This window comes from Macrotis lagotis, chromosome 1 (genome assembly GCF_037893015.1).
Source record: "Macrotis lagotis isolate mMagLag1 chromosome 1, bilby.v1.9.chrom.fasta, whole genome shotgun sequence".
Classification (NCBI taxonomy): domain Eukaryota; kingdom Metazoa; phylum Chordata; class Mammalia; order Peramelemorphia; family Peramelidae; genus Macrotis; species Macrotis lagotis.
The window spans coordinates 598,149,403-598,221,491 of record NC_133658.1 but is presented as its reverse complement, the minus strand read 5'-3'; the positions used below and the strand labels follow the sequence as shown (position 1 = coordinate 598,221,491).

The following is a 72,089-nucleotide window of genomic DNA, read 5'->3' as shown; positions in this document are numbered from 1 at the left end:
TGTCCCTGGATTTATAATGATTCTGGAAGAGAGAGGGACAGTCTCTACAACTTTATGTAGCTCTTTCTGACTTAAATCCAGCTCACAAGTCAAGACATCATCTTGATCTTTCATGGCTTCTCTTTGAAAAAAAAGGAAAAACAATAACTATAACACTTTTCCTGCCTTTCCACTCTACTTATAGATTACTCCCCTTCTTGCTCTCCATGGTTTAGTCATTTGGTTTGTCGTGCACATACACCCCCCATACACACACTCAAACACAGATGCTTATGCCCTCCCCCATCTCCTGTCTCCATGCCTTTGATGATTGTTTACTCTTCCCATAATGTACATCCTCCTCACTTCTTTCTCTTGGAATCCCAAGTTTTGGGATTCTCTTGGAATCCCAAGAGAAATCCCATGATTTCTCTTAAGCACTCCCTTCTGCAAAAGGAATTTGCTGGTTCCTCTAGGTTCTGGTGCCGTCCTTTGTCAGGTTGCCTTTTATCTACTCTCTTTTGACTCCAGTCTTTGTCTCTGACTGTCCTCATAGCCTGGTACTTTCTCTTTCCTCTCTTCTGACAATTGACCTCCCTGATTTCCTTTAAAGTCCCAACAAAAATCACACCTTTTACAGGAAAACTTTTAATCCAATACCTTCTCCCATTCATCCTTTAGATAGCTTGTTTTGTATACAGATGTTTGCATGTTACTTGACTACCAAATGACTGGCATAAAGAAGGTTCTTAATAAATGTTTATTGGTTAATATAAACTTAAATATGAATTCATTGTTTTCCCTGTTAGAATATAAGCTCCTTAAAGTAAGATACTGTTTCAGTTTTGTCTTTGTATTTTAATTATTTAGAATAGCATCTTGTCCAAAATAGGTATTTAATAAATTCTTTTTAGCCACATATCCTGTGGCAATACTTAATTTTCATTTATCCTATCTCCAGCAAAGCCCTTAGGGGGTCAGACCCTAAAACCAAGAGTAGAAATTGAAAAGAGTCAGGTCTAGATTTCTTTTAAGGAAACAATTCTTAATAATCTGTACTATTTAAAAATAATCTGTACCATACTTTAAGAAGAAGTGGCTTTCCTTTGCTAGAGATCTTTAAGCAAAGACTGAATGACTTTCTGGTCCAGTAAGTTATAAAGGAAATTCTTGATCCAATATGAATAGTACTAAATGGTAACTGAAGTTCTTTCTGATTCAGAGAGTCTATGCTTCTGAGTTAACTCACAGCCTTAATTCAGAAATTTAGGAAAACTTTGCAGTCTTTTTGATAATTTTTCTGTTGCTATGGGAGAAAAATAATGTGCTGAAGGGATGGGCTGGAGTGATGGTGGTATAGATAAATATCTTTCCACCATTGCAGCTATACATGTGACAAATTGTTGTGCTTCTCAGAAACAGATTTAGTGGTTTTTATTGACACTGGAGTTAGCATGAACCAAACCAGATTTTGCAGACAGTATATATTGGATTGATTGTGTTGTTTCATTACTGATGACAGGAAGCAATATTCTTTTCCATAGCTTTTTGTCTTGGCAAACAGATCATCTTAAATCTGAATCTTTGGGAAAAATTCCTGGAGGGAAGAAGATAGGATTTTCTCATAGTCTTTCTAGTCACACCCAGTAAGGAATAAATCCATTCCTTGTGTGAAAGGAATAAGCATGAAGAATTTATTCAATATTTTGAGGCTGTATCTTTGTGACATGATAACATCTGGAATTGAAGTGGGGAATTCAGTCTATCACCCAGAGGCCCTGGTTACATGGCACGCACCATGCATTTACAGACATATGGGAGTGTTGTGTGGACATAGCCTTTAATGTAGAATTCGCACACTCACAAAGGGGACAGCTACTGGGCAATTTAACAATTAAGCCTTGGATGAAAAGTTGTTTATGGGCTTATGGTCTTTTATCAAAGGCAGCATGGAATGAGGGAAAGAATTACAGATTTGGAGTCAAAAGATCTGGGTTTGAATTCCAGCACTTTGTTTAAAGTGACAACCTCTTTGTGTTTCTGTTGCTTCATCTACTGCAGGAATGAGGAATATTTATTTCTGCCAAGGGACATTTGGATATTTATAACATCAGTCACGAGTCAGACAAAATTTGTCAACTTAAAAATTGATCTGCTATATTTGATCAAATATTTAATTCATCCTACAATGCTCCTGGATTTATTGAATTTTTAGTTCCACCTGCAGTTGCTTTGTCAGAGACAGATCAAATAATTTCAAGGGCTTTATATGACCCTGGGCTCAGACATTACCCACCCATTATCTTCAGAATAAAGAGTTACATATATATATATATATATATATATATATATATATATATATATATATATGATATTAAATGACCTCGAAGGTCTTTTCCACCTTGAAAAAACTACATGTGAACCAAGAACTTCTAAATTCCCAAATTCCCATCAAGTTAATTGAAATCCTGTTCAAGTTTGCCCCAAAAACTGTACATCTAGGGATATGATTTATGTTGAAGAAGCCTGGTTTGGGGCAATGTGAAAACATGGATTGAATGTTTCTTTCCTTTCCTATCCTTCCCTTCTTTTTCCTTCCCCTTCCCCTTTTCCTTTTCCTTTCTCTCCCTCTCTCTCCTTTTCCTTTTGCTCTCTCTCTTTCCCTTTCCTTCTCCCTTTGTTTTCCCCTATCCCTTTCCCTTTCTCATTTCCTTCCTTAAAAGAGAAGGAAAAATAGCAGCACCTTTTAATGCTTAGACGGAATATGTGACTCTTTAGGAGTAGCAGCACTCTGCAGATAATTAACTGTGTTTCCAGTCCCATTCTAGTACTGAGAGCCAGGTAGGCATCCATCCAACTACCACTTAAGTGATAGGTAAGTTAGCCTCACTGGAACTGTGAAGCAACCTGAAGGAAATACAGGAGACAGCAAGTCAAACCACTATTATCACTTTCACTTCAACTTCCTTTCAGACCTCAGTGGAGACAGGTCAGCACCCTGAATCAACAACCTTGGAAGTAGCAATGCACACCTCCAAACTCAGAGAATGGGCTTTGCTTCCAGCCTGGCTCTCACATTCAAAGATGAATTTGCAAACCTAGAATCTGGACTAGTAGCTAAGGCTGAAGATTGTTTTCCTTCAAATCCTTCAATTTCTTATAAAGTTCACCAAATTTGACTTCTGACCTACTTCATGAGTTCAAATCACCAGTACAATTTTCTTCTCCTTATTTGACTCAAATTCTTCTCTTTCTTCAGACTCCTCATACAATCTTCTCCCACAAAAATAAGTAGAAGTTTTTTTACTTAGTTTCTTTTTCTGTAAAAGACAGTTGGACTAGATGGCCTTTGAGGTTTTTTCCATTTCTTGTTTCATGAAGATAACATTAATACCTACCTCCTAAGGTTGTTGTGAGACTTAAATGAGATATTTGTAAAGCACTTAGCAGAATGTTTGACTTAAAGTAAGCACCAAATAAATGCTAGTTGTTATTATTTTTATTAATTATTAGTTATGATTAAGAAGGAGTAGCATTATGCAATTTCTCCCTCAAAACTGGAAACCACAAGATCCCCCAAAGGTTGAAGAGAGCAGATCTTTCTTCTCCTTCTCTTGCAGAATTCCATACTAATGGGTTTTGGGACATAAGTTATACTTATCTCTGTTCCTATTTCTCCAGGAGAAAACAAATTCCCAGAAAGTCTGGGAACATTTTAAATAATTTTGTTTTTTTTTTCCTCTCCAGAGCCTGAAACGAGTTGTTATTCATCTGTGTCTGACACCATTTGGGGTTTCTTGGCAAAGATACTGTAGTGACTTGCCATTTTTTTCTCAAGCTCATTTTGCAGGTATGGAAACTGAAGGAAACAGGATTAATTGATTTGTCCAGGGTCACATAGTTAAGTGCCTGAGGACAGAATTGAATACAGTCTTCCTAATTCCAGGTCCAGCATTCTATCTACATGCCCATGCCTAGCTGTGCCCTACTGGAACAAGTAAGTATCTAATAAATACTTGTTAAATTAATAAATGAATGAATCTAGGCAGTAGGGGAAAAGGGTGAAGTCCTATAAAAGGAAGAAAGATTAAAGAAGAGGAATGAGAAAGAAAAAAATATAATACAGAGAATCCTAGACCAAAATCAGGAAATTAAGGTTGAATCTGAGTTTCTAATACTTAATAGCCATGTGACCAAGTCATTGCTACTTTAAGCCTCAGTTTCCTCAATTGTAAATTGAAAAATGCAATAACAGTTGTTTTATTTCATTTATTTTGTGACACAATGTTGTAACCAATGCTAGATTCATAATTTTATTTTAGATGTGACTTCTTGCTAGGTGCATGTACAATTGAGTGTAATTTTCCCTTATTATTATGTCTTTTTTCTTTAATAATTTATTATTTTGATTATTCCAATAGGAAGTATTTGTACTAATCTGTTCATTCCACTACCCCCCTAAAGCAAATTTAAAAAATCCCTTCATTCCACAGTCCATATACAAAAACATGTCTTTCTTCATTTTAAGTTTATCATTCTTTATCAAGAGGAGGTTGGCATGTTTGTTTTCTTTCTTTTGGAGTTGTAGTTTATCATTACATTAGTCAGGTTTCCATAGTTTTTCAAGGTTTTTTTTTCCCCTCTTGAATATTATCATTATATCAGTTGTTCTCCTAGATCTTCTTACTTTGTATCAGTTCATAAAGATCTTCCCAATTTCTTCTAAAATGTCCCTTTCATTACTTCTTGTGCCATAGCATTGCATTCCCATGTCATAAGTTATTTAGCCATTTCCCCAATCAGAATTTCTAATTTAAGATTATCATGAAAACAGGGCTATCAATATTTTTATACAAAAAGGCTATTTTTCCTTAGATTTCTTTGACCTATCACTGCGTTAAAGGGCAAGCACAGAGAAAAAAATAATGCTTGTATTACTAACCTCATAAAGTCTCTGTGAGGAAAGTGCTTTGTAAGCCTTAAAATGTTTTGTACATTTGAATTATTTTTTAGGAAGGTTTCCCAGACAGGGATAGGAAGTGATCAATGTTAGCTGAGGCACAATGGTTGGAAGGATGCCAGTCACTTGGCCCACTGGGTAGAGAATTGATTGGTGATTAAGAGAGGCCACTTACCCCCTCAGTATTGCTTTTGGACAACATGTTCTAGACAACAGGGCCAAAACTGTGATTACCCAGAAAGTTATCCTGATTTCCATATACACTATTAGAGGAAGAGAACTCAGTGACATGGTGTTAGACTCTTAATCAATACCTGGAAATCAACACATGAATCTGGAATAGATTCTCTTTTTTTTTTTTTTTTTAGGTTTTTGCAAGGCAATGGGGTTAAGTGGTTTGCCCAAGGCCACACAGCTAGGTAATTATTAAGTGTCTGAGACCGGATTTGAACCCAGATAATCCTGACTCCAGGGCTGGTGCTTTATCCACTGAGCCACCTAGCTGCTCCTCTGTAATAGATTCTTCTGTTTATCTCTAAATGATTCCTTTTTTTATGACCTGATCAGTCTATCCTGGGGAAACAGAAATCAGAATGTATAGAATTAATGAAACCCTCTAGATTGAGGGAGCATATGTCTTAATGAGAAGGTACTAGAGTTCAGTCCATATGTAGTATATATGACCATAGGACCTAGAAGAGACTGGTTTCCTGCTTCAGTAAGCAACTTTTTGATGAAACAACTATTATAAGCAATGATGATGATGATGATGATGATAATGTTAGTTTTGATTTTATAGAAATTTAACTTTTACAAAGTAGTGCCACAAAAACACTATGAGGATATGTATGTGTTATTATCTCCATTTTATGTGGAAGGAACTCAAAAGTTCCTAAAGGTTATAGCCCTGTAATGTAGTATAAGAATTACTATTCTCATTTTGGCAATGAGGACATTGAGGTTTTGAGAGGTTGAGTGATTTTACCTAAGGATTCATAGCTAGAAAGTGAATGCTTTGCACTAGGTATCATTTGGGCCAAAGGAAGTTAAAAAAATGGAAGAAATGGTCCCTATACTCCAACAATTTACAATTGACTTGAAGAAGATAAAGTACATATATGAAAGAAGATGAGGACAATTATGAGGCAATACTTCAATGAAGCAAAATTATATAGTACAAGTTGAGTAAATGCTGATAGAATATGGAGTAAAGACAGTATGAATGGCTCAGTTAATGAAAGCATCCTGAAGGAGGTGAGTTTAAAACCTTGTTTTGAAAATATGGTACATTCTTATTGGTAGAAGTGTTTGTGATGTGAGAATGAGCAAAGAATAAAGAAAATTAATTATTAAAATGGAGGCATATAAATCTCAATAGAAGGCAGTACAGTATAGTGGAATTGGTTCTGAGTTCTGATAATTTGGGTTCAAATTTTGACTCTCCCATTTATTACCTGTGGCATATTGGATAAATACTTAATCTGGGTTAACTCTGGTCTCAGTTTCCTTAACTGTTAAAGTAAGGGGTGGACTAGATGATTTCTAATGCCCATTATAGCCAATCCTATGACTTCACCAGGTCAACATTTATCTTCTTTAGTTTAGAGTTTATTTGTAGCATCCTTTTAGATTGGGAGGGGGGGGATATGTCAGAGACTGACAGGATGAAGGCTAAAGTAAATTTCAGACATAGAAATTTTTCTTTTAACATTAATAACTCTTCTATTGCTTAACAAAATTTATTTTAGTTGTTTAAGACATTCCCCTCTCTTCTTTGCTTCTCCAAGTCTTCATGAATCACAAAGGATAGCAGATAGAACCTGGGAGTAGAGAGATTCAATCTATTTTGACATTAGGCTACATTCAGTCATGAAAAGATGACAGGTAACTCACTGAACTGGGAGGAGTGTATGAATACACTATAGCCTCTACAGGGATTTCTTACCAGGCATCTGTTTCTCTGGCTCTGTCTGTCTGTCTCCTTTGCTTGTCTGTCTCTCCTCCCTCTCTATCTCTGACTTGCTTGTTTTCTGAACCTCTCTGTACGTTTTCTCCCTATCCATTTCTCTCTTCCCTCTCTCCCCCTTTTTTTTGTCTTTATTTCAGTAACTGTCTCTTTATTCTTTCCTTCCTTCCTTTCTTCCTTTCATCCTCCCTCTCTCTCTCCCTTCCTTCCTCCTTTCCTTCCTTTCATTTTTCCTGCCTCATGCCTCTTTCTTTCCTTCCTTCCTTCCTTTTTCCCTTCCTTCATCCCCTAGTTCATTCCCCTTCTCCCCAACCCACCCCCCAAAATAGAATAGGGACTCAGAATTAGGAGTAGGAAATTAGCTGACTAGTGTGTAACACACAAGGGAACAAAAATGAAGGGTTCTGAAATTCTACTTTTTAATCAATCCAAAGATTTTAGGGCTGGGAAATTTTATTCTCCATGGAAAATAGGTATTTATTTTGTCAAGTCTTGTGATAGAAGAAAGACTCAAAGCTTCTTTTGGAAATAGCCCAGAGAGTACAATTTTCAAATCTTGTCTGGGGAGTAAAAATATCTTGTCTCATCTCTATAGGCATAGTTACAGATGAATAGACACAGACACATACACACATTCAAAGGCACACATAAAAACATGGATGCAGACACACAAAGACAATGTAGAGACAGTTGCACTCAGGCACACAGACACAGACACAAACACATGTAGACATACATACACTCATAGACACTGCTCCCCTTCCCTCCTCCTTCCTCCCCCAGTTCCACTCTAGTTTATTGCCCTTGGATTTGATCACTTGGAGGAGAAGAGAATACAGATCAGTTTGGAGAATGCTGTCCTGACAAGTCCTCCCCACCCCCTAAACGAAAGCATTTGTCTGGTTTATTCTAATTTCCGTTTTAATGAGCAGGGTTTTCAGGAAAAGAAAGCAGGCAGCAATTTTCTGTAATTGTGTCCATGGCCTATCATTATGGGGCCATTTAGTATTCCTGGTGATGAATGTGAACTTGATATCTGTTAGGGCCTGGATCTGAGCATCTTTCTACTCTAAACCCTGTTCCTTAACAAAGCCAGTACTTTCCAAACAGGCTGTCTTTGATACTGGTCAAGGACAGAGCCCATACTATAAAATAGGATTTCAAAGGGAGTCTCTTAACTCAACTCTCTGCTTCTATTGTCTCTATGCTTCAAACCATTACGATTTCCTGCTGCCAAAATCTTACTTGAAGACCAATGTCAGCATGCTATTCCCTTGCTGTTGGACCTTAAAAGCTCAAACTTCTTAGCCAGGCATTCAAAACTTCCCACAATCTGATGATAGGAAGACAAAGTCTTATTCTTGGACTTATGCAGAAATATTTTACCTCTCATAGTACAAGTTACATTCTAGTTTTTTTCATATGTGGATATGTGTGTGTGTGTGTGTGTGTGTTTGTGTGTGTGTGTATTCATATATCGCCTGTTCTGCCTACTAAGACATTTGGATAGCCCTTGGACATAGCACCAGACCTTTGAGTCAGAAATATCTAAATTCAAATCTAACTTTAGATCTTTACTATCTGTGTGATCTTGGACAATTCATTTTAATCTCTGTTAGCCTCAGTTTCCTCAGCTGTAAAACAGGAACTAGTCTGAGTTTCTTTGAGGATAAAATGAAATAGTGTTTATAAAGATTTTGCAATACTTGGCAAATACTTGTGATAAATGCTATCTATTTTTTACTAAACTATAAATTTCTTGAATATTAGGACCATTTTTGAATTTAAAAATCACTGAACTGGATTGGAATACCCACTTTCTCTGGACTTAGAGGACCTGGGACTGAATGTTGGCTTTTCTATTTACCTCTAGTGCAATTTGGGTAAGGAACTCAACTCAGTACTATTATAAAATGATGGACTTGTCTAAATAGTGTCTTATATGGTGTTCATTAAAGCCCATCAGCACCTAACACAGGGATATGTTTGCCATATGCATTCAGTATAAATTTTTTGGAATCTATTTATCATGGTCTTGCACAGTATTGGTTATAACTAGGCTAGCAGTAGTAACTAGGCTAGTAGTTTTCTTGCCTGTAGAAATTTTAAAATCTGTTTTTTGAGTTAATATCAATAAATGGGAAATAAATATTTCAGCTCTACTTATCAGTTCTTAGTTCCTATTTTACAGAATATCCAGGTGAATGCATTTTTCACTTTCCACCTAGGTATTTTGGTGGTCAGTAGACCTAAAAACACCTTTAGAATTGGGATAGGTATCCTTGATTAAAAATAGGCCAATACTTGCTATTCTACTACTTGAATCCAGGTGTTAGCTCTCATAGATTTCAGATGTTATGATCCTCCAGGACCTTGTTTATCAGTCTCCCTTTTCCTCACCCCCATCTCAGTCTTCTCCTTTCTCTTTTCTAATATGTCTTCTCTTCCCCATCCCTGACCGAATTCAAAAAACAACTCATTCTTAGACTGCAAAGGTTTAGCATTGTCTCCTCATTCCATTCTTGAATATTTCCAGGTATAGCTCAAGTAAGGTCTGGGATGGAGTTTACTTCCATTGAAGAATCAGGGTTTCAAAGTGGGACTTCTACAGCCCCCAGGGCTCTATGTAGAGCTTTGAGAATATGCGAATGTAATTTCAATGTTATAAATCATGAACCTCCATCTCTGGTCTTCTTAATTTTATTGTTAATTGAGGTCATTTAGTTGTTGCATTTCAGCTGTGTGCCCAGTTTCAGTTCATGATCCAATAGAGGGCTTCCTTGGCAAAGATAGTAAAGTGGTTTGACATTTTCTTCTCCAGCAACTGGGGCAAAGAGGGTTAAAGTGCTTTACCCAGGGTCTCACAGTTAAGAAGTATTTAAAGTCAGATTTGAACTCAGAAAGATGAGTCTTCCTTACTTCAAGCCTAGTACTCTATGCACTGCACCATCTAACTCCCTCTAGATTCCATTTAGACAGGAAGAAAATTAGCTTAGTTTTTATAAAGGGGTATTTGCTAAGAATACTTAGTAAAAAATGTCTTAAAAGTGTGAGACTCATTCTTCCACAAGTATATATAAAGTCCAAGGGCAGGTGGGCACAAATAGCAAAAGAATGGTTTTTGTTTTGTCCTTCATTCTTGAAGAAGACCATAGGATCAGGGAGATGATGCCATAACAAGAACATGAATTGGATTTGGGTGAGGGAGTACTGTGCTAGGTCACCAAACTCACTGTCTCCTCCAGAGCCATCTGGGTCCAATGGCCAGATATGAATTAGGACAACTGGAGATGATCCTGGATGTGAGGCAATCAGGGTTAAGTGACTTTCCCAAGCTCTCACTGCTAGTTAGTGTCAAATATCTGAAGACAGATTTGAACTCCTGTCCTCCTGACTCCAAGGTCAATGGTCTGTCCACATTGCCACCTAGCTTCCCTTAGTAAAAGGATAACTCACAACCTCTGGTTACTGAAAGTATTTCTCTCTTTTTTTTTGTGAAATATTCATGAAATTCTTCTTAGATATTCTTCTGAGCTCTTTGTATCATACTCTGTCTTCTACAATTCATGAAGTCCCAGAAACATTTTCATTAACCAAATTAGTCTAAAGTCTATGATTGATATGTTTACCTTACAGGACAAGCTACCATACACTGAGGTCCTTTCTTGAGCTAAATTGCCAAGCATTCAAACATTATTATAGAGAGCACAACTATAATGGCTGGCATGTTGTTCAAATGCCAGATGTATACTTGCTCAAAAAGACTATTTTATGGACAGGGCAAGCATTCACAGAGGGGTCAAATGAAGCAATGCAGGGGCACTCTTTTAACTTTGGAATTGATTGTTCAGCATGAGAGACACTGACATAGGATTGCCCAGCATGGCATGCCCTCATCAGAGATGATCTTGTGCTCTATGAACAAGGCAGAATTGAAGCAGCTCAGGAGATATGAGATGCATAAGTTTTGAGTACCCATCCCAGGTGTTCACATGGGCTATTTGTGTCCTACCTGTGGTAGAGCATTCCAAGTCCATATTGGTCTGATCAACCATAACTGGATATGGTATAATTTATCTCTAACATAAGTGATATTATTTTTGTCTTCTTTGATAATGAAGGATAAGAACCAATCAACCAACAGATCTATCATTAGATAATCATCAACAATATTTGATGATATTTTCTATTTATGATATAAATAAAACTCTTTTTTAAGGCATATATATTTTTGCTTCCCTCCCCCACCCCCATAGAAGGCATTCTGTTAGTCTTTACATTGTTTTCATATTATACATTGATCTCAGTTGAATGTGATGACAGAGAAATCATGTCCTTAAGGAAGAAAAATAAAGTATGAGATAGCAAAATTACATAATAAGATAATGTTTTTTTGTTTTTCTAATTTGAAGGTAATAGTATTTGTTCTTTGTTCAATGTCCATAATTCTTTCTCTGGATACAGATGGTATTCTCTATTGCAGATATCACAATATTGTCCCTGGTTGTTGCACTGGTGGAATGAGCAAGTCCATCAAAGTTGATCATCACCCCCATGTTACTGTTAGGGTGTACAATGTTTTTCTGGTTCTGCTCATCTTGCTCAGCATCAGTTCAAGCAAATCCTTCCAGGCTTCTCTGAATTCCCATCCCTCCTGGTTTCTAATAGAACAATAGTGTTCCATGACATGCATATACCACAGTTTGTTAAGTCATTCCCCAATTGAAGGACACTCCCTTAATTTCCAATTTTTTGCCACCACAAACAGGGAAATCAGGAAAACTCTTAAAGCATAGCCAGTCCACCAGTGACACTATTTCTCTAGCACTAACTTTGGCAATTGTGGTCAGTTGAGTATCCTATTTCTCCTATAATGATCAGGTGATTGACACGTCAATGAAAGTGGTTATGGAGTTTACAAGAACTTGTCTCTAATTGTAATACCTTAGCATTATTATCATGGAAGACTCATAAAAAAGATGGAAAGTCAGTCTCAGAGGAGATGGCCAAGTGACCTGTGAAAGACAGAAGGTCAGCTTCAGAGGAGATGGCCAAGTGGGCTGTGCCCAGAGGAAGTTATCCCTCTCCTCTTGACATGTAGTGAATCTGTTTCCCCAGGCAGCTCGTTAAAGGTCCTTGAACAAAGTCCTTCAACATTTTGAGCTCTGTGGGATCTCAGAGAGCCCTCTTGCTCTTCAGATGGCTAATCCATAGGCAAGAATAAAGGGAAAAAGAAAATAAGGGGAAAAAGTAGAGAAAAAGGAAAAAAGACAAGTAAATATTAAAGCAAGTACTAGATATTAAATGCAGTACTTAAGAGTTTCCCTGTTTGCTTGATGAGAGGTGTCAAATTGGATGTCCCATTGGATAGACTAAGGATATTTCCAATTATCCTGTCCAGTTGTCCCAGAAACATTTTCAAGAATTGATTGTATGTGAGTGTGTGTCTGTGTATGAATAAAATGCTAAGTCAAACTCCAAAACTGGGAGTGATAGTATAGGTCAAGTATTTCTCCATGTGGGCCTTGGGGGTGAGAGGGAAATTTATTTTGGAGAGATCATCAAATTTTGGAGTTATATTGTCTAGATCTTGTGGTGTTGCATGGGACCCCATGAAGATGAGAGGAATGATATCTTTCTGAACCCATGGAAAACTTGTGTGAGGTCAATGGGAATCATAGTAAGATATATAAATTCCAGAGACGAAGTCTCTTTTCTGGAAATTAATTAGAACTGATGCAAGAACTGTCTTGTCATAGGGATAAAACAATTCCAGATGGATCTATGATAGAGAAGGATTTTCTCTGCTGAAAAGGCTCATATCTCCTGGGGAGTTTAATGTAGATTAGGAAAAGAAAAAGGGAGAGGGTGAGGTGGGTATATTCTAGTCTATATAATTTTTGACCAGTGAAACTGACTTCTTTGCTGATCCAAAAACAAGACACTCCATCTCTCACTTCTGGGTATTCTCACTCCTACATGCCTGGTGGCTCTTCCACTTCATTTCTGCCTTCTGACTTCCCTGACTTCCTGCAAATTCCTACTAACATGCTGTCTTCTAGAGGAAAACTTTCCCAATCCCTTCTTAGGTTTAGTTGTTACATATTTTTCCAGTACGTAGTTTGTACATATTTGTTTGCTTGTTTTGTCTCTCTTTTTAGATGGTGAGTCCCTTTTTAAAAATGTTTTGGTATTCTCAGTCCCTGGAAAAGTGCTTGGCTCATAGTAGGTACTTAATAAAGATTTATTGATTGTTAACTCTACCTGTAGGGAACTGAGGTGAGCCAGTTGTTGAGGAGTCAGAATCTTTATTAGTAAATAATTAGATTCACAGGTACTATCCAATGGAATGTAAACTCCTTGACCATAGAGAGACTCTATTTTTCTTTTTGATTTTGTATCCTTTACACTATAGTGCCTACTCATTCATTTGCATGCACTTACTCATTACAAATGATTTACACATATTATTTCATTTGGTTCTTACAACAACCCCATAAATTGGATATTATTCATATTTTACTGAGGTTGAAGGAAACTGAGGTTGAAAAGTTAAATGACTTATCTAGGATCATATGGTTGATAAGTACCTATATATGGATTAGAACTCAGACCCTTGATGATTTTAGATCCAGGATTGTATCCTGAGACTGGTTCTTCTGACTCATTTATAGTCACAAAAAGTACTTAATAGATGGTGAAATGACTCAAATGACTGTATAGCTAACTGAGGGTGTGGATTGAATTTTTTTAAGGCAATAGGGTTAAGTGACTTGGCCAAGATCACACACCTAGGCAATTTTTAAGTGTCTGAGGATGGATTTGAACTCAGGTTCTCCTGACTTCAGGGCTGGTGCTCTATCTAGTGCACCACATAGTTGCCCCAAATTTTAATTTTTTTCAATAAAAATAATTAAAAAACCCTATCCTCTTTGAGTTTTGTGACCTTAATACTTATGTCAGAAGCTAGTTAGGACAATACCATGGTTGGTTTTATAAAATGTATTTTGTAGATTTTCTGTTTGGGTGGAGGTAACTAAAAGAGAAGAGAGTTATCCTTCTAAATATTTCCAAGTCTTTTGTGTTGTATGAAAATGTCTAATACAAGGCTTTGCACAAGTATCTGCCTTGTTCTAGGCTCTAGCTGTGAGGGACAAAGTAAAAGGTAGTTGGAAAGACAACTAACATGCACAAAATAAAGAATACCATAAGACCATCAATGGAGTAATAAATGTCAAGATGTGTAGAACTGATAAGATGTTGAATAGACAGGAAGAGGGAGCATCACATCATAATCATAGCCCAGGAAAACTGCATCCTATAACCCAGAGCAGTGGGTGGTAAGACTATAAGTTTGCAAAAATATGTACACTCTTGTCTGAAAGTATTCTTTTTTATAGCACAAGAGAAGCCAATGGAATAAAGTTTTGGAATTGATGTATCCATTACATATTCACATGCCTTGAGAAAACTCAATGGTATAGCTTAAAGCCTTTGTTACCATTTGATAACTCCAGTCTTCTGTTTATACAGTGACTGGTGCTTTTCCAGAATGGAGCTCAGTATTTCAATGAAAGAACATCTTTGCCTCTCAGAATGGAGGTTTCCAATGAGAGAGCTCACCATACTCGTTGTTGGGAAAGAAAAGTGAAAAGTAGGTTGGGAAATGGTCAGCCAGCATTTATTGAGCCTGCCACTACTAGATTTCTCCCTGAAAATCAATTTCCTTCTGATCACACAAAGGCAGAACACTCCAACCAGTGGGACCTCTTAGGGTTGAGAATGTTTACGTGTATGTGTGGTATATGTGTATATGTGGGGTGGGGGAGGGGGAGAGGGAGAGAGAGGGATGCCATCACTTGCTAGACCGATGGTATTTAATGTTTATTCAGCTGGTTGATAGTTAATAGCTATGGAATTGCTTCCATATACCACAATGAATTTATTTTTACAAGTTGGAAATGTTTTAATTTATTAAGAAAACCATACAGCCCAGTGCCCAGGGTGGGTATCACCACTGATGACAGAATTCATACTGTATGTTACAGCCACAGTTTCAGCTCTAATGCAACATCTTAGCTACTCAGAAAAGTTACTTTGTTAATTTCCAAGGAAAAGAAAGCTGATAGTCCTGTTTCTAGCATAATTTAGGGTTCAAATTTATACCAACATATAAAGGAACATTGGGACAGACTGTTCTTTAGAATGGATTGCCCACAGATTTTCAGGACTCCCCATTGTCTTCAGAATAAAATTCAAACTCCTCTGTTTGATATTCAAGTTCCTTCAGAATTTGATGCCTGACTCTCCAACCCTAACACTCAATCCTACAACTTGTACCCTATTTTTCAGTCCTTTACTTTCTTTTACCTTTATTTTCCCTTTATTATGTCTCGAATCCTTGTGTTTATACATGGCTGGCATTTAATAAAAACTTACTGATTGATTAGTGTTCCTACCTAGAGTACCCTCCCCAGTCCTTTCTCAGTGCTACTTGTCCTTTCATTTTATTTAATTTTAATTTAATTTTTGCCATGGTAGGTCCAAGAAGAACAGTATGGGTAAGATAGGCCTGCTGCTTGATGGGTAAATAGGCATAATGATAATGAAGGATAAAAGGAAAAGCAGTGTTTTTAGAACACAGGTTCCTTCCAACTTTTAAATTCTGTACTTCTGTAATTCTGAGAAGAACTCAGTTCCTGTTTTGTTTTTGCTTTTCCCTATCAAAGAAACAAGGGTGGAGAAGGAAGGAAAGGGAAGAGGATAAGGACTTATATAGTACCTGTGATGTATCAAACACTGTGGTAAGGATTTTGTGAATATTGATATGTATTTGATATCAACAGGTACTTGATATGTACACTAGAAAGGATTCCCCTTCTCCAAAAAAATGGATGACAAAATTGAAACCTAAGATGACAAATCAAGGGAATGCTTGACATAAATAAATTCAGTACAAACTGTTGAACTGCAATCTAAATATGAAATCACAAAATAGTCATCTAGTCCAAAACCCCTTATTCTACAGATGAGGAAACAGTCCCAGAAAGGGTAAGTGACTTGTCCAAGGTTACATTCATTATCTGTTTCCCCAGTGATCTCTCCTTTGGTATAGGTGTGTACAGTCTCTCATGGATGGTGAGAAAAGTTGAGGAAGGGTTGTCCAACCATTACCCTTCTGCAAACTACAATGTCCAAGTAAGCAACTCTTGCCTGGGGAGCCAGTGACCCTTCCTTTTTCTCAGCTATACTCAGTTGACAAGACAGCATCTTTCTGAGGATGAAGAGGGCTTAAATCTTAAGACCTTTTTGGAATCTAGTTTTAATGGTGTTCTACTGACATTTACTTAATTTAATCATTCTTTTTAAAAACTTAAAGTTTATTGGAAGTCAGGACACGTACAATCACAGGATGATGGGTGTTCAGAGTTGGAAGGGATCTTGGAGCTCAACTGGTCTAAGTATTTATTAAACAGATAAGATAACAAGACCAGAAAATAAACTGACTGTTGAGGGTCACACTGAGAGTATCGGAATAAAATACAGATTCTCTGGCTCTGAATGTTATAATCTTCCTATCATAACATGTTGCTGGTTGCTGTTCCACCATGAATTCAACTAAATGAATTTGAGTAAGTCTCTTTCATCTTTTTGGATTTCAAGTTCCTCATTTGTAAAATAAAGAAGTTATATTAATTGACCCCAAAGTCCTTCTAAGATCTTATGCTTCTTGAGCCTGTCTGATTTTATATGGGCACCTCCCGGAGGTGAATCTTACATATTGTTTTTTACTCTCATGTTTGTTATCACTCTTTTCTCTCAGGGGTTCATGAACTCAAAATCAGGTTACTGACTAGAGATGGTGGTTGTGCTTGGCTATACTACTATGGAAAGATCTCTCAGTCACCCTAGGATGCCCAATTTCTACTGTCTAGTGTAGTTTCTTCCACTTAGAAGTGGGTAGGTAGATGAATAAATGGCCAAATGGAAACAGAATCTTAACCAAAAATGAAAGTTCTGTCTGCTGACAACCCCCATCTCTTGCTGGTTGAGCCTAGCTATGTAGAAGGTGGGTGATATTGATACTTGTGATTTTAAAAAATGTACCCAGATCTCAATAAATCAGAATAGAACACTACATATAATACCCTAGGAGAAGGTCCTTTCAGTTCATCTTTTGAGATTCACTGACAGCAAAAGAGATTTTAAACTACAATTACTGACTTTCCCATCACATTTCTGAATGCTTTGCTTCTAATCAGAAGAGAGTGGGTGATTCAACTGCCAAAAATATGCTTAGGTAAGATAAATGTGTGCTATCATCCTTTGTATGTAAGAAATGTCAGAGATATAATTCCAGATGTCAGAACAAATGAGCTGAACCTGACCTGGGATTGATTACTGAATTGATCAGAGGAAAAGAAGATGCTTCAGAGTGGGAGAACTGGGCTGTTTGGGGGATGGGCAATGACCTCTTTAGGGAGCTAGTAAATAAAATAGAAAATCCTGTGATTACAGTAAATGAGATAGTAATTATTTACTGAATATATATAGCACTTTCTTCCTTATGGTTCTCAGGAACTAAAGAGGTATCATGAACAGAATGAACAAAGTACAGATATATGTTTTTGTGTGTGTGATAGATAGAGAGATAGATAGAAAGAGGATATATATATATAATATATATATATATATATATATATATATACACTTCTGTTTTATTTATTTAGAACCAAATTATATAGGTATAGTCACACACTATATGTATATGTACATATATATATATATATATACATATATATATGTGTGTGTGTGTGTGTGTGTGTGTACTCACATCTAAGCCACATTCATTATATATGAATATGCCTGGATTACTTGGTTCTAAATTTCCTTCCATAAATCTGTTTTTTCATTCTCTCTCTCTCTCTCTCTCTCTCTCTCTCTCTCTCTCTCTCCTTTTCTCTGTCTCTCTCATATATAAATATATAATCTTATATATATATATGCATAGACATATATGGATATCTAGATTTCTATTCTAATGGCAGAAATCACAAATCACTTTCCCCATCCCCACCTTAGATGGAAAACATTCATGGCATGCAGATGCATGGAACTGAGCTGGATTTCTCTGGTTACTTTTGTTGACATCTATATCTCTAGCAATATTTCTATATCTATAGAGTATAAATATATCTGGATTGATTGAAGGATACAGATACAGTTTGCACAGAATGAGAAAACATGGATGGGGTATGGGTTGGTGTCTGTGCTAGTAGAGATTATAGCTATTTTGATGAACTCTTTCATGCTTTCAATCATATATATATATATATATATATGTGTGTGTGTGTGCGGATTATATATATATATATATGTATATATATGAGATTATACCAATATAATTAGTTTTAAATCCACACACACACACACATATAGATAGATAGATATATTTATGCACATACAGACAGCCTAAGGGTTGTGCTGGTAGTTCTTAAATATTAAAAGATATAGAGGTCTATAAAGCATCAGATATATCCTCTTTAGAGGATTTATAGGGACTCATGAACAAGGATTTATGCAAAGATGAGAAAGCATGGATGGGTTGGTGTCAGTGTTAGTGAAATGAACATTCATATTGATGAGATCATGGCTCATGGCTCCCTTAATGTATAGAAGATGATATGCACAATTTCAATAACACCAATCTATTTAAACAATGGATGACTTTGAAATATGGGAAAAAGAAGCCAGTAAATATATGGCTCTGATGATTATCAGTCCTTAGAGAAGTTAAACCAATGTATAGCAATTGCTATAGGGAAGATGTCTCCTCTTCCCCCCGCCCCTAACAAATGCCCAGGAACTGCTTTAATTATTAGGTGTTCAATCTCTTTGTCCAGTGGAATGATATGACAGCTAAGGCTAGTTTAGAGATAGAAATTAAGGCTAACTTAGAGATTAGCTGATTCACAAAATATTACAGAAGACAATAACTAAAGACTAAGAATAATATTGCTTCATAAGACAACAAAAACAGTAAAAAGAAAGATGAGCCTGCAGAAAACTTGACATGAGATCTATCTAAACTATATCATCTTCAAAACATTTATAGAAGGCACAAGGAAGACAACAAGTAGGTGAAAAATGCTACCAATTTTCCAGCATCTCTATAACAATCTATTTTTATGATTCAGGACAGTGGAACCATTAAGATTTGAACTCAAAATACTCAATATCCAAAGTGCTTTATGAAAAAGATAAAATGTGGAAGAATGGCTGGATTTTTTTGACCAAATTTATACTGGAAAAATTCACACAATGTAGACAGTGATTTTTTGGATATCTCAAAGAAGGAAAGATAATAAAAGGATAAAAATGATCTTTTAATTTTATCTAAAACATTAAAAGAGCATAAGTAAATATGGAATACAATGTCTACTTTCTCATCTATCTCTGTAATGCTAATCAATTAAAATTAATTAAATTTTGAAGCAATTTCCAAATAATATCAACTAGGGTACTATTAAGCATTCTATGAGACCATTAACCCTTCTTACAATTCCAAGCTTGATTACTACTTGTCCATTAAATCATACAGTGACTGAATCTTGAAGACTTATGAAGAAGGCTCTTCATTTCCAAGTTCCAGGGTCACTTCAGGAGCAAACTTCTGGCTTAGGCCCTATGGACTTGCCTCATTTAGATTTGATTGGTGGTTAGATATTATATAATATGACTGTTGAATAGTAAGTACCCTAGATCAGAAAAAGAACACAAGAAATCCATGATCCCTGGGAATAAGTCCTTTTTGAACATATATGGAAGAAGCCCATTTGGGAGACAATGTGATATAATGGAAGGAATGCTGGTTTTTCAGTTCAAGGATCTGTATTTGAATTCTGGGTTTTCTACTTACTCCCCATGACCTTGGGCAAGTGCTTTGACTTCTCTGGGCTTCAATTTCCTTATCTCTAAAATGAAAGAATGGAACTAGACAATACATATGGTCTTTCCAGCTCTAGAGCTTTGGTTCTATGTTTCTATGGTTTATACATGGTGTATCAGATGCTATTTCAATATAGTTGACATTTCCTTGAGATTTGTTCTAAGAAGCACAAGAGATTATACTAAAACTTTAGGTAATCTTGAGGAGGGGCTGCTTCCAGGGTTTTAGACTCAGGTCTTTTACCTTTGGATTCACACTTTTCTGTTTGTTCAGTGAGAGCACTGAACTACATTCCACTAGTCATAATCCTGTATTTCTGTCATTTTTAAGGAAAAAAATTGTTTCTGGAAAATAAGATTAAATGAGTTATAAATGAAATCAATGAAGAACATGGTTAGGTTCTTTATTTTTTAATAGTTGTAACTGCTTTCTTCTTTCAAAAGAAAGAAATAGTCCATCCAAGTGGTTTCCCATCCTCCATTCCTGCCATCTAACACTGGGCTGGGTCTGATATTTTTCTAGTAGAAGGCTCTATTTTTGCTGAGATGATGGTATTTCCTTGGCTTTCTCTCTACCCTCAGTGTTATAAACATCATTATCTGACTTTCGAGGCTCTCTACAATCTGGTTATGCTTTTTTTCTAATCAGTTAGTTCTCCTGATGCTCTCCAACATGCAGCTACTTCTGAGACAGGCTGATTTCCCTGCTGCTCCCTAAGCCTGCCAGGGTCAACCCCCACACCTATTATACTATTTCCCAATTTGGCATGCCCATTATGCTTCCTGGAAAAAGACTATAATTAATTAATTTGACTATTATATGCCTCCACTTTCTCCTACATGGAAGGTATACATCTGACTTTGTAAGGTTGATCAGTCCATTTAGGTTGTCTAAATAGAAGTAGTTTATTGGGTGATATGTATAGATAAATCTGGGATCTGGCTCAACTGTCTTCATAGAACGGTAATAGGAAAAGGGTTGTGCCTAGGTTTTTGTTCCTTTTTCCTCTATAGAAAATTCTCCTTGAAAGCTATAAAATTATAATTACATTTATTTTTCCCTCCTATGTTTCTGATTGAGTGATATAGTAGATTATGAACAAATACTACTTCCCCTGAATGTTCTTTTTTTAAGGTCTTTTGCAAGGCAAATGGGGTTAAGTGGCTTGCCCAAGGACATACAGCTAGGTAATTATTAAGTGTCTGAGGTCGGATTTGAACTCAGGTGCTCCTGACGCCGGGGTTGGTGCTCTATCCACTGTGCCACCTAGCCACCCCCTCCCTGAATGTTCTTAAGGGTAGGGTAACCTACACTTTTAGCCTGTTCTCATCAACTTATCCCTACTCACCAAATGCTGTCTATATAAGAGATTAACCTATTTATCCACACAAACAAAAATCAGAGAAATTATATAGATTACAATATGCTTGAAAATACAGAAGGTTGAATGAATTAGATAGAAACAAGATAAGGTCTTAAGCTCCAAACAAGAATAATGACCTTGATTTCACCCAAAGAAAAATTCTCTCTCCAAAGTATTTAGACAGATATTAGCAATTAGTGATATGTCGAGGTGCCTACTTTCCCTATACATCTACAAATTCCAAAGCCTTTCTCTTTTTCCACACATCTCTGAAACCACATAATCTTTCTTCTAACAGGTTCTGGCTCCAAATCTGCCCTTTATGAAGATATGCAGCTTTGTCTCATCACTCTCTCAGCCATTTAGTATGTGGTGAGAAGTTTGAATAAATATGAAGATCAAATAGGAGACTAGTTTGCTTAGTAATGGTAGTAAAGAGAGAATCTGGAAATTGCAATGGAAAGCAAGGAAAATTCATCTCCCTTCATCATGACTACTGAGTTGGGGCATATGACAGAAAATACATACAGGACTGGAAAACATGCCAAGGGAGGTAATATCATCAGGAGGGAACCGCTTCTCAGTGAGGGGCCACAAGATGGAATGAGTTATTGACTTTACCTACTTTGTCTTTCCTTTGGGTAAGGCAACTGTTTCCATATTAAAGAGACTAACTCTTTAAGATAATCGGAATCACTCACCCCTCTCTCATGTAGAGAGAGGTGAATCTGATCTCTCAGCAAAAGAAATAGCACATAAAATGCCATAGCTTCATTGGAATCTTGGATACATGTATAAAATGAAGAGATTGGACAGAGAATGAAAGGAAGACAGTGACTCTATTATCTTTTCTTAAAGGGTTAAACTCCTTAACCAGCACATAATTGATCTAGGCAAATGGAAAAGATAAAGTCAATTATCTTGTGGTTCCCTCCTGATACAGCCTCCCTCACTACTTTTTCCAGTCCTGGAAAGTACTTTCTGTCATATGCTCCAGTTTATTGGTCTTGGTGGAGGGAGTTGGAATATTACTTGCTTCCAGGTATAACATTTAGACTCTTCCTCTCCCACCTTTACTAAACAAAATCTCCTACTATGAGGTTCATAGCTATATAAATTTATCACCAAATCTAAATCCTGATTCCTGTTAGATTGGCCAGGCAAGACTGACCCGAGATGGGCCTTAAAGACAAGAAAGGTCATTTGAAATAGGGAAAATGAACAAAGGTCATGGACATAGCTTAGCACAAAATGTCTATGAGGAAGAGATTGATATGTAGGGAAGTTTGTCTGAAGTGAGAGTTAGACAGAGGTTGTGGTTCTTAAGGTAGGCTGTGGTCAGATTCTGGGGACTTCAAGACTCAAGTAAGAAAAGCTCTGATTATATACTCTTTACTGATCTCTGATCAGAACTCCCACTGTTGTTTTAGCCAGTACCACAGTGTTTTACACTTGAGTGTTCTTGAATTATTTCAATTTTTTAAAATAAATAGACAGTTTTTTAAAAAGAAGTATGAGACACAAATACAAACTGCTTTTGTCATTAACTATTGTAGTGAGACTTGGTACCATGTATAGGATGAGGGTGCTGTTGTATGGTTTGAAAGGGTCTCTGTTTTTACCATTCTGGTACAATGGAGATGAATTCCTGCCAGCAGCGGGAATAGGATGCTGAGACCAGATAGTCTGGTCACTATTCTCAGACAGCAGAGTTCCAGACTTGAATTATAACTATATGTTCCATTAAATATTGTTAGTTTGGGGATTGTATTTATTCTGATTCAAGCTTATTTCTGAGAGAAGTTTCATTGTGGAGGAAGGGAAGACCCCAAGCTTTAAATGGAAGATTTGACCTTTTTTTTTTTTACCAGATAACAGTTACATAAGTTACATAGCAATTATTAAAGGAACTCATTTAACTAATTTGATAGCAAAACAGAATTCAGAAAAAAATATGCATATGAGAATAAATTCCAGACAAGGGTCAAGGTGCTCACCCATTGTGAGGAATGGGGGGGGGTAGAATCTCTAGGTACAGAAGAATGGGGATAGGAATATGATGGACACTGTAAACTTCTCCCATCAGCTTCATGTCAGAGTCTTTTCCTTCAGCAACCTGAAGCAGAGTTGGTCTCATCTATCTTCTTTCTCAAAACTAAAAAAGAGAAGTGGCCAAGGTCCAAAGAGGCTTGAGGACACTAAAAGAAGAAGAGTTCTCCTTTCTTCCACTCTCATCAACTTTGCCCTCACACTCACACAGTCACAAACAGACATAAGCATTTATAAAGAAACACATACATATATACATACATACATGTATATGTACTCACACATGTATGTATTTCTTAATAAATACTTCTTAACTCCTTTATTCATGGCATCCCTTTCTACTTTTGGAAAACTCCAATGAAACTTTCCATTACATGGAGTTAATATTTGCCATGAATCTTTCAGTATTTGTTCATATTTCACATAATAATAAAAATCTCAGAATTACAAGGAAATTCAGAAATTACATAGTTCCAGCCGTATGTGACTTCAATGGCAAATGGAAAGTTTACAAAATGTTTGGGGGTCAATAATCTAGGGAAGAGTGAAGAGTTCATTGAAGCTTGTACTTATTAACTAGAAAAATAGGGTATAGATGAAAGATTTAGATTATAGAAAAAGAATAATGGCTCTGTGAGTACTTAAAATTTGAGGAAATATAAGATTGGAAAAGAAACTGGGCAGTAGAAAGACTGATGAATTAAGAGTCAGAGGAAATGAATTTGAATTCTGCTGATACTACTGTTATATATTAATATGGTCACAGGTCATAGATCTCTCAGGGTCTCAAGTTTTTCTCTTTTTTTTCCCCCCTGTAAATGAAGGGATTTAATTGATGATCTCTTGTCTTTTCCAGCTATAAATGAGGGCATCATAGATTTAGAGTTGAAAAAGAAATCAGAGGACATCTGCTCCAACCTTAAATAAATTCAGTAAAATTGAATGGGTGATGTGTGGTTATAGAACAAGGCAGTTTCAGAGGCAAGATTCAAAACCGACTTTCAGCCAAGATGGCGGAGAGAAGACAGGCACAGTTCTAAAGTCTCCTGATCTCTCCCCCATCTATCACATGAAACAAACCTCTTAAAAGAAATCTGACCCACAAAACCCAGAAAGAAAAGCCAGGAGAAAGAAGATCTACCTCAGGATTTTTCCCCTGCAGCAGCTTTGGCCGAATTCAGGAAGGTGAGTCTGGGCTCAGAGGGGGGATCAGCCCCAGGTCATCCAGATTAACAGCTGAATTGGAACTGGGAGTCTGAGGGCGGGAGAGCCGGACCTGCTGGATCAGCAGTGGGGCTGGATGAAAGGGGCTTGGATCTGCCGGGAAGGAGAGGTGCTGGTGTTGGTGCTGTCCCCCTGGAGCTCGGGGACTAGGCTGCGGGGAAAGCTCTGGTGCAGGAGAGCTGCAGACACCATCCCTGGGCTCCTCAGGTCTGAGAAACTCTGAGTCCATGCCTCCATTGCACAGAGGCCTCTTCCCAAACAAACAAATGCAAACTACTTCTGCCTCAGGCCCAGGTGTGTGAGCAGAAGAACCAGCCCAGCTGAGGAATGACCTCATGCCAGGGTAAAGCCCACCATTGACTGAAGGCAAAATAATTCAATAGTTCCAACTCCTCCCTTCCGGCAAAGGGAGAAGGCCTCTCAAGCAAGGTCACAGACACTCCAGAGAGGGAAACCAGCACCTCCTACTGGCCAGCCAGAGAAACTGCACTCAGTAAAGCCTTTAGGGATTCCAAGCCCAGGTGAACCAGCCCCTCCCCCAACTCAAGGTCTTAGCGTAATGAAGAAGGGTCAGCAGAAAGGTGGATCCATAGAAAAATTCCTGGAAGGGAAAGACCCCAACTCAGAGAGACCTGAAACCTCTGAGGAGAATACAATCTGGTCTCCAGAACAGAAAGACTTCCTTGAAGAAATAAGGAAGGTGCTTAAAAATTTGGGAGAGACAATTAATACCTTAGAAAGTACAACTGGACAAACACAAAAGGAGAATAAATCTCTCAGATCATCAATTGGACAATTACAAAATGAGAATAATTCTCTCAGATCCTCAAATGAGCAAATGCAAAAAAAAAATTAATTCTCTCAAAACTTCAATTGGTCAAATGGAAAGCTCTTTCAAAAGTAGAATTGATCAATTGGAAAAGGAGTTGCAAAAGGTTAATGAAGAAAACTCCTCCCCCCCAAAAAATAATGGAGTCTACAGAAACTAATGACTCCATGAGACAGCAAGAGTCAGTTAAACAAAATAAAAAAATAGAAGCAAATGTAAAATACCTCATCAACAAAACCACTGACCTTGAGAATAGATTGAGGAGAGGCAACCTGAAAATTATAGGACTTCATGAAAACATTGAAGAGAAAAAAAGCCTGGACTTAATATTACAGGAACTAGTGATAGAAAACTGCCCTGATATCATGAAATCAGAGGGCAAAGTAGTTATTGAAAGACTACATCGATCCCCACCAGAAAAAGATTCTAAAATGAAAACACCAAGGAATGTTGTGGCCAAACTGCAGAACTATAAGATAAAAGAGAAAATCCTGCAAGCAGCCAGAAAGAAACAATTTAAATATCATGGAGCCACAGTAAGGATCACGCAGGAGCTGGCTACATCAACATTAAGGGATCGAAGGGCCTGGAATGAGATATTTTGAAGAGCACGGGAGCTTGGAATGCAGCCAAGAATCTACTTTCCTGCAAAGCTGAGCCTTCTCTTCCAGGGAAAAGATGGACATTTAATGAAATGGAAGAATTCCAAAATTTTCTGATGAAAAGACCAGAGCTAAACAGAAAATTTGGGCATCAAACAGGAGGTTCAAGAGACACATGAAAAGGTAAAAAAAAGGGGGGGGCGGTAAAAGAAAAAAAATGCAATCCAGTAAGTTGAAACTGGCTATATCCTAGCATGGGGGCGAAAAAGTTTCTCATAAACCTTGAGAAATGTAACTCTAACAGAGAGAATACACCTAGCCAGAAATGATGGACATTCATGACCTATCCATGAGACTACTATCTAATGGGATGTAACTGGCCTTAACCCTGCTGGGGAGAAAGACTCTAATAACTCTCAGGAATTTTGTCACTATTCGATAGAATATACAAAACTAGAAGGGACAGACACTCAGAATTTTCTATGATTTAGATAGAATGATCTAAAAAAACCACTACCTCCCTAAAAAGGGGTACAAGAAAGAGATGGGAGGAAGGAGGGGACTGTATGGGATAAATCTCATTACACTAAGAGGTACAAAAAAACCTATGGTAATAGTGGGGAAGAAGGGAGCAGAGGAGAAACACCTGAATCTTCTTCTGATTAGACTTAGCTTAAAGTCAACCTACACATACTCAGTTAACTTATAAAACATCTAACCTTTCAAGTATTAAAAGGGGAAAATGGGAGGGGGGGATGGAGAAAGGAAAGGGGATTGGGGGAAATAAGGGGAAATAACAAAAGGAAGGGAAGGGAAAAGGGAAAAAGGGAAAGGGGAAAGAAAGAGGAGGGTGTGATATAGGAGGGCAAACACACTGAAGGGGGTGGTTTTCAGAAACAAAAGACTGGGGAATATGTATAAAAGTGGGGGAAAAGGGGAAAGTACAAACAGACGGAAGATAGCATGGAGGGCATTAAAGAATTAGTAATCATAACCTTGAATGTGAATAGGATGAACTCTCCCTTAAAATGTAAGCAAATGGCAGAGTGGATTAAAAACCAGAATCCTACAATATGCTGCTTACAAGAAACTCATTTGAAGCAGAGAGATACATAAAGAGTAAAGGTAAAAGGTTGGAGCAAAATATATTTTGCTTCAGTTGAAGTAAAAAAAGGCAGGGGTAGCAATCCTTATCTCAGACAAAGCAGCAGAAAAAATAGATAGCGTTAAAAGAGATAAGGAAGGAAACTTTATCCTCCTAAAAGGTACCATAAACAATAAAGTCATTTCAATATTGAATATATATGTACCCAGTGGGACAGCACCCAAATTCTTAGAGGAGAAGCTGAAAGAACTACAGGAAGACACAGACTGCAAAACTCTACTAGTGGGAGACCTCAACCTCCCGCTATCAGATCTAGATAAATTGAATCATAAAACAAACAAGAAAGAAATTAGGGAGGTAAATGGATTGTTAGAAAAATTAGATATGGTAGACTTATACAGGAAACTGAATGGGGATAGAAAGGAATATACCTTTTTCTCTGCAGTACATGGAACTTATATAAAAATTGACCATGTACTAGGACATAAAAACCTAATGATCAACAGCAGAAAGGCAGAAATAGTGAATGCATCTTTCTCAGATAACAATGCAATAAAAGTCATATGCAATACTGGGTCAAGGAGATATAGACCCAGAACAAATTGGAAACTGAATAACCCCATTTTAAAAAAATGCCAAAAAACAAATTATAGAAAGAATTAACCATTTTATCCTAGATAATGATAATAATGAAACAACATACCAAAACCTATGGGATTCATTCAAAGCGCTCTCTGGGGATATATTAGAGTTCTAAATGCTTATATGAATAAATTGGAGAACGAGGAAATCAAGGAACTAAGCATGCAACTAAAAAAATTAGAGAAAGAACAAATCAAAAATCCCCAATTAAATATAAAATTAGAAATTCTAAAAATTAAAGGAGAAATTATAAAATTGTAAGTAAAAAACTATTGAATTAATAAATAAAACCAAAAGTTGGTATTATGAAAAAAACAATAAAATTGGTAAACCTCTGGTCAATTTGATTAAAAAAAGAAAGAAGAAAACCAAATTGCTAGTATCATAAATGAAAAAGGTGAACTCACCACCAATGAAGAGGAAATTAAAGTAAAAATTCAAAATTATTTTGCCCAACCCTGTTAATAAATTTGATAATCTAAGTGAAATGGATGAATATTTACAAAAATATAAGTTGCCCAGGTTAAATGAAGAAGAGATTAAATACCTAAACAACCCTCTCTCAGAAAAAGAAATTAAACAAGTCATTACTGAACTCCCTAAAAAAAAATCTCCAGGGCCTGATCGATTCACAAGTGAATTCTACCAAACATTTAAGGAACAATTGGTTCCAATCCTATATAAACTCTTTGGAAAAATAGGGAAAGATGGACCTCTCCCTAACTCTTTCTATGAAACCAATATGGTACTGTTACCTAAACCAGGAAGAGTTAAAACAGAGATAGAAAATTATAGACCTATTCCCCTGATGAATATAGATGCAAAAATCCTAAATAAAATCTTAGCAAAACGATTACAAGTCATCACTAGGATAATACATTATGATCAAGTAGGATCATTATTCCAGGAATGCAGGGTTGGTTCAATATTAGGAAAACTGTTAGTATACTCAATTATATCAACAACAAACTTATCAGAAATCATATGATCATATCAATAGATGCTGAAAAAGCTTTTAACAAAATACAGCATCCATTCCTATTAAAAACATGAGAGAGTGTAGGAATAAATGGACTGTTCCTTAAAATAATTAGCAGTATCTATCTGAAACCATCAACAAGCATTATATTCAATGGGGAGAGGCTAGAGGCATTCCCAATAAGATCAGGGGTGAAACAAGGGTGCCCATTATCACCACTACTATTCAATATTGTATTAGAAATGTTAGCATCAGCAATTAGAGAAGAAAAAGAAATTAAAGGAATTAGAATTGGGAAGGAAGAGACAAAACTCTCAGTCGTTGCAGATGACATGATGATCTACCTAGAGAATCCCAAGAAATCATCTAAAAAACTACTGGAAACAATTAGCAATTTTAGCAAAGTTGCAGGTTATAAAATAAACTCTCACGAATCCTCAAATTTTCTATATATATGTCTAGCAAGAAACATAAAGGAAGAGCTAGAAAGAGAAATCCCATTCAAAGTAACCCCAGACAATTTAAAATATTTGGGAGTCTATTTGCCAAGACAAACTCAGAATCTTTTTGAAAACAATTCTCACACAAATTAAATTAGATTTAAATAACTGGGCAAATATCAACTGCTCATGGATAGGGAGAGCCAATATAATAAAAATGACAATTCTACCAAAACTAAACTATCTGTTTAGTGCCCTACCAACGAAAATTCCAAAAAATTACTTTAACGAGTTAGAAAAAATTGTAAGTAAATTCATATGGATAAATAATAAGTCCAGAATTGCCAGGAGCTTAATGAAAAAAAGTGCAAAAGAAGGTGGCTTAGCTCTACCCAATCTAAAATTATAGTATAAAGCATCAGTCATCAAAACTGTTTGGTATTGGCTAAGAAATAGAGTGGTGGACCAGTGGAATAGACTAGGTGTAAAAGCAGGAGATGATTGTAGTAATCTGCTGTTTGATAAACCCAAAGAGTATGGCCATTGGGATAAAAACTCCCTCTTTGATAAAAATTGCTGGGATAATTGGAAGTTAGTATGGAAGAAATTTAGATTAGACCAACACCTCACACCCTTTACCAAGATAAGATCCAAATGCTTACAGGACTTAGACATTAAAAAACAATGCTATAAGCAAATTAGAAGATCAAGGGCTGGTCTGCCTGTCAGATCTATGGAAAGGGGAACAGTTTATGACTAAGGAAGAGTTGGAGAACATCTCCAAAACCCAATTAGATGATTTCAATTGCATTAAATAAAAATCTTTTGCACAGATAAAACCAATGTAACCAAGATCAAAAGAAATGTAGTAAATTGGGAAACAATCTTTTCAACTAATGATTCTGACAAAGGACTCATTTCTAAAATATACAGAGAACTGAATCATATTTTTAAAACAAAAAGCCATTCCCCAATTGACAAATGGTCAAAAGATATGAAAAGGCAATTTACAGATGAGGAGATCAAAGTAATCCATAGCCATATGAAAAAATGTTCTAAATCATTAATTATTAGAGAAATGCAAATTAAAGTTTCTCTGAGGTACCACCTCACATCTCTCAGATTGGCCAGTATGACCAGGAAGGATATTGATCATTTTTGGAAGGGATGTGGGAAATCTGGGACACTATTACACTGTTGGTGGAGCTGTGAACTCATCTAGCCCTTCTGGAGAGCTAGTTGGAACTATGCCCAAAGGGCAACAAAAATGTGCATACCCTTTGACTCAGCAATACCACTACTGGGTCTATACCCTGAAGAAATGACGAAAAAGGGTAAAAACATTACTTGTACAAAAATATTTATAGCAGTTCTGTTTGTGGTGGCAAAGAATTGGAAATCTAGTAAATGTCCTTCAATTGGGGAATGGCTTAGCAAACTGTGGTATATGTATGTCATGGAACACTATTGTTCTATTAGAAACCAGGAGTGACAGAATTTCAGGGAAACCTGGAGGGATTTGCATGAACTGATGCTGAGTGAGATGAGCAGAACCAGAAAAACACTGTACACCCTAACAGCAACATGGGAGTGATGTTCAACCTTGAAGGACTTGCTCATTCCATCAGTGCAACAATTGGAACAATTTTGGGCTGTCTGCAAAGGAGAGTACTATCTGTATCCAGATAAGGAGCTGTGGAGTTTGAACAAAGTGCAAGGACTATTCCCTTTAGAAAAAAAAAAAACCAGATAGCTTATTGTCTGATCTTGTTACCTCTTAGACTTCTCTTCAATTTAAGGATATGATTTCTCTCTCATCACACCCAATTTGGATCAAGGTACAACATGGAAACAAAGTAAAGACTGACAGAGTGCTTTCTGTGGGGGGGAGGGGGGAGGGAAGCAAGATGGGGTAAAATTGTAAAACTCAAATAATATCTTTAATAAAAATAATTTTAAAAAAAGATTCAAAACCAGATCTTTCTGAATATAAGTAGTATTTTAACCAATACATTACATAGCTTATCCATTCTATTCTCCATAACAAAAAGAGGATTTACCAGTTAGATAACCTATCTACTTGTAACATTTTGAGTGAATCTTTATGGTGATACACAAAAAGTCAAGTAGATAAATTGGCTCATAATGGAAAGGCATGGAAATGTTGCAATCTGCACTATTAGTGGAAATGTCCACATTGAAAAAATCATAGTTCCATCAAAGGAAATATTGAGTTCTTCAACTTGAAGACAGGCTACAGTAAAGAGGAAAATTATAGAAGCTCCTCTGTATCTTCTCTCTGGAATAGTTTACATAATCTATTCTTGGAGACAGAGCAGGGGACTTGCTGACCTTGGGGATTTTAAGTATATGACTTGCAGTGCCTCTCACCCTTTGGGAATGAGATCATTCTAAAGGCATCCAAACTTTCAGGGCATAAAGTGTATCATTTAGTATACTATAAGAGTAATATATTAAATAAATTCTACCAGGCAGAAAAGGTTAATGTGGTTATTTTAATTAAAACTGATGATTTAGTGACAAGTTTTACTAAAATGTCTTTATAAAACTTTATTTCCTAATAAAGGTTAGAAAAGGTTAAACAAAGGGATTAACAACTAGGAGATGCTAGCCTGAGATGCTGAAAGAGAAGGGAGGTGGTGAATGTATGTTTCCCCACTAATGAAACAAAGGAGAAGCAAATCACATCTTAATTAGTCTTCCTAGATCAGATTTGACTCTTCCATACTACATACTTTCACTGAAACATTTTGAAGGAGAGGTCCTTGGAGAGACAGAAGAAGCCAAGAATTTCATTTAGTGTCTCATTGTTACTAACTTTATTATCTTGAGAAGGTGACTTTGAATTATTGGAAGTTATTCCAGTGGGGTACGATCTTTCAGAGATCCTAGCAAATTGGAAAGGAATTGGTTTAGTGACAGACTAAATATTTGCTGTTTCAAGACTAACTTAGCTAAGAATGGAGAAATATCCCCAGGGAATAATTTTTATTTTTATCTTAATTAACCATAAAATATTTCAGATCTATACTGGGAAAAGGAATCACCACAATGAAGAAATCCATCTACCAAGAGAGTGAACTGTTGTTCTCTTCTCAGATTTCTAATAAAGAAAAAAAAATCAGGTGATGTTAAATCTCATACACCATTTTTTTTCTTCCAGGAAGATAAATTGATATGTGGACAAGCAAATACTTGAAATTTAGGGGTGATTGTTAAATTAGGTAGGGTGTTCTGCTAGAATTGGCTGAATTAACTTTTCATGTATCAAATTAAAGGATGGAATTTGGGTTGGCAGAGATAGAGGATAAATGCTACTCCCTCAAGAGGACTTCCTTGACTAACCCAGCTCATAACCTCTCCCTGCTCTGAGTCTCTAGTGAATCATAAATTTTGGATTTAGACATACCTTAAATATTCCATGTATTGTTATTTCCCTACTAAATTATAAACTCCCTAAGAATAGCATGTTGCCTAATCCTTCTTTTGCACTTTCCATATCACCAAGCATAGATTTATGTCTAAATAAAATCAGTTTTAATTCAATGGAACAATTAAAGCAACATTTAATTAGACATTTATTATATGCCCTCACTATGCTGTTTTGGATATACAAAATGAAAATAATTTTTGCTTTTAATTATCTTAAATTCTGGATGGGGAAGGGATTATAAATTTTATATATATATATATATAATTTATATAGACACACACACACACACACACACACACACACACACACACACATATATATATATATATATTATATGAAATGAAAGTTTTTTTACTCATCTTTGTTTCCATGATCAGTGCCTATTATAGATCCAGACATGGAATATTGAATTGAGTCAAATAAGACATGCTTTATCAATACTTATTGAATGACTGGGTCTAGTTGATGGGCTTTAACCATAAGGAAGTCATATAGCTTTTTAAAGCACAGAATAGTAAGTTTTTAGGTGATTAAGAGAAGTAAAAAATCTCAGGAACCCCATTATGTTACCTATAACATGACTCAAAGATCTTTGAGGACAGGAAATACATTTTAATCTCTTAATCCCATTCCTTGCCTTCCCACCCAAGGTCCAGCACAGAACTAGGCAAAGAAAGACTTATGCACAAGGTCTAAAGAAATGACACAATCAATCCATTACTTTAGAATCTTAAGCTTAATGTAGGCAAGGATTGTCTATTTCCCAAAGTGCTTCACATATTAATTTGTGTTGAATTAATATTGAGTAAAAATGAATTTGTATCCTGAGATTGGAGAAACCAACAATTCTTTTATTGAGTGAATTATTGCTAGTGGGTTTGAGCTTTATATAGTTAGGTTTCTGAGGTCCAGAGGAGAAAGGAAGTTTTAGGTTTCAGAATGCTCGTCATTATATTGTAGTAGGAGAAATACTTTAAAGGACTCTGACAATCACCTTTTAATCTGAGGATAGCTATTAGCAGACTTTAAATTCATCTTTTCATCATAAATAAAATGAAGAATTTATTAATAATCAGAACCATGTGGGTTACAAAAGTATTCCTTTTTGTTACATTTAATAAAGAGTGCAAGAACAACTGACAGCAGAAGGGGTCAAGAGAGCATTTTGGTATAAAAAATGAGATTTTTGCTGACTTTTCTTTCTTTATGGTTTAACATGTTTCTTGAATGTTTCATTGTAAAATTCTCCATAATTCATGGTAGACCTTTGCACTGAGAAGCCATTGATTGTAACAAAGCAAAAAAAAAAAGATGAACTTAATTTCATTAAAATTTTTATTGAATTTTTTTTGCTCCTACAGTCATTTCTGGTTATATTTTCTCTTACCCTGAACCATCAGAACTGAATTTTTCCTTATAACAAAGAAAAAGATGCAAAAACTACCTTATGACATAACAATGTCTTTCAATGCACATGACAATAAGGTCTGGTAGTCCACAATCCTCTACTGTGAGGACAAATATATTTTTTATTTTCTGTTCTTTAGTACCATTATTGTTTTTTTCTGTAGAATTATCTTTTCATCTTTATTTTTGAAAGATATTATTTATTGTTTTACAGTCCCCCCCCCCATTCTTGCTTCCCTCTCACCACCCCTCACAGAAAGCATTCTGTTAGTCTTTACAGTGGTTCCATATTATACATTGATCTCAGTGGAATGTGATGACAGAGAAATCATATCCTTAAGGAAGAAAAATAAAGTATGAGATAGTAAAATTGCATCATAAGATAATGTTTTTTTCCCCTAATTTGAAGGCAATCGACTTTGATATTTGTTCAAAGTCCATAATTCTTTCTCTGGATACAGATGGTATTCTCAATTGCAGATAGCCCCAAATTGTCCCTGGTTGTTGTACTGATGGAATGAGCAAATTCACATAGGTTCATCATCACCCTCATGTTACTGTTAGGGTGTACAATGTTTTTCTGGTTCTGCTCATCTTGGTCAGCATCAGTTCATGCAAATCTTTCCAGACTTCCCTGAATTCCTGCCCCCTCCTGGTTTCTAATATAATAATAGTGTTCCATGACATGCATATACCATAGTTTGTTAATCCATTCCCTAATTAAAGGACATTCCCTTAATTTCCAATTTTTTGCCACCACAAACAGGGCTGCTATGAATATTTTTGTACAAGTGATGATTTTTCCCTTTTTCATAATCTTTTCAGGATATAGACCCAGTAGGGGTATTTCTGGATCAAAGTGTATGCACATTTTTGTTGCCATTTGGGAATAATTCCAAATTACTCTCCAGAAAGGTTGGATGAATTCACAGCTCCACCAACAATGTATTAGTGGACCAGATTTCCTGCATTCTTTCCAACATTGATCATTGTCCTTTCTGGTCATTTTGGCCAGTCTGAGAGGTGTAAGGTAGTATCTCAGAGATGCTTTAATTTGTATTTCTCTAATAAGTAATGATTTGGAGCAATTTTTCATATGATTATGGATTACTTTGATTTCCTCAACCATAAATTGTCTTTGCCTATCCTTTGACCATTTGTGAATTGGGGAATGACTTGCTTGTTGGAAAATTTGACCCAATTCTCAGTATATTTTAGAAATGAGTCCTTTGTCAGAAATACTAGTTGCAAAAATTGTTTCCCAATTTACTTCATTTCTTTTGAACTTGTTTACAGTGGTTTTGTCTGTGCAAAAGCTTTTTAATTTAATGTAATCAAAATTATCTAGTTTGTTTTTAATGATGTTTTCTTTCTCTTCCTTAGTCATAAACTGTTTCCCTTTCCGTAGATCTGACAGGTAACCTACTCCTTGATTTTCTAGTTTGCTTATAATATTTTTTTGTGTCTAAATCCTGTATCCATTTCAATCTTATCTTATTATAGGGTGTGAGGTGTTGGTCTAATAGGTTCTTCCATACTAACTTCTGATTTTTGCAACAGTTTTTATTGTAAAAAGAGTTTTTATCCCAATAGCTGGACTCTTTGGGTTTATGAAACAGCAGATTACTATAATCACTTCCTGCTATTGCACCTAGTCTATTCAACTGATCCATGATGCTTATTTCTTAGCCAGTACCAGACAGTTTTGATGACTGATGCTTTGTAATATAATTTAAGATCAGGTAGGAATAAAGTACCTACTTTTGCACTTTTTTTCAATGAATCCCTTGAAATTCTTAACTTTTTATTTCTCTATATAAATTTACTTACAACTTTTTCTAACTCATGAAAGTAATTTTTTGGAATTTTAATTGATAGGGTGCTGAACAAGTACTTAAGTTTTGCTAATTGTCATTTTTATTATGTTAGCTCAACCTATCCAAGAACAGTTGATGTTTGCCCAGATATTTAAATCTGATTTTATTTGTGTGAAAAGAGTTTTGTAATTGTTTTCAAAAAGTTTTTGAGTCTGCCTTGGCAGGTAGATTCCCAGGTATTTTATTTTGTTTGAGATTACTTTGAATGGAATTTCTCTTTCTAGCTCTTTCTGCTGTATCTTGCTAGTCATATAAAGAAATGTTGAGGATTTATGAGGCTTTATTTATTTTATATCCTGCTACTTTGCTGAAGTTGCAATTATTTTTTTAGATGACTTTTTGGGATTCTCTAGATCTGTGAGTGAGAGTTTTGCCTCCTCCTTCCCAATCTAGTTCCTTCAATTTCTTTTTCTTCTTTTATTTCTAAGGTTGACATTTCTAATATGATATTGAATAGTAGTGGTGATAATGGGCATCCTTGTTTCACCCCTGATCTTATTGGGAATGCCTCAAGCCTATCCCCATTGTATATAATGCTTGTTGATAGTTTCAGATAGATACTGCTTATTATTCTAAGGAACAAATCATCTATTTCTACACTCTCCAGTATTTTTAGTAGGAATGGATACTGTATTTTGTCAAAATCTTTTTCAGCATATATGCATATAGTGATATGATCATAGGATTTCTGATAGGTATGTTATTGATATAATTAATTATACTAACAGTTTTCCTAATATTGAACAATCCCTGCATTCCTAGGATAAATCCTACTTAATCATAATGTATTATCCTACTGATGACTTGTAATCGTTTTGCTAAGATTTTATTTAATATTTTTGCATCTATATTCATCAGGGAGATAGGTCTATAATTTTCTTTCTCTGTTTTAACTCTTCCTGGTTTAGGTATCAACACCATATTGGTGTCATAGAAAGAGTTAGGCAGAGTTCTGTCTTCACCTAATTTTTTCCAAAGAGTTTTGATGTAGAATTGGAAACAATTGTTCCTTAAATGTTTGAAAGAATTCATTTGTGAATCCATCTGGCCCTGGAGATTTTTTCTTAGGGAGTTCAATAATGGATTGTTGAATTTCTTTTTCTGAGATAGGTTTATTTAGGTTTTAATTTCCTCTTCATTTAATCTGGGCAACTTATATTTTTGTAAATATTCATCCATTTTACTTAAATTGTCAAATTTATTGGCACATAGTTGGGCAAAATTATTCTGAATTATTACTTTAATTTCCTCCTCAGTGGTGGTGAGTTCACCTTTTTCATTTATAATACTAGCAATTTGGTTTTCTTCTTTCTTTTTTTTTTAATCAAGTTGACCAGAGGTTTATCAATTTTGTTGTTTTTTTTCTGAAAACCAGCTCTTAGTTTTATTTATGAGTTCAATAATTTTCTTGCTTTCAATTTTATTAATTTCTCCTTTAATTTTTAGAATTTCTAGTTTGCTATTTAATTTGAGTTTTTTAATTTGTTCTTTCTCTAATTTTTGTTTGCATATTTAATTCATTGATTTCTTCTTTCTCTAATTTATTCATGTAAGCATTTAAAGATGTAATATATCCCCGATGGCTGCCTTGAGTGTATCCCATAAGTATGTTGTTTCATTATTACCATTATCTAGGATGAAATAATTAATTATTTCCATAATTTGTTGCATGATTCTTTTCATCTTTATTAAAGTGATAATATATTATATAAAGCTATTATATATATATATATATATATATATATATATATAATTCTTTTGGCTCTTTTTGTATATCAATTAAGATAAATTCATGTTTCTCTGAATTCCTCATATTCATATTTTCTTTATTAATATATTTATTATTAGTTTTTATTATTATTTAATTTATCCTTATACTTTATTTTGTTTGTCTGTCTTCCATGTGTATCCATGGGAATTTAAAGATATCCACTATTTCTCAGAACTCTGCTCCCATAAAATTCATTATGACAAATATTTAATTTATATTAGTCTTTGACCACATTTAGGAAGTCAGTGTTCAATAGTCAATGGGATTGTTGAGTCAAAGAGTATGAATAGCTTGGTCAGATTTCTCGCATAATTCCAAATTGTTATCTAGAATGTTGAATAAATTCATAGCTCCATCAATAAGATATTAATAATTCATCTTATCGCAGTCCTTCCAATATAGACTCTTCCTTTTTTGAATTATTTTTTCCAATTTGCATGTTAGGTGAGAATTCCAAATTACTTTTTATTTATTTTTCCTTTAATATGGTATTTTATGTTTTCCAATTATATATGAAGACAATTTTTGACATTCATTTTTAAAATAAAATTTTGGGTTCCAAATTTTCTCCCTTCTCCCCTTTTCCCTCCTTTCTCCATAAAATGTTAAATTATTTCATATAGTTTATATATGTGCAATCATGCAAAACATCTTTCTATATTAGTCAAGTTGTAAATGATGAAACAGAATAAAGAAAAAACTATGAAAAAAATACAGGAAATGAAAATGGTCTGCTTCAATTTATATTCAGCCTCCTTTAATTTTTTCCCCCTCTGGAATTCTATAGTATTTTTCATCATGAGTCTTTTGGAATTGTCTCCGATAATTGTACTGCTGAGAAGAGTTAAGTCAAATATAGTTGATCATCACATAATGTTACTGATACTGTATACAATATTTTGATTCTTCTCATTTTGCTTCAGTTCATGGGAGTTCAGGTTTTTCTGAAGTCTGCTTCTTCATTACTTCTTATAGCAAAGTAGAATTCCATTGCATTCATAAAGCATTATTTGTTCAGCCATTCCCCAATTAATGGCTATCCCCTCAATTTCCAATTCTTTTCCACCACAAAAAAATTGTTATTAATATTTTTGTTTATATAGATTCTTTCCCCATATTTAATAATCTATTTGGGATACAGACCTAGTAGTGTTATTGTTGGATCAAAGGTTATACAGTTTGATTTACCTATTTCTCATTATTTAGAATTTGGAGTAAGTTTTTCTGTGGTCATCGATAATACACAATTCTTTAGAGAGGATTTCCTCTAGTCATTTGCCTACTGAGGAATATAGCCTTTGATCTTATACATTAACATTAGTTCTCTATATATATCTTAAGTAACATTTATTTTTATTCTATATATAAATATCACTTTTTTGAATTTTTGACAAAATATAATTTTCTTTACTCAATAGTTCTTACTCTATTTAAATTGAATTTTTGTATAAATACTTTATGTAATTGAAATGGTCTATTTTATCTTTAATGACTACTTCTCTATGCCCATCAGTTGGGGAATGACTGAACAACTTATGGTATATAGTATATGAATGTGATATAGTATTATTGTTTTGTAAGAAATCAGGAATGGCTAGACTTTAGAAAAGCCAGGAAGGACTTTCATGAACTGAAACTAAGCCAAGCGAGCAGAATCAGGAGAATACATTAGCAGTAACATTGTGAGATGATCATCTTTGATGGAGGCAACTCCTCTCAGCATTTCATTGATCAAAGACACTCCTAAGAGACTTGTTATCGAAAATGCCAACCACATCCAGAAGAAAAAACAAACTATGGAGTCTGGGAATGTAGAGCAAAGCATGCAATGTGCACTCTTTAAAACATTTTTACTTTCTTTCTCATGGTTCTCCCCACCCACCTCTCTTATTCTAATTCCTCTTTTAAAATTTGAATATTATGGCAATATGTTAAATACGATTGTACATGTGCAACCGCTATCAGATTGTTCACTGCTGTGGACAGGGGGAGGGAAGGTAGGATGGTAGAAAATGCGAAAATCAAAAGCTTCAAAAAAATGAAAATTGAAAACTATTTTTGCATGTAATTGGAAAATAAAATAAATAATTAAAAATTTATTATTCTTTTAGCCACAATTATGAAAGGTATCTTTTTCCTTTCTCCTTTCATTGTTTTTCAGATGTAACCTTTAATAAAAATTTAGGTTACTTTGAATTCAATATGTTATATGGTAGAAGTGCTGGTTTAAATAATTTTTCTACCTAGTTTTTCAATTTTCCTAGAAGCTCTTGTTAAATAAGTAGCTTTTCCCCCAGCAATTTATGCTTGGGGATTTATCAAGCACTAAGCAATTGTCTTTTATTGTATCTAATTCTTACTTACCTATCTTGTTCCATTGATTTACTTTTCTAATTCTTACTCTATACCAAATAATTATGAAAATTACTTAAATATTTAAATGGAATGTTATTATTTCAATTTGAATGTTCTCTCTAATATGCTTGTAGTAATCAACCTCTATCTTTTCATTGTAAATCTTGGTCCATGTCCTTCTATAATTTGCCAAAGAAATTGCAACCCGTGTACTTCTCCTTATCTTGCCGCCATGAAAATAGCAATTATTTGTCGATCTAGTATTTCTTGACCTCATTTCATGACCTCATTTCACTAGTTAAATGTTATAGGCTACTTAAACCCACAATGCAATTCTTCATTGAACTTTGTGTGAAATGATAGTATTCAGTTAAAATTTTTTTTGGAAACTGTTGTAGTCTATGTTTTATAGTTATATTATAACTCTGATAGAATATTTTTACAGTAAATCTTATTGATATGTTTTAGTATTACTATTAAATTTATCCCAGTATCCTCCCTTCAAAGAACCATTCCAAATAGCAAAAAACAAAACAAAACAAAACATAGGGAGAAAATGTGAAAATATTTGCCATGTCCCATATTCATGGCTCTTCCCCTTTTGCAAAGGAAGATGGGAAATTGTCTTCTCATATCTCTCTTTTTTTTACCCCATTTGCTCTTTATAATTCTGCAATTTTCACTTTCAGTAGTCTTGTAGTATTTTTTTCCATTTCCATTTATGGTTATTGTATATATTTTCCTGTCTCTATATCCTTTGCATCACTTTATGTTTGTATGTTTCCAAACTTCTTTGCATTCATCATATTCATTGTTTCTTAGTGCACAATAACATTCCATTCCATTAATGTACCACACTTTTTTTTAGCAATTTGTCTATCATTGAGCATCTACATTGTTTGCAAGTTTTTGCTATCTGACAGAACATTGTTATTAACAAATAGGAATTAATTTTTGGAAAAAATAGCAAAATCACAATTTCTTGAAGGTAATACAGTCTTATCTCTGAATCATTAATGAAGAGCCCAACTTACTTTCATTTATACCATCCGTGAAAGATGTATGTAATGATGAAAAAAATTATGGTTATTCATAAAATTATATGTCACAATCTGGGGAATGAACATTCATCTCCATTTGGTCTTTTTTCTCCATGTAAATAATCAAGTCAAACTTTCTAGAGTGATTTTGGAACTCTTTCAGAGGGATTGCAGTGTTTCTGATTGATATAAAAAATGGTGCAATTTATAGATATATAAATATTTGGAAAAACCTCAATATCCAAAGGAAATAATCCTTCAATGTTTCTAACTTCGTTATATAGTTTGAGATTTTATAGTGCTATTTCCTATTTATTCATATCTTTTAAAATTATTTTTCTTGAGATTATAGGACTTTTTCCCCTTCATATTACTTTAAAAAAATCTCCAGTATTTATTACAGTGCTCAGCACATAGTAGATACTTACTAGGTACTAGTTGAATGAATGACCCATCTAATTTTAAAATTTACACTCATGGTACTTTGCTTAGTACTAAAATAACTCTAAATCTATAAACCAATTTAGTTGTGTTGTCAGTTTTAGCATATTGATACATATCTACCATGTATATTGGTTATTTTCCATTTATTGAAGTTTTTCTTCCTTTGTTTCTGTGAAGAATGTTTTGTAGTTGTGTTTTTATTAATTCTGTGAGTGTGTAAGCAGAATATCTTCCAAATATTTTATTCATTTCTTAGCTATTTTTATAGAAATATTCATTGTCATATCCTACTTATTTTTGTTACTACTCTTTAGAAATACTGTGATTTTGTTGATTAATTTAGTATCCTGTTTTTCTGAAACTATTAATCATTTCAATAAATTTCTTCAGTAATTTTCTGGTAGAACACTGCCACATCATCTGCATATAAGGATAATTTTGGTTTTTCTTTGTTAATGTTTGTAATTTTCATTTCACTTTCTAGTCTTATTATATTTAGCATTTCTGGAATTATTTCAGATAATTGTGGGAGAGAAGTTATACTTGTTTTATCCTCTTGTGTTTTTTCTCATAAAGAATGTATATATTTGGTAATTAGGTACATGCTTTTTATTATATTAAGAAGAGTCCTGCTATACTGATGCATTTAAAGGTTCTACATAAATGAATGCTGTGTTTTGTTAAAGATTTTTATTTCAAGTGATAATGTTTTTGTGTTATTGTGACTTATATTATTAATTATAATTGTTTTCCAATGTTGAGCAATATTTTTATCTCTAGAATGAATTCATCTTGGTCATTGTGGCTTATTTTCTGCATATGTTACTGTGACCTTTTATTTTCATAATAATTTATTTAAAATTATTGCATCAATATTTATTAGTGAAAAAGATCAACACATCTCTCTGGTCAATTTCTGATTTGAGTATCAGGATCAAAACTCTCCTAAAATAAATATCAAAGCAATCTGGTAATGACTATTAGAATGATGGATCAGTGAAAAAAATTAGTTATACAATGCACAGCAATAAATGACCATAGCAATCTAGTTGTTTTAAATTTGATAAATGCAAATATCCATGCTTTTGAGATAAGAATTCAGTATGTGACAAAAAACTGCCAGTAAAACTGAAAAACAGTTTGGCAATAACTTGTTATAGATCAACTTCTTGCATCATATACCAAGATAAGATCAAAATGAGTACCCGACTTAAACATAAAGAGTAATACTATAAAAAAATTAGGGAGACATGGAGTAATTTATCTGTTCATCTATGAATAAGGGAAGAATTTATGACCAAAAAAGAGATTAAAAATATTACAGCATATAAATGGACAATTCTGATTATTTTTAAATTGAAAAGCTTTTACACAAATCAAACCTTTGAAGACCAGATTAGGATAGCAGATTTTTTTATAGCAAGTTACCCTGATGAATGCTTTATTTCTCGATTCTATAAGTAATTGAATCAAATTTATGAGAATTCAAGTCATTCTCCAATTTATAAATGGGCAAAGGATAGGAAGAGGAAGTTTTCAGAAAAACTGATATATATATATAATGTATATGTACATATATATATGATATATATATGTATATGTACATATACATATATACATATACACACACACACATATATACATACATATATATATATATATATATATATATATATATATGTTATTATCAAATGAACATTGCTCTAAATTGCTGTTGAGTAGAGAAATGCAAAAACTCAGATGTACTACTTCACACTTATCAGATTGGCGAATATGATAGAAAGGGAAAATGACAAAAGTTGGAGGGGATGAAGGAAAACTGGAATACTAATGAACTGTTGCTAAAGTAATGAACTGATTCAACCATTGTGTAAGTCAATTTTGAACTCTGCCCAAAGGACTATGAAACTATGCATAATCTTTGATCCAAGTATGCCACTATTTGCTTTTTATCCAAAAGAGACTTTTTTAAAAGGAAAAGAACCTTTATGTACAAAAATATTTACAGCAACTCTTTTTTGTAGTAGCAATTGAGGAGATGCTCATTAATTGGTGCATGACTGAGCAAGTTGTGGCATATCATTGTGATAGAATACTATTATTAGAAATGATGAACAGGATGCTTTTAGAGTAGATCTGGAAAGATTTATATGAAGTAATGCAGAATGAAGTGAGAAGAACCAGGAGAACACTATACATAATAACATCAATCTTGTATGATGATCAACTGAATAACTTAGATGTTTTTAGCAATCTAATGATCCAAGACAAATCTACTAAATACATTTGTATTTGTTAGAATGAGACAAGGTCCATGAAATTTAAAAACAGAATGGAGCACAAAAATAGCTAAAAGACTCAATGTACAGCTTGCCATTTGCAAATATGAAAGATATTTTGAATCATGATTTCTTCCTGATCCCATTAGATCAGAGAGATGGTTCCATGATTTAGGAGAAATTTTATCAATCAACGAAACATCCAGTTTCCAGCTTATTCCTCTGATCTTAAATGAGATACAAAAATAAACTACCAAAATCTTTAATGTTTTCTTTTGTATTCATAAATATCCCTTTCTGACTTACAAAAGTAACAATTACTTTTTCAGAAAATGAAGAAACCAATTATCTTCTACCACCTAATATAAGCCATGAACCAACTGAGTAAAACTGTATTATATAGAACATTTCACACAAAAATAGTGCCGTTTCCTTATATAATATGTGTTTCTTTGTTCAATCAACAAATATTTATTAAGGACCTATTAGATATTTAAAACATGTCAGATTATTTTAGAAAAAGATGTCCAAACCATTCTCCTCCTATAATTTATAATCTTACTGGAAAGATATGAAAAGTTAAGTAATAATATGCAGATTAAGTGATAGATAGCTAGGGGATTTAATGAATTGAGGGCTGAACTTTGAATCAAGAAGCTCTCAGTTTAACTCCTACAGCAGATGCTTAGTAATTGAATCCTGGGCAAGTCAATAGCTTCTCAGCCTCAGTTTCCTCATCTGCAAAATGATGATAAATAATAATAGGAAATAGGGTTTTATGAAGATAACATGAGATAAAATACATAAATTGCTTGGCAAACTTTATCATGATATATAAATGTTAGTTACAATAAGTAACAAACTTCTATTAAACACCTACTCTATATTAGACCCTTTGCTAAATCCAGGGAATAAAAAGAAAGGCAAGTGTTAGTCTCTACCCTCAAAGAGGTCAATATCTAATAGGGGAAGAAACATATAAGAAGAAAAGTGGGAGGAAAATGATGTAGTTCTGTAGTCAGTTTGATCCCAGACAATTCTAAAGAACTTATGAAAAATGTTACCTACTACTGGAGAAAGAACTAATGGAATCTGAGTGCAGATAAAAGCATACTTTTAAAAATTATATTTTTCCTTTTTTTTTGGTTTGAGTTTTCTTTCACAACTAACTAACATAGAAGTAAGATTGGAAAGGTAGTTTGAACTAGATTGTGTAGGACATTAAATGCCAAGTTACAGATTTTGTATTTTATTCTATAGGCAACTGGCAATCTCTGAAGGTTATGAGAAGGAAAGTGACATGATCAAAATGTGATCAAGATGAATTAGAAGCAGAAAAGAGAGACCTGGCAATATGGTGATCCATTAGAAATTATTACCATAATTCAGACAAGAGGAGATGGAAGTCTGAACCTAGGTAGGGAATGTAAAGGATATGGGAAATATGAAGACAGATCCAAAGGATTTGAGAACTGATTGGATAAAGGAAAGGAAAGACTGAAGGATGGCTCTCAGATTACAAATCAGGGTTGTTGGAAGGTAAAGATGCCCTCTGGAGAAATAGAGCTACTTAAAGGAGGCACCAGTTTAGTGGGAAATATAATTAGTTCTATTTTGGATATGTTGAATTTGAGATACCTACAAGACATCTGAGTGGAGATGTTCAGCAGACAATTGGTCATACATTATTGAAATTCAGGGGAAAGATTAAGGCTGCATAGATTTGAGAGTCATTCTCAAATTATAAGAGTACTATTGAATCTATGGGAGTAAATGAGATGAGTCAAGACTGAGCCTTAGGATATAAATAATAATTTGGGAGAGGAAACTGAGAATGTGGTCATATAGGTAAAAGAAGTATAAGGAGACAATTGTCATAAAAATCAAGGAAGAAGAAATTATCCAGGAAGAAAGGAATCAAAAGCTGCCAGTGTTCAGAATGATGAGGAAGATTTGGAACATCATCAGGAGCTTTTGAGAGAACTTTTTCAGTAGAGTGGTATTAATGGAAGTCAAATTGCAGGCAGTTGAGAAATAAGAGGCTAATGGGGAAGTGGAGACAGCAAGTAAGATGGGGTTGCTTATTTTTCTAGAAGTCTAATTGTTAACAATAAAACTATATTGAGAGGAAGTTTTAGAGAATGGCAGGATCAAGAGAAGGGCTTTTAATGATAGGAAGAGCTGGTCATCTTTGTAAAGCATTATGGAACAAGAGATTTGAGAATCAGAAAAGCTACAGGGCAAATTCATGAAAGAAAGAGGAGATAGAGTGAAGAAAAAAAGAGATTACACTTGACAATAGGGATCATGTCTTGTCTAGAGGCTGCAGCAAGAGAGGAAAGAATGGTGGATAATAGAACATAAATTTCTTGAGGGCAGAAAATGTTTCATTTTTGTTTTTGTATACAGAATGCCTAGCAGAATGCCTTTCATAGTAGGTGCTTAAATGTGGGTTGATTCGCAACAAGTATTTAGTAGACATCTGCTATAGGGGCAGGGAATTAAAAAAAAAACCCAGCAAAATGAAAACCAGCCCCTGCCCTCAAGCACATTTAACACCTCTTTAATGTTTTGTGGTTATTTCTTCTGGGAGGCTTATTAGAATTTGGTTCCCCATATTTAGTTATTTAAACCCCCCAGAGGTGGGGCTTATTTGTCAATTTAGCCAATGAAACATTGTCCTTTAATTTTGTCAAAGAAAGGGGCTCCCACTTTGATTTTTTTAGTTAGCTTAACACCTCATTAACACCTTGTGATTACATTATGGACTTTCTGAACTGGGGGGTTGGTCCTAAATCAACTCCCTTGTATTTATAGTCTACCAATTATGAGAACAGAGAAGGCAATTTCAGAGTTCAGAATCATAGATGTAGCACGCTTAGGGAGTTATGGTAATAATTTAAAGATATTACCATCTCTGTGGGTGGCTGAGGTGAGAAAGTCCTTGAGATTGAGAACTGGGATGCTATATCAAGTAGAATATTGATGGCCCCACATATTAGGGAAAGGGTTGATACACAAACCCTGAACTAAGGACTGAACTAAGAACTTCTTAAGAATGAGGATGGGTGGGGAGGAAGAAGGGAAAGTAACTTGGAGACTGATACTCTAAAAACATAAGGCTAATAGTTGTCTGATAGACATGGATGGAGTTAACCTCAAAGTATGATAAGGATAGTGGCAGAAGTAGATCTGAAATGAGCAGTGAGAAATCAGAATACCCACTCTTTCCTTTGGCTTAGTGTGTCAGAGGAAGGATGGAACACTGTCTAGTGTTTTGATTTTAGAGAGGATGACTATGCATTTTGGAGGGTATCATATCTTTTGAAGTCGGTCAAGTTTTTGTATGTGAAAGAAGTTGAAAAAGTGTGAGAGAAAGAGATCTTGAATGAAGGAAAGTTTGTCGATTATAGGGTTAAATAGGAAACAGTAGAGGAAGACAGGAAATTGGGAGGATTGAGGCTCAGTCAGTTGAAGTTGAGGGGACTGATAAATATGTATTCATATCATATCATATCATATCACATCACATTATATCATATAACACAGCATAGCATATATCTCACATCATATTTTATTGTATTGTTATATTGTATAATCACATGCACATATATTCATATATATGCACATATGTATACACATAGACATGTGCACACACAGATACTATTATTAATAGATAAATACATTAAAAAAAGAAAAATTGACAAATTAGCATCAATTAGAAGATAATTGATCAATTTTTTTGTTTGTTTTATGTCTTTACCTAATAAAATATAAGAGTCTTTGTTGAATAAGAAAGTTATAAAATTAAATTTGGGCAGGTAATTGGTAAACTTAGTTTAGCTTACGCTTAAGAAAGGTTGAGATGCCAAGTAGCCTTTGTCAGTTCTTCATATACAATTCTACTCGTATGCTAAAGCAATACAGTGAATTTTAGCATACAATCTAGAGGTTCAAAAGCCCCAGCTTGTCTATTTTAGTCTATCCTTCCACTAGTCAAGGGAAACATCACTTCCAGAGCCCTCTTGAGTTATGCCTACTCCAGTTTTAAATTCAACAGAATAAGTCCTTAATCTAATAGCAATCACAGACAGATTGGCCCTGAGAATCCATCTCAGTTTTCCATTACCTCACTTTATCCTGTTCCTTCTAGCTTGAGTAGTTTTCCTGGCCTGGATATTTGTAGCTTTCAAAAGCAGCTGATCCTTGCCATCAAGGAAGGATGATCATTTCAGACCAATCATGAATCACTTGCTTCAATACAAATGTATGTGTTTGGAGGAGGGAGTGTGTTTTGTTTTTTGTAAATATTTGCTTCTGGGTCTTCTTACTAAAGTCCTATTCAGAAGCTTCATCAGAGTGGAGAGGTGACCTTGGTAACTATGTCAGGAGAACCCAAACTTTGCTGGGTCATATTAAGTTGGAAGGGTTTTTTGAATGAGGTTCAACAATAGATCCCATTTTTCTGATCCTCCTTTAGAGAGTCTCATTACCAGAAAGTTGTCTAACTGGTGAAAAATAGGTTTGGTCATAGAAATTCATGTTGATCCACAACTAGCTAATGGTGTCATGGAGCAGCAGTCTTGGTTTGTGGAAGTATTATTCACACCAAACAAAATAATGAAACTTTGAAAGGGGAGCAAATCGAAATGTTGAAATCCTATGATCCATGCAAATCATTTTTCTCCTGCTAGTCTTCCTTAATGTAACTTAAATTTTTTAAAATAATATTCCATTTTTCTCAATTACATGTTAAAACAATTTTTAACACTTACTTTTTTGAAGTTTTGAGCTTCAAATTCTATTTCTCCTTTCTTCCTCTCCCCACTTCCTGAGATGGTAAGCAATCTGTTATAGGGTATATATGTGCAATCATATAAAACATTTCCATATTAGTCATTTTGCATAAGAAGACTTGAACAGAAAGAAAATGAAAGGAAGGAAGGAAAAAAAAGAAAATGAAAAATAATAGTTTTTCAATTTAGCATTAGTTCCTTGATGCTGAGTGAAATGAGCAGAGCCAGGAGAACATTGTTCATGTTAACAGCAACATTGTGAGATGATCAACTATGATGGACATAGTTTCTTTCAGCAGTTCAGTGATCAAGGACAATTCTGAAAGACCTGTTATGGAAAATGCCATCCACATCCAGGAGAAAACACAAGCTATAGAGTCTGAATGCAGAGCAAAGTCTGTCATGTTCCCTTTTTAAAACTTCTTCTATGGTTTTCCTTTTTTTCTCATGGTTGTTTTCCCCCTTAGTTCTAATTCCTCTTTCACAGTATGATGAAAATGGAAATATGTCAGACATGATTGTACATGTACAACCTCTATCAGATTGTTCCCTTTTGTGGGAAAGGGGGAGCTAAGGGAGGATGGTTGAAAATGTGGAACTCAAAAGCTTGCAAAAGGATGTTGAAAACAATTTTTTGAATGTAATTGGAAAAAAGAAAAGAAAAAAAAATCCATTCTTTCTCTGTAGGTGGATCTGTCTATGACTCTTTAAACTCCATAGATTACAAAATCTGGAGCTGGGAAGAAATTTAGAGATCATCTGGTCCAAATCCCACATTCTACAGATAGCAAACTGAGACCCAGAGAAGAGAAGTAACAGGTCTGAACAAAGCTGAGATTTAGAATTCAGTCTTTTTGATTCAAAAGGTGAATGTACTTTTCCCACCTAGGATACTTAAATTTGGATAATTAATCTGCAAATCAATCCTGGATATTTTCCAAGTGCCCAGCCTAGTGTTGGTTCCTGTGAACTAACTGGGGGATGGAAATGGGGGAGTAGACTGGATGCAGCTCTGATGACTCTGAAAAGCTGGTTTTTGAATTTTAAGTGTGATCATTTGCACTTGAAAAATTGTCAATTGCTACAAATCAAGACTTGATTTATTACTTTATTAATTTTCTAGACTTAGTACTATGTTAATAATGTAGATTTGATTTAAAAGAAGTATGCATAACTTTTTTTTGACCCTTACTGTTAAACATTTACCAGCACATCCCTATATTGATTTATTCACCTTGCTTGAGCTTAGCAGGAGAGCCCTGGAAGGCTGAGGGAATGAAGGCATCATCAGATTGGAGGCCTGTTAATTGTCATTGAATATCAACAACAACAACAACAACAACAACAACAATAATAATAATAACATATTTATATAGTAATTTAAAATCTGCCAAGTGTATTCTACCCATTATTTCATTTGAAACTCATACTACTTGAGGGTAGCTAGTTGGCACAGTGGATAGAGCACCAGCTCTGGAGTCAAGAGGACCTGAGTTCAAATCCAGCCTCAGACACTTAATACTTATCTGTGTGACCTTGGGCAAATCACTTAACTCCATTGCCTTGCTCCTCCCCCAAAAGGAAAATCAAACTCATAATATCCCCACCCAATGTGAGCAAACTACTGAAGAAGCTATGTCTCTGCCCTCAAGCAATATACAATCTAGCCTAGTAACATATGATGAAAGTGAAAAGATTGTTAGATTGTGATATTGCCTATAGGAGGAATAAGAGTTCAGCTGAGATAATAACAAGCTCTAGTATCAGGGAAGACTTGGTGGAGAAGATGGGAGCAAAAAAAGGTCTGGCTTCTCATTTAGGGCACCTCCTGTTCAACCACTGGTAAAAGGGTTATGAGTTCTGAGCAACGGGAAGATGGGGTTCCTGTTAGTGGCCTTCTGTTCTGGTCTTGCAATCATGAAAGGTGTCAGAGATCTGACAGGAAAGACCACTGTGGTCAAAGCTCCAATTCCCAGATGCTTGCATGAATTGGGTCAGTCAACAAATGCCCATAAGACTGGACACTTTGCTTTGTCTTTCCTGTCTCTAAATTGGGTGCCCTGCTTAGGTTTCCCTCTTGAAGCTGTCAGCATTATTGAACAGTAGAGGAGTTTAAGTACTAAATAATATTCTATTAGGACTTTGTATTAGAGAAAGCTGTTTATGTGGATAGAGTAAGTGGGAATCTATATAGTGGAGTGGGTAAGTGGGTAAACCAACCAATTCCAATCATCTGTCATCCAGAAATTCTTCAATTAGAGATTCATTCCTTTGGTCTAAGTAGTGCTATAGTGTGAAGGTGTGTGTGTTTGTGTGTGTGTGTGTGTGTGTGTGTGTGTGTGTGTGTGTGTGTGTGTGCATCTTTGAGATGGTAATCATTTTGATAACAATTTGATAACAATAAAGTAACTTAACAATAAAATTATTTTCTCTAAATTTTGAAATTAGATGTTAAGGCAATAAAAATAAGAGGGTTCAAGTCTTAAAGCTCATTAAGAAGGTTTGGTGATGCTTTGGAGCCTGGGGAACTGCGGGGAAATGAGGTTGCTGGATTCCCTGGAGGAGGAAAGGAGTAACAGGCACCAAAGGCAAAGTTTGCCTCCTTCACAATTTGACCCATTTGAACTTCATAATTGAATTTCTTTGTGTTGGATTGGTCATTCTTAGACATTGAAGTCTTTATACCTAAAGGATCCATTCCTTCAAGTTGAACAACTGTTTTACTCCACAGTAAGTCTCTGGTTCGGGGCACAGTCCCTGTTGTCACCCTCAAAGTGTAAAAACAACAAGCACAGCCAGGGTTTTGGTTTGTCCAATCTGTCTACAAAGGTTTGGTGTTTTTTCAAACAATAAAAAGACCTTGAGAGTTGGGAGCAAGTCAAAGAAACCAAAATAAATAAATAAAACCAAATCCCCCCAATGTTTAGCTATTATCTCAGTTGCAGATATTGATATTGGCAGCCTTTTCTGTATTTGTGGATGGAGGATTGATGCAATTCCTGCCAAGAGAAAAACTGATTTGCCCACGTGCAAGTCCAGCCTGCTGGTCTGTCCTTGGAGACAAAATAAGGAAACTACTACCCCTTTGATCTAAAAGTTATTTTTATCTGCCGCTGAGCAGTGCTTATGGTACATTATGCATTTTGTATAAAAAGGGGGCTGTCAGCAGACAGCAATAACCATTAACCTTGGCAAACCCATTTAAATGGGACAGCTATTGTTGCTTCCTCCAATCAGGAAGGATTTGAGGCTTAGGTCATTTGCTTATGGTGGCAGAGGGATGCTAATGTCATGACTCCCATGCAAGGCAGTTAGACAATACCTTGAAGGAGTCCAAGTTTGTCTTCTCTGCACGTATTCTCTCCTAGTGATACTTCTGTCATAGTCATTCATTAAACAAGACAACACAAAAACAAAAGAAAAATAAAACAACTTTTCTTATGTCCATTTTACATTTAGGCAACATAAAGCAGTATAAAACATAAGCCGTTCTCAAGGACTGGCTGTTCACTCAGTTGACTGCCTCTAATCATCTAGGGCTTCCCACTATGGTCTTCCTCCAGAACTCTCCTCTTAGCTTCTCTTCTGTTCTTGTGCTTGGTAGCCCTCCTTTCCCTCTTTTCTCCTACATGGATATTTGATTTTTGACCCTGGGAAGTTTTGCAGAAATATTGCATGAAGTGTTGTCTTCTGCCTTCAGGACAAAAGGGTTGACTACATTCAGTGGAAAGTGCCTGCTGAAATTTAGCATGTAAATTAAACCTAGGATAGATGTGGGTTGTTGCCTGGGTGGAAATTCCTTTAATAAAGGTTCTCTCAAATAGGATAGTGGCCAGATTGGAACAGATTCTGTGGACTCTGTCTCTAAGCCACAACACTTATCTTGAGGAATCTACCATCTAAGGGATTCCCCTTTTTCCTACTGGGTGGAAATTTTTTTTCCAAAATTTTCCAAAGAAACTTTCATCTTCTAGGAGCATTGGTTGATAGGTTTAGGTGTTATCCTTGTTTTCAGAGAGGACCAATATGACAACCCTATTGTAGAGTCAAGTTACAGTATAGCCAACTGTAGCTGATCAGACCAACATAAGCTGGGAGTATGCTACCACACATTGGGCACAAATAATCAATGTGATCATGGGGGTGGATTCTCTGAATTTGTGCACTTCTCATTTATTTATTTTGAGCTTTTTTGCTCATAGAGCTAAGCACATTCTCTGATGAGGGCACACCATGCTGGGCACTCCTGTTTCTCCTATGTCACACAATTCCAAAGTTCTCAAAAGAGACCTTAAGAGTATCTTTGTACCATTTTTAATGGCCATCATGTGATTGCACAACCTGTTTAAGTTCTCCATGAAAAAGTCTTTTTTGGCAAGGGTACATTAGAACAATGTTACCAACCCATTGAAGTTTTCCTCTCTAAAGAAGAATTTGAATGCTTGGCAGTTCCATTTCATAAAGGATGGTACCTTATCTTGCTGGGTGATCTTCAGAATCTGCCCAAGACAATTCACATGAAAGTGATTCAGTTGGCATGGTGCTGGTAGACTGTTCTAGAAATGTAGTCACTAGTTCAATCCCAAATCATTGAGTCCATTAATCAACCAAGGAATTGACATGCTCTAAGGGCCCATTATATCATTAGCCATGCACTGGCTGTGGAATATGCAAGCAAAATGGGAGACATGGTCCCTGCATTCCAGGAATTGATTGTTCCCTATTGGGTCAATTTTGTTAGGTTTGCCTCCCTCACAGTATGAGATAGGATAATAATCAAATTTGATATTGTGTATTCAGAAAGGGAACAAACATTAATTTGTTTCCAGGCACTGTACTAAGCACTTTACAACAATCTTAGGCGATAGGTGTGATTATTATCACTTTAATTTTCCAATTGAGGAAACTGAGACAGATAGAAGTTAACTACAGTTAGTAAATGACTGACGCTCAGTTTGAACTCAAGTCTTTAGACCTCCATACCCAACACTCTATGCAATGCACTACTTAGCTTCCTTGCATTGGAGAGAATATTGTATAGCTCACAATTCACTCCATAGGAGTTATAGGAAAGGAAAAGTATCTTGGAGTAGTCAGATATGTAGGTCAAGGGACCTTGAAGGATGGACAGGATTTAGACAGGTGAAGGTAGGACATCCCAGATTAATAGAATTGCAGTTTGGATGTTTGGGAAGGAGTTAGAAAAGAAGTTCTAATCAGAAAATGTTGACCAGGCTGCCTGTATCATTATGCCTTTTTGTTCACAAAATTGCTCATATCTATTTTTTATGCTTCTTGCAAGCTTGGGGACTAGAGGTTGGGGCTTGAAAATGGCCCCAGGCTTAGGAAGTTTCTCATAATGGTCAATGATGACTCTGAGTTGTAGAAGTCATCAAAGAACATTCAAGCTCAAAGGTAACATTGGGCTGCAGTGAGTATGTGTAAAAATAAAGAAATGTTGTAAAATTTATCCAGCTTTTGTGGGGTTTCATATTTTACCAGTTTTGTTCCTTTACGAGCTTTTTTCCAGATTTAAATAAAGTGTGTTTATAGCTACCCCATCTTAAATATACGAGCAGTTCTTGAGGTTCTTTTTTGGCATCATGGTCTCAAGATTATCTTCAAGAATTTTCTATGTCTCTTTTCCTTCTAGTCACTTCCTTATCCAGTTCAATATCCTCATATTGCCCATTATAATTCTTGTGAAAATGATTTTGATTTTGCTATGGGTTTGGCAGAACTCCCATTTCTAGGAGATGAGTCAACAAAGAGAATCATGAACCAAAGTCTTACCCAGTTGCCTCTGAATTTGTTCTCTAACATAACCCTTTTCTTGGAGCTGTCTGGACCTCCCTAAAGCAGTCAACTGATCTTAGGATTGCTTTTATGCACCAATATCTTGTATTCACATTCTATCCATTCCAAAACTCCCTTCTCTCAAATTGTACTTTGTGTTCCCCTTCTTCTGACTTTAAATATTATTCTGTAATCCTATACTGATGGACACTCTTGTATTTAGGTATTCTGATGTGTTTATCCCTGTTCCTGTCTATATAAAATATGCATTTCTTTTATCCATTTCACATGATCATATAATGATTTTCAGGATAATTTTATTATAGAATTTAAAAGGAATTGTAAGGTATATAAACTACAAATAGATTTGTAGATTCATGTAGAATTATCTTTTTAAAAAATTTGCTTTATGGAAATGCTTGTTTTATTCCATAAATTAAAAACAAGATAATTTTTTTAAAAAAAAAGAATAAAAAAGATGCATTTTTTAAACTCCTCACTCCTCTGATTTTCTTTATACTAAGTCTGGCATCTACTTAGATACATCCTCCATGCGCAGTGTCCCATATTCCAAAATGATTCTTCTTCCATTTTCTCAGTCAAAGCATTAATTTTGTCTGTCTAGCTTTTACTCAGTTATTCTGATAAACTAACATGAACCAAGTATTAGTTATTGTTAATGACTTTGCCAAGGTTTTAAATTTTAATAGTAGTTCCTAGAAATATTAAACTGGAACTAGAGGAATCAGCATGATAGCAGACTGATATAAAGAGCAGGTAATTATTTTGAATGGGAAATAGGGGAGGAGCTTATTTTAGACATCAAATTATACAACATAATGACTAACTACTCTGCTTTTGTATAAGGTAGAAAAAAAGTTGTATGTGTTTGCCACTTGTATTAATCAATCAAAATTTATGGTCAAATATTATTCTCATTGCAATTATTCCTGTAGTAGATAGAGTGGGGGATAGAGAAGTATAAAACATGCTCTTGCCTTCAGGGAACTTACAGTTTAGTTGGAAAGAGACAAAACTCAAACATGCAACAGAATATTGAACAATATAATCCAGAAGAACTCTCATTTACTTCAATGCTTCTAGCATCTATGATATTACTGTAGGCATCTCTAGACAGAATCTAGCTTTCAAATTATGTAGCTCTAACAAAAGGGCTTTTTTAATTCAGAGAAGGTAACAGTCAATGTGGGAATAGTCAAGAGATGCTTAATGAATAGAAGTGGGGATGGAACTTGATCTTGAAGAATGAGTAGATTTAGTTAGGTGGATATGGGGTTGGGCATTTCAAGTGGGAAACTGATGTAAGAAAGTGTGTTGAGTTTTTTGGGAACCAAAGAGTTTATTTTCTTCAAGGAACATTTATTAAATACTTATTGTATGCAGATCAATGGACTAGGCACTGGAAGGGCATAGAAAATTTATATAAGATGTAGTTTTAAGGCTTACAGTCTATGAGGTGGTTCAGACATCCTTAGATATCCATAATTCGCAATAATATTTAATGTATACCTGGTAGAGTTGAAAAATTGATATGCTAAGTAGAGAGATTGATATTGTGATAGGGCCACTATAGGACAGTGTCTGACATTCAGCAAGTGCTTAATAATTATATATCGATTGAGTGATCCTATTGACAGGTATATCTCAGGCTACATGGAGGAGGTGAACAGTTATAGAAGAAGCCCTTATAATGTCTAGTATGGCACAGGTGTTCAATAAAAATTGCTGATTGGATGATTAAAACAGAGAAAATGCATGAACAGTAAGATACAGGAAGGCCACCTGCTTCCACACTTGCACTCAATCTTGTCTTCTCATAAATATGATTGATGAATGTGGGAACAGGTTGGTAAAGAATTAAAGAGTCCAAGGCCTTAAAACAAATATTGGAAGACATCAGAGAATCATGAGATTTCAGTTTCCTTTTTCTTCCCCAAAAGGAAGAACCTCTGCTTGAAGGGGATGACAGAAACCAGAAACAGACTAACAATGAAACTCTGAGACCCACCCAAGGGCTGAAGCCTTTGAGTTCTGAAAAGCTAGGGTAATTGCTTGCCAGTTCAGAATGTTCCTTTATTGAGCAAGCAATTAGCTAACAGAAGAGTTATGTAGCTCCTGTCATGTAATTACGTTTTCCTGGAGATAATTTGGAAATGATATGTGAATGTGTTCAAAAGCATCTTCCGTGCAAGCTGGGTTATCATTTTGAAGGCAGATGGGTCCTTTGATTTCTTATGGACAACACCATCCCTGTATGAAATTGTGAAGGGCATTAAAGTTTGTTTTCATAAAACCCCAGATTCCACTTTCAAGGGCTTTTTCTTTCCTTAGTGACATATCAGATAATAGGAAATGAAAGGGGGAAAACATAGTGAAAGATGAAACAAAAGTTTAGAGCGTGGGTGACTGGGAACATAGTTTCTACTGTCAGAGAGAGAAGAATTCCTGTATATTTCCTATAGCCTCAAAATAGTAGATATATAATAAATATTTACTGGCTTGATAGCTAAAGCAGGAAAATGCTTCAGCGCATCTCCCAATGTGTATATGCTTTTTACTTCACCTGAATCCTTCACCTTGCTTTTATAGTATTCATTCATAGAAAATTTTAATAACTGCAGATGGCTTATAGTGTTGCAGCCATAAGGGTGGGAAGATAATTTTTCTGAATAGGTAGCAAAACTTAAAATTAAAGGGGATGGATTCAAGTATCACCTAAAAGATAAGGGTAAGGTGAAATTTGAACTCAGAGCTTCCTGACTTCGAGTCTAGTATTCTATTCATCCTTAAGCATTTAGACTATATACCTATTTTCCTAACCTATGATCATTCAAACCCCTTGGCCTCTCAGACAATGCATTTAACTTCTTTACTTTGTTGGATCAGAATTTATTTTGTCTCTTTTCTTGGCTGCCTGACATCTGAGGACTCAAATTCTGTTTTGTTTCCTGATGCTTGACTGCTCAGACTCTGTTCTTGATTGTCTAATATCTGACCACTTGTACATGTACCTGGTTTCTGAAACATTGGCTACTCAGCTTGAGAGCTTAGTTTGTTGATGTTAGAATTGTTTGCCTGTATATTGAGGTTTGGCCCCACAATTTGATTTCCTGTTTCCTCCTCAACATACTGGTCAGGCTTTGTCTTCTGACTCTTCTGGTTTCTGACTTCTTGACTTGAGCTGTATTGTGTTGGCCAACTGTAAATTCCTGCTAGACAACTTCAACTGAGCCCTTATTCCTTGGCAATCTTTTTTATGCATTTTTTGGGTCTCTTCCCTACAGCAGCTGTTCCACATCTTCTCCTCTCTTCCCCAGTCCTCTCTACTTTCCTGCCTTCACTCTGCAAGTGATCTAAAATCACTTTCTACCACCACTCTCAGCACATAAATTTTTCTGAGATGATTCAGACCATCTGTCAAGAACACCCTGTGATTGAATGTGGCACCAATAGGGTAGCCTCCAAACAGAAGAGATTTCTCCAAAAAATGGACCTCAGAGATACTGGCTTTTCCCAAACCTCTTCTCAGTCTATAAAGCATACTTAGAGTCTGTCCAAATATGTAACTAATCTATTAGCGTATGGGGGAATTAGTGGGTATAAGCTATGTATATATATATATATATATATATATATATTTGAAATAAATCACAAGACACAGTCTTAATTTAATCTATTAGCTTGGCATAGGTTTACATCAGTAAGCAGGAGCTCCTTATTTTCATTCCCCTTTAAAGGAGTAAGCTCCATTTCTAACACAGTCACAGGAATAATATCATAGAGATCATTCAATCCTTTCATTTGATAGATGAGGAAACTGAAGCAGAATGTGGTTAGGAGATCTGGCATGGGTCATACTAGTAAGTGACAATGGTAGGATTTAAACTTAATCTTTTTGACTCCAACTCTATTATTCTATCCTCTAATCTTTCATATTAGTCAGTCTAATGTCTGCGCTGAGGTCCACATTGAGCTATCCTTTTCAGAAACTTAGATACTTGGAGAAGACTGTTAGAAATTGAGTCAATTGTTGGGTTCCAGGCCCATCCAACTTGACCTCAAATTAAAATTGATATTCTGGCATCTTCTGGAAACTTAAAAATACTTGTTCCTATACTTATTTTTATAGTATTCCTTCCTTCCTTCCTTCCTTCCTTCCTTCCTTCCTTCCTTCCTTCCTTCCCTCTTTCCCCTTTCTTTTTCTCTATTTTTGTTTGCTTGTTTTTCTTTTTCTTTCTGTTTCTCTTTCTAGTCTCTTGCCTTTATTTTTCAGCTTTCAGGAGGGGCAGCTAGGTGGCTCAGTGGGTAGGGTCAGGTCAGGAGGACCTGAGTTCAAATCCACCCTCAGACACTTGACACTTAATAGCTGTATGATCCTGGGCAAGCCACTTTAACCCTGTTTGCCTTCATCCAGGGCCATCTCATGTTGTCCTCATTCATATCTATCCACTGGACTCAGATGACTCTGAAGGAAAGAGTGACTTAGCACAATACCCTCTCACTCAAATCTAATTCACATACTTGTTATGGAATTACCTCCCTGATGTCATGGACTTCTTTTAGAAGAAAGAACAAACATAATCATTAGGTATTATAGCTCTTTTATTTTAAATTCATTATCTATTTATTTATTTAATTTTTTTTTATTTAGGCAATGGGTTTAAAGTGACTTGTCCAGGGTCACACACCTAGGCAATTATTAAATGTCTGAGGTCATAGTTGAACTCATCCACTGTACCACTTAACTGTCCTTCCCATTATTTATTTTTAATATTTATGTTGAAAATTTTGAATTTTGAATTCTTTCCCTGCCTTTTCTTCCCTTACCCATTGAGAGGATTTCCTTAGTTTTTCTAACAATCTCAACAGAAAAGTTGAACATTCCTATTTTCAAACTCATATTAACTGTCAATTCAGTTCTTGATCCTATACTTTCCTGCCTCAGAATCATGCAATTTCCAAATTGTTAGGGACTTTAACAGTCATCTGTTTTTACTCATACCATTCCATCCCTTCAACAATTTTCAAACCGCTGATTGAAACATGACAGAATTTATTCAATACTTTATTCTTTGTAAAACACAATACATAATTTATCTCATTTAAGGCTTAGATTCAACCTTTTGTGGTAAATGCTATTATTCCCATTATACAGATGGAGAAACTGAGAATGAGAGAGATTAAATAATTTGACCAAGGTTTCGGAGTCATTAAGTGTATGATTTAGAGGTAGTTATTTCCTCAATTCAGCACTTGATCCAACACCACTTTGTGGCTCTTCATGAAGGTGAACCCCCCTTTTCTCCAAGGGTTATTATTCCTTCAATTATCTTTTCTCTTTTCTTGTAATTTCTATTTATTCCTCTCTACTAGCTATTTCTTCACTGTCTAGAAACTAGTTTATATCACTTCTTATACTTTCTATCTCAGCTCCTTTCCTTCTTCTATGACTGTTCAAATGTGCATTACCAACATCTCATCTTCCTCTTTCAGGTTCCTCACTGTCTGGCTACCTGGGATTGAATTTACAACCAGACTCCAAATTTTTCTGTTTCCTATCGGAAATTGATAGTCAAATTCCAACCTGAAAATGGTAGAATTTTTCTGATAGATATTTTTAAGCCTCTCCTATTCCCTTACCCTGTATTTTCTTAACTTGGAGTTGTTAGCGTTCTTCATCAACTTTCTGTTGGTAAGAATCAAGACAGTATGGTATCATAGGGGAAACAAAATGATGAGAGAGCATCTAGAAGGAAAGGGTAGTCCACAGTGTCAGGTGCTCAGGAATTAAAAAAGTGAGGATTGAAAAAAAGCCATGTGACTCTCATTTTATTGAGTCTCAGATTTTCTTCATAACAGATCTGTATTAACTGGAAACACCTTTCTCAGTATTGCTTTCTGATGGTGTTTTTTAGCCATCTAAGCAAAATTGTTAGTAACTCATGTATACTCATCCTGCCAGGCTATGTTGAGAGATTTACATTTGTCAAAGTCAATCCATCTATTCTGGGGGCTGGTTGGCTCAAAACCAAGGTATTCTGGATTAGTCAAGATGGCACCTGCTTGCTGATATTTGGAGCCTCCTCTTAGAGCTATGCTTTGCCCCTCTGCAATTATGTTGAATAATTTGGGGATGGATTTTTCACTTGTTAAGATCTCTGATGAAATGAAATAGGAAAAAAATACATGAAAATAGCCTTGGGAAGAAAGCATTTCAGGAAGTTATTATGAGTTCCATCTAGGTGTGATATAGTGAAAAGATAGCAGGACTTGTCAAGAAACACTGAGGTTCCTGACCCAGTTAGTCACCAAATATTTATTAAGTGCATACTAGACACTGTGCTAAGTAAAAGACTGCCCTTGCCCTCAAGGAATTTTTAATCTAGTGGAGGAGACAACAAAGTAAACAAATATGTATAAGCAAGCTATATACAGAATAAACAGGAAGTAATTAAAAGAGGGAAAGAAGTGGGATTAAAAGGGGTTGAGAAAGGATTTCTACAGATGATTAGATTTTAATTGGGATTTCAAGGAAGTCAGGGAAGTCGGCAGGTAGAAAGGAGGGAGAGGATAGTCATAGGAGACAGCAGTCAGAGAAAATGAAGTGTCTTATTTGTGGGACAACAAGACCAGTGTCACTGAATCAAATAGTACATGGTAGAGAAGAAGGTATAAAAAAGAATAAAATAAGTGGGAGAGGACTAGGTTCTGAAGGTTTTGAATGTCAGAGAATTTTGTATCTGGTGCTAGAGGTGATAGAAAGCCATTGAAATTTACTATATTATACATTAAAAAAATCAATTTGGTGTTTGAATAGAGGATAGATTTGAATGGGCAAAGACCTGAGGCAGGCAGACCATCATGCTATTGAAACAGTCCAAGTGTGAATTGAAGAAGGCTTATACTAGAGTGGTAGCAGTGTCAGGAGAGTATGGGGTAAAAATCAATGTGCCTTGGCAAGAGATTAGACTTGAGGGGTGAGAGATAGTGAAGAGTCAAGGATGATATCCAGTTTGTGAGCCTAAGAAATGGAAGAATGGGGAACAGAAATAGGAAAGTTAGGAAAGGAATATGGTTTAAGAGGAAATATAATGGATTCTGTTTTGATCATGCTTAGTTTATGATGTCTACTGGATATCCAGTTGAGATATCTGAAGGGTAGTAGAAGATGTGAGCAGAGAGGTTTGGGGCAGGTAGATTTGAGAATCATCAACATGGAGATTGTAATTGAATCCATAAAAACTGATAGGATCACACAATTGGATACAGTAGAGAGAGAAGAGAAGAACCCTGAGGAACATCTATATTTTGAGGACATGATCTGAAAGAGGATCCAGTAAAGGAGACTGAGAAGGAGTGGTCAGATAAGGAGGAGAACTAGGAGAGAGAGAGAGAAAGAGAGAGAAAGAGAGAGAGAACCTAGAAAGAAGAGAATATAAAAGAAGAGAGGGTGGTCAACAATGTGAAAGACTGAAACAGGCCAAGAATAATGAAATTTGAGAAAAATTCATTGGATTTGGCAGTTAAGAGATCACTGGTAACTTTGGATAGAGAAGCTTTAGTGGAATGATGTTGGAAGACAGATTAAAAGGGGTTAAGAAGAGAATGATAGGAGAGAAATTGAAGGGACTTTACAAAATGCAAAAGAGACATATAATATCAGGGTTGGAAAGAACTCAATATATATATATAAATATATCTGTATATATATGTATAATATTTAAATATTTATGTATATATTTAAACCACAAGTTATTGTTAAGACAAAAAGGGCTAAATAACAATTTATTTCAAATTTTTCTCTTCTTCCCCTTCATTCAGTACATGGAAAAAGACACAGACTTGAAATAAATGCAGGATATGAATTTTTTCATTTAAACAAAGGAACACAGGCATGGAAGATGGGCACTGTGTAATGACAAATGTTTATTAACAGACCCTCAGTGGAAAATGTAGGTATAATACTCTTTTTTTAAGGTTTTCTACAAGGCAAATGGGGTGAAGTGGCTTGCCCAAGGCCACACAGATAGATAATTGTTAAGTGTCTGTTCCTGGATTTGAACTCAGGAACTCCTGACTCCAGGGCTGGTTCTCTATGCACTGTGCCACCTAGCTGTCCCCATAATACTCTTTTAAGTTTAATTTGTATCATTAAAATTTCTCCATCTCTCAATTGCTATCTTAATCCTAGAACATTGACAGAATGAGACATAGTGAGGGGCTAATCCTCACATATAGAGTTGTAATCCCCTTGTGAGACTTGAAGGGATGCAGAATAGACATCTTTAGCCTTTTCTTCCCTTACCACCTTCTCCAGGGGAGACTTTAATACTTGCCAAGTCTGGAAACAGGAAGTTGGGCAGATGGTTTGGCCATCCTGTTCTCAGAGAGAATGAGTACCTGGCTAGAAATTATATCTTTTTGCTCCCTTAGACATTATTTTTATCCTTTAAGCAACTCAGAATCTGGGAGTTGTAAGAGAGCTGAGGAGTCTTCAAGTTCACTCAGTACCTGAATAAGTTTGTTCTCTTCAGCAGGTGCAGGGAACCTCCAGTCAGTGGACTATATAAGGCCTCTGAAATCATCTGATCTGGTGCTGCCATGGCAACCATAGGTGGAACTCAAAATTCAATAAATCTTGGAGCTTTTAAGGGTAAACCAATTAAATGTTTGACCAAATATAGCAGGCTAACTTTTAAGTTGATAATTTTGTATGATCAGCAAATGATGTTATTAAAAATTCAAATGGCCCTTGGCAGGGAAAAGGTTTCCCATCCCAGCTCTACAGCATGTTGATAAGTGTCTACCCAGATTTTGCTTGAAGACCTCCAGAGAAAAGAAAACCATTATATCCCTAAATTGTCCAAGTCCTTTTGAAAAACTCTAATTGTTAGTCAGGTCAAGTTTAGTAAATAAAAGTTGAGTGAATAAAATCATTTATTAAGTATTAATAAGTATATTATTACATGCTAATATAGATTCAAGGGGAGCTTCATGGAGCTTACATCCTTATAGGGAAAATAAAAAAGATAAGGAGGGCACATGTTGAAGAAGGAATTTCAGAAGGTCAGAAAATGAGTCAATGAAGCAATTAGTTTTTTTATACTTCTTGGTCTCAGTACTCCTGAAGACCTTCTCTGCCAAAGACTTAGTTCCATCTGCCACCCAGGAGTCTTATGTGGCCCTCAAAGTCCATTCATGCAGCATTATTATATTTTATTATTATTCTTATTGGTAATATGGGTTCTATTGTAGTAATAACTAAATTAAATTCCAAACTTGACAAGTTTTTGTGGGGTGATGCAATCCAAGAGAGTTAAAAGGTTGGACACCCACAATGTATTTATCTATTGATATTTATTGTAATAGAAGTCTTTTATAGGGTGGTAATGTTTTCAAGCCATACTTTAAGAACCCCTGTAGTAGAGGAATGAAGAGACAAATAAGATTGGTCTGAATACTGTCCTTACAATGGAGGTTCTGGGGAGAACTGACCAAGGTGTCTCATGAGCACAGTGAAGTTCCATGCTAACAAAGATGCTGTAAAATAAGTTAGAGATACAGGAAAGGAATGAAGAAAAAGTAATTTTTCCTTCTCTCTATTTGCAATCTACCTCTTTGCTGTCTTCAACCCAGTGCTCCCAGCACCTGGTCCTCTGGGAATAAGTAGAACAAATCTAATCCCTCCTTCCTGTGACAATCATCTAAATACATGAAGGCAGCTATCAAGGTCTATCATACATCTTATCTTTCTCTAACCTGCCTCCAGTTCCTTAGTCAGTGACAAGGGAGATAGTAAGCCTCAGCAGTATGGGAATTTGATAGTGACCAATCAAAAGCAATTCTGGTTCATTTAGTTGACAGTCCAACTAGTCAGTGCAGGGGAAAGAGGGTACGTAGTCTCTTCTAATATTTTTATATGCTTCTTTACTATTTCTGAGACCCCATTAGAATGAAGGCAATGCAGTATATTGGAAAGAAAGATAAGTGTGAACATAGGGACATGCAACTGCTAGTCCTGTCCCTGATAAATACTGGCTATGTGACCTTGGGAAAATCATTAAATCTTAAAGTTCCAGAGGACCATGTCACACTCTTTCCCTATTCTAGTCATTAAACTCTACTGGCTTCCTGTTACCTGTAGGATAAAATGTAAATTTCATATGTTGCCATTTAAATATGTTTAAGTAAATTGCATGTTTCCTTTTACAATCTGGTTTTTCCTACCCTTTCAGTCTATTTTCACTTTATTCCCTTTCATGTACTCTATGATGAAGTGACATTGATCTTGCTGATCCATCTCTTGACCTTATGCCATCTTTACTGACAGTCTGTGCTTAGAATGCTCTTGGATCACCTGGTGGTTTAGTGTATAGAGTGTTGGACCTGAAATCAGAAAGAAATGAGTTCAAATCTGGCCTCAGACTCAGTGGGTAACCTTAGGCAAGTCATTTAATCACTTTCTGCCTCAGTTTCCTCAAATGTAAAATGTGGTTAATAATAGCAGCTTCCTCAGCAGAGTTGTTGTGAGGATCAAATGAACCATAATTATAAAGAGCTTACTGCAAAATTTGACATATAATAGTTCTATACTTTCTTAGTCCTTTCCCTTTCCTTATCACCCTGAACTTTTGCAACTTCCTGCAGAACTCTGCTCAATGCCACTTTCTATAGGAAGCTTTTCCCTGTTAACCTCAATGCCCATGCCTTCTCTCTGTGGTCTAGGATTACTTCTCCTTTATGCTAGCTATTTAAAGACCCATTTATCTACCTGCACACAGTTTTCCACATTTTATCTCTTCTATTAGATTGTGAAATATTTGAGTGCAGAAACCATGGTTTTTTTGTCTTTCTTTGTATCCTTAACAGGTTACACAGAGTACTTAATAAATGCTCATTGACTGACTGACTGAATGTCCCAGCTGACTATAAATTAATTAACATTGATCTGCATTGGAAGAAAGATTTCCTCATGGTGGAATTCTAATACTAATGAAATCAAAATTCTAGGCCAAATGAAGAAAATTATTCTCTTAAGCTCTGATCCAGATGACACTCTTCAGAAATATACTTTCTGTCTAAGGTGAGGAACACAGATTCATCCTCCAAATTACAAAGACACTCCTCTGCCTTCTCATAGTAAACTCTTTAAGATTAAAACTTTAATTTGTCATTCAGTTAGATAACTATTATTAAAAACATCCATCACCCTTAATAGCCATGGTTGTTTATAGGTCCTGGTGTACTGGCCTAGTTTCACTGAGGCCTGATAGATGACCACATCCTGCAGTAGATGCATCACAGGTATGGAGGATTGATTTCCAATGAAACTCATTGCCATTTGGTAGATCCATCACTGACACAGATCCATTCTGCACCTCTGAACTGTGGTCCACTCGTGTACAGCATTAGAAGCCAGCAGTCAAGGACCTTAAGATGGACTTGAAGGTCCATTTGGATGGATCTGGCTTCTACCCAATGACCAGCTTATAAAACTAAAAAAAGTTTTGTCTGATGCAATTTCTCAAAGACAAGGAAAGTCCTAGGACACACTTCTAATAAAGTCAAATGATAAAAGCAGAATTGTCTAGCAGTAAACTGAAGTAGGTACTTTTGATTTTCTATGACCTTTTCATCCCTCCTTCTAACCCTTATTCCTTTGTGTCATTTTCACTCCATCCTTCCCAGGGATCCAGGGTGACACACCATGATGTCCCAAAGAACCTGCCGAACTCTTTCAATAATATTCCTGAGGAGAAGGAACCCTGGTCTCTGGTAGGTGATTATGGAAAGCAGTAGTTTGACTTGAGATAGACCAAACCTGGACTCTGTGATACTCTTTTTTTCTTTTTTGTCCCTGGGATGTTGATGAAAAACTAGATCTAGTAAATGTCTATCTTTCATTACCCTAAATGGAAATGTAGTGCAGCACAGTACAACATAGGTTACAAAAGTTTCTTGAAAACAGGTCATTATAATAATATTTGGCACATAGTATTTTAAGGTTTACAAAGTGCTTCATAGCCATTATCTCATTTGCCTAATGGTTTATTAAAGGGAGATGGAAGTTCTTGGGCCATGTGCCTAATCCATGATATTAAGAAGGAGAAAAATGTGTGGAATAATCATGATCTCCTCTAAATGATTCTGTCTTTTGGTGGCCCTTTCAAAAGCAAGATGGAATGACATTTTTCACGTTTTCTACTTATTCATAAATTCATTTCCAAATCCAGGGAAAAATTATTTGGGATGTCCAACAGAGACAGGTCATTTGGTGGGGAGCTCCAATTCTCAATGTTTTGTAACAGTAAGTATGAATACTAGAAATTAAATTCAATAGGTTTGGAAAAGAGCTAAGAGAGCAGAGGCAGTCATGGCAACATTAACAAATGGGAACTGGGAAAAGGCAATTACTACCTCCCTTTGCCTCTTTGTTCACTTCATTCTGTATCAGTTTTTGGCACTGCTTAATCATATGGTCAAACAGTAAGTCAAGTAAATGGAAGACATTGTGGTGTTATCCAAAGGGTCCCTCCCAATTCCTTCTAATCTCCCTAAGCATTTTCTAACCCTTGATTAATAATTATTGGAAATCTACTGTCATAGCCTTGTCCTATTAGCTATAGCCCTGTTCCGTAGTAATAGAAAATTTCCCAAGGGAATTTAAGTTGCTTTCAGCCATTGATACCTTAGTGTTAATTAGTTTACCTAAGCTTTCTCAAGAGCAGGTTTTGAGAATAATATTAATAACTCATATGCATATATATGTAATTATTTAAGGTTTAGACAGTTCTTTCTTCACGAGAATCTTATAAGGTAAGTATTACTTGAATTTGTTTGAGACCAAAGTAAAATGTCACCTCCCTCAGGAGATCTTCCCTGATTCCTGCAAATATAATCCCTATCTCATTCCTCTGACATACTTTGTAGATGTGAAACAATGGAAAGGATACTGATGCTTGAGGTAGAGAACCTGACTTCCACTCCTGTCTCTATGATTATTCCTCACAGAGAAAACTTGGGAAAATAATTTGATTTCTTTGAGTTGTAGTTTCCTTTTCTGCAAAATGAAGAAGTTGGACCAAATGACTCAGAGCCCCTTTCCAGTTTTGTATGTATAACACTATAATTTACTTTGTACAGATTTCCTTTGTAATTATCTGTGTACATGCTATTTCCTTCCTTCCTCCCAGCAGACTGTAAGCTCCTGGAGGGAACTATGGTCAATTTTGTCTTTTTTGACCTCAGTTTTTGGAGTGTCCAGAATAGTCTAATACATGGTAGGTATTTTATGAATGCTTGATGAATTGAATTCTCATTGTATGGATAAGTAAATGAAGGTTATATGATCTGGTCAGGATGAATATAATAAAAAATATTGGTAGAGAAGAGCTGAAGGAGTGGGAGAGTATGGAAAAGGGAAGGCATTGGGGGCTGGCTGGATTCTCCATAGTTTTGCTCTTGGCTGGCTTGAGTCTTTGAGCCTTTGAAAGAAATACAAGTGATCAGAAACTGAGAAAATTTATAGGAACTAAGTAATCCTAGACCTGATTGAATTCCAGGATAGCTTTCCATCTTTGTAGAAAGGCTCAGGGCCAGACTTTCTTGAGGGATAGAGATGAATTCTGTGGTTTCCCTAGAGCCCAGGGTCAGCAGTAAGTATCCCTGAGATGCTCTGACAACTAGTCAGATGTGACCTTACTCCCTTAGCTCAGCAGCTCCAACACATTGTAGACATTCAATCATTGATAAATGGGAACGATAATGAGGTGAAAACTGTCCCAGGGGAGGAAAAGCTTCTGGAATAATTTGCTGGTTTTCATTTTATCCCACCCCCTCCCCTATAAGGGTACTCAGGAGGAGAGATGCTGGAGACCTAGTGGGTCCTCTGAAATGGTGCATGTCATACCAGGCGGAGAACTGCCATTAACCTCTTCACTTCATCAGCTTGGTAGTGGCTTTTATGAGAGGAAATAAAGATAAAGAGGCATAATCTGGTACATTACTGCCTTGTTTCATATCTTTCCCTGATTACATGGAATATTGCCCATGGAAAGGTTTGTCTCCCTGCCTCTTTCCCTTCCCTGCCTCTCCATTTCTTAGGCCAGGTGAAGGTGGAAAGAAAGTTATACCAAGTTCTCTTCCATTCCAACTAAAGCTTTAAAAGGACCAATTATATTATTAAATTAAAGTCAATGCAATGTAGTGACACATCCTTCCCTTTCTTCAAAAAGTCTCTGAAGTTTTCTGTTTAATCTACTGCTATTACCTTCTACCTATTTCTGGTCAGCACTCCTCCCTACCTCCATACCCCCAGATTGTCTTCCATTTCTACATCAGATATCTTGTATGTATGTATGTATGTATGTATGTATGTATGTATGTATAGTTATTTGCACAGCCTCCCCCATTAGTGAGCTCCTTTGGGGCAAGGACTGTGTTTTTTTGCCTTTCTTTTTATTGTCACAGATGATTGCACATGAAACTGCAAATCTATTATATATAACTTGCTATTCCTTTTAAATATATAAAAAAGTTATCATGTAACTTTCTTTTTTCCTTTTTCCTTCCTCTCCACCCCCCACTAGAGATGGCTACCATTATACACAAATATGTATTACATATATACAGATATGTATGTAAATATAAATATATTAAAATCATTTTATATATATTTCTAATTATCAGTTCTGCCTCTGAATGCAGATACCAAATTCCTTTATAGATCCTTTGTAATTAAATTGTGCATTTATAATAGTCAAAATGACAGTTGTTTAAAGCTGTTCTTAAAACAATATTGTTGTCACTGTATACAACATTTTCTTGGTTCTGTTCATTTCACTCATTATTTTGTGCCAGTCTATCCATGTTTTTCTAAGATTGAAATCTCTTTGGGAACATGGTCTATATCATATACTTCGTTGTGAGATCCCACAGTACCAAGAACAATATAGTTGCTGTTCAATAAAAAAAAAAATCAGTTTATTTATGGACACATTAGTTTTTAGAAAAAACAGAAGCTTTCAGTAACCAAGTTGAGTGAGGCATGGAAATTAGAAGGTGTGATTTCTACATCCCGTTGTCCAATTACAGTGTGTGATTTTGGAAAAGTCATATCCTCTTGATGATTTAGCTTTTCCAACCAAATAGATTGGACAGAAGGAGGATAGTGCAGCTGAACTCTTTCCAGAATTCTATAGAGAAGATCACCCACAAACAATGGTGGGTCACTTGGCCATGGGTGAAACAGGAACAGGAAACAAAGAAGGAATGAATGGAAGGAATTTGCAAACACCACAGATGCCTTGGAAAGTCCTAGACAAATACTGAGCATAGTTATCAGCCCATATGTGAGCTGAGCTCCCTAGCATTTTTGATGGATGAAAAAAACATTTCAAGTTTTCCTGTAAAAATGCCTGTAGCAAAAAGATAAGGAATTTCTGGCACTTGTGGTGTTGACTTCTTAACTAGTTCATTTAAAAATGGCACAGTTATTTTTGGCACTAGAACTAGCTACATGAGAGACTTAAACCCACACCACCCAAAAAGCTACTTTAAGAAGGGATTTGGGGAAATTGGGGAGGGTGGAAAACAGACTCATTTTAGTAAAGTCCTAAATGAGTGACAGTGGATACAACACTGAGTTAATACCTTTAAGGGTATTGACTGGAAGTCAAGAAAATTGAGTATTAACATATTTAGGCTGTCATTAACTTGTGTGTCTTTGGCAAATTAGTTCATTTTTCTGTATCTCAGTCTCTTGATTACAATGCAATTGTTATCAGGACAAAAAAAACAAGACAGTTAAAAGTGCTGAGAAAACCCACTCCCTAGCCCAATTCCCAAAACATGAAGAGATCTGAATTAAGGTCTCCAGCATATTAAATAAAAGCCCTGTGGTAGATTTATTGGAGGTCATGGACAGGGGACAGGCAGACATGAATTAGTTACATTTGGCCCTATTTGAGGGAACATTCACACTATTTTTTTAAATTCCTTCAACTACTTTATTTTCCCCCATTACAGAAGTAATCATGCAAAACAATTACTATACTAGCCATGACAAAGAAAGGAAAAAAAAATAAAGACAGTAAAGAAAATATGCTTCATTTTGCACACAGAGTCCATCTACCCTGAATCTGGAAGCATGTTTTGTCCAGAATTATTTGGAGCTGTAATTGGTCATTGTGTTAATCAATGTTCTTTCAAAGTCGATTATTCTTACAGAATTGTTATTATTGTATCATTGTTCTGATTTTGTTCACTGTGACAATATAGATTTCATTAAAGAATCAAAGGAGTAAATGATACATTAATAGATGACACACAACAAAGGAGATTGAGGAGTGGTTTGATTAGTAAGGAGAACTAAAAGAACCATATCATGGAAGCAAAGGGCTTCAGTTTTCTCATTTATAAACTTGTAAGTTTGGATCAAATATTCTGTAAAAGGTTCTCATCCTTAAAAAAGCTATGACTATAATGACAAGCTTCTTTTCCCCCACTGTCAAATTGTTTTGGTACTATTGGCATCTCTCTGTATTAACTTAGGTCCTAAGGCTTTTCTAAGCCAAATGTTGAGGAATGTGTACCTATTTTCATCCTTTGACTTTTTCCATATAGAATGGATCTTGGATCCTCTGTCATACTTTAAGCTATGTCCTCTTTCCCCAGTCTTCTTCTCTTTAATCCTCAATCCCAAATTCAATCATCAATCTTTCTGTGCCAAGTCTCAGCCCTGGATTACTCCTGCCATCTGTTGCCTTTGCTTCTACTCAAGGCATGCCAAATGAAGCTGGAGAAAATCATGAAACTATGCTGACTGCATCTGATACAAATTAATTTCATGTAATCTCAAGATTGCAGCAAGGCAATCTTTTTGCACCTCCCTAATTGAGTCACTGTTCTACTCATCACAGCAATTTTCCCAAACTTCTGTATCCTTCCTTAAACTTCCCATGACCTCCCTCACCTACCCTTTCAGCCAAGAACCTGACCTCATTGTTCACTGAAAAAAAATGACATTTGATAAGAGCTTCCTTTCTCCCTTCCAACATAGCTTCTATTTCTCAGATTCTTTCTGTCACTATCTGCTACTTTACCTCTGCCTCATATAAGGAGGTGACTCTCATTCTTGCCAAAACTAATCCTTCAACATGCACATATGATTCCATTCTATCCCATCTTCTCCAGCAAATTGCCTCCTGTATCATCTCAGCTCTTTCACTTATCTTCAATCTCTCCCTGTCTACCAGTTGCTTCCCTTGTCTACAAATATACTCATGTCTTCCTCAAAAAATCTTAACTTTATCCCTTTGCCTGCACTAGCTGTCAATATCTCTCATCATTCTATTACTTACCTCCTTAGGAAGATCATCTCTATTAGGAGCTTCAGCTTCTTTTCTTCTCATACTATTTTTAAAAAGTTTACATTATTTTTAAATTATGGCATAAAACAAATATCATAGCATAGGACATAGAAAGATGATTGCCCATGAAACTCAAAATTTACTGTGCACAACTTGCCGTTCCTTTAAAAAATACAAAGAAATGACCATATATCCTCCTAGTATCCATATCAGTACTCATTCTCCATGTATCTAGTACCCTCATATTCAAGTCTCTTTTTCTCACCAAAAAAAGGAAACTCCTGCTGAATTCATAACATTTAAGTATTAAGTAATTATTACCATCCATCCTAGAAGGATTTGGATAATTAAAAAAGGAATCTGGAAAGGATAATGCTTAACTCAAAGGAATAT

General features: G+C 35.5%; 1 long non-coding RNA gene across 1 annotated transcript; it reads left to right on the top strand.

The window, feature by feature from the left end:
• The first annotated feature begins 15,781 nt into the window (after nucleotides 1-15,781).
• LOC141521798 (uncharacterized) lies at nucleotides 15,782-63,068 on the top strand. The gene is made up of 3 exons (XR_012478061.1): nucleotides 15,782-15,956; nucleotides 62,149-62,279; nucleotides 62,862-63,068. It is a non-coding gene; the product is annotated as an uncharacterized LOC141521798 (long non-coding RNA).
• The last annotated feature ends 9,021 nt before the right edge of the window (nucleotides 63,069-72,089 follow it).